The following is a 72,089-nucleotide window of genomic DNA, read 5'->3' as shown; positions in this document are numbered from 1 at the left end:
TTATGAGTATGTTAATATGCGTTTTAGAAACTGTATGTAATTTGTAAAAATCTGATAGTCCCGGTATAACTCTGGCAGTCACAATTTTAATCATTTCTTTGAAATATTTTGTGCCATAGAAATAACAAAATTTCCTTCTTAATTGCATTATAATGAACTCTCATTTGATCTTTTACCGTAGTCATTTTAAGTCTTTTCTTCTACAGATAATTAACTACAATTAACTCATTGTTTTACTCTGGTACTTTCCTGAAAGCTATTTCAAACAACTATAAAACTATAGTGTTTCATATTAAAGGAGATTCATGGAAAAGACTGACAAATACAAGTTACTGATAACTTTAAGATAATACCATTGAACTGGGCAAAAATTCCCAGAACTCTTATGAAGAAACTGATTGGGTCAAAAAATTGCTAATCGAACATCAATCAGAACAAAATTTAATTCCAAAGAAATTTCCTGACACATTTACCTGCTGAGTTGGCTACTACTGAAACTTTAAAGATATGTAATTGAAACAAACTCCTTAGGATTTATTTAAGTCAAATCACTGAGGATAACTTGTTTAATAAACAGTGCCATATACCTAATTTGAAAAACAAAACTGGTATTCAAATGCATGTAAATTTAATATTAAGCATGGACTCATGGAGGGCTCAGAAAGTGGTCTTGCCTTTTCTGTGTTCTTAGAGCTTAAATTATATTTTTAAAAAGCTCTGCACTCCATGACTCATCATTGTGTAGATAGAATAGTAAAAGTTATTTTTAAAATGGTATAGTGACTGTTCTAAAAATTGCTAAAGTAATCTACAACCATTTGTCAAACCCATAATCCTGGCATGATAATAAAGTCTGCAGGAGGTACATTACCATCACCTGCTAGATCATTTGAACACCTACAAATACATTTTATTCAATTGCCACCCTGAGTGACATATCAAAATGTTCCTATAGTACTCTGTTTGTTCTTAGACAAAAGCTTTCCCTTGCAGGAAGGCTAATGCTATAACAGTAGCTAAAAGGTTATTAGAAAACTTTTTTCTGTATAAGATATTCTCGGAGAAATCTCCAATAATAAAGGCACTCATTTGTCTGGACAAGTTATCAAAGAGTTAAATAAAGTATTATGCAAACAGTGGCAATACCATTGTTTTTTATTATCTTTAATCTTCTGAGAGGTTTAATAGACAAAATGATATTTTTTAACCAAAATTGACAAAGTTCGCTAAGTTGATGGAATTGTCTTGGCCAAAGACATTACCATTGGCCTTTATCTCAAACAGATCTACCCACACTGAAAAACACACCTGATCCATCATGAAATAGTTAAATGGGTCCTATATAGGTTTCATATATAGGAAAATCTGTGCCACTTATATTAGAATCTTATATATGATCTGCTCTTATAAAGTTCAATATGACTCAATATTGCAGGGCTTTAATGGCATTATGCCAAAGCATATTTTTACCAGGTAAAATGTGCCCTTTTGTGACCCACCAATTGAAGAGAACAAGGACTTTAATAATCTCAAACCTGGAAATTGGGGTTTCTAAAAATAACACCAGAGAAAAGCTGCCCTTGAGCCCCACTGGAAGGCACCATACATAGTTTTTCTCAGCACCCACATTGCAAAAAACTGCAGGGCCTCGTGTCTTGTGTCCACATTTCTTAAGTCAGTAGGGCCCCTCCATACTTTTGGGACCTGCAATGGTTTGAATAATTGTCCTCCTCTAAAATTCATGTTGAAATTTAATCCTCAATGCTACAGCATTAAGAGGTGTAGCCTTAATGAGGTGATTAATTCATGAGGGTTCTACCCTCGTAAATGGGATCAGTATCCTTTTAAAAAGGCTCAGGGTTAAAGGGAGAGCTCTCTTGTTTTTCTGCCACGTGAAGACACAAGGCATCATCTTGGAACCAAAGAGCAGTTCTCATAAAACATCAGTGCTAGTACATTGACCTTGAACTTGTTATTTTCCAGAACTATAAAAAATACATTTCTGCTGTTTATAAATTACCCAGTTTAAGGTATTTTGTTATAGCATCACAAATGGATTAAGACAAACTGTGCACCTGTTGGATAACTCAAGGTAAAACTGGCAGAGAGAGGTTTCTTCCCAGAAGCAGATGCCATACTAGACACAACAACTTCCCCAAGATTATGGATCAAGACTTCACTAACAATACTACAACCGTATTCCCTTCTCCTCTTTTCCCTGTGCCTTCTTTCTGTTTAGTGTGGCAAAATAATACTAGGATTATGATTTCATGATTGATAGCTTATGCAGAAAACTTAACTGAACATTGAATATGTCAAGCTAAATCTAAATTCCTACAATAAGTTAAAGATCCTCTGGTTCACCTGTAACAGATTTAATTGATCCTCCAAGGGCAACTACTTGTTCAAATTGAACATCTAGTTCTTTCTATAGGGTTAGACTTTTAGATCCATGTATTAGACTCCTTTTTTAAATCTAACAGTAGGAGAAACCTATAGTGAGAGTTTTTCAGATAAATTATTCCATAAATTGAGTAAGTAAACCAAAGTGAAAGATAATTTGACAATTTGTGGACAAATGGATTACCTTAATCCCTTAACTCTCAGTAGCCTCTAACCATACAATGATTTAATCATGGAGCCTTTGCACTTCCCTATTCGTGACCCCAAATACAAGAAAGCATCCCACAGTTACTGTCTGATGAAATCCTCAAGGATTTGCTTCTATCTATAGATGGTAACATACAGGTAAGCAAATCCTGTCTCAGTCAGTGGTATTTTCTTATTTTAGGCTCAATGTAGATTTGAATTAGATTATTCCATATTCAAATAGAAACTGAATATTGGTCAATACCTTATAATTTGAACTATAGAATAAAGAATAATTTGTCAGCAGGCATAAACTCCTCTAAAAGGACATCTTTGTTTTAATGTTTCTTCTGTTGCTTAGCATAAATATAAATGAGACTATAGTTAGAACTCTGTCTCAAATATTAGCTGCTATAGCTGACTCTACCCTAAAGGCTTTAGTGGCTAAATAATTTATATATCACTAATCATCAGGTATATGCAAACCAAAATAAAATGAGATCACAGTGAGATAGCATAAGGAAATATCATCTCACTCCAATTACAATGGTTATTATCAAAATACAGAACAATAACAAGTGTAGAGAAAAGGAAACCCTTATATGCTTTTGTTGGGAATATAAATTGGTACATCCATTATGGTTGTACCAATAGTATGAAGGTTCTTCAAAAACTTAAAATTATCACATGATCGAGCAATTTCACCACTGGGTATTTATCCAAAAAAAAAAAAAATGAAATCAGTATGTCAAAAAAAATCTACACTTTTATCTACAGCAAAAATATAGAATAAATATATATGTCCATCAATGGATAAATAGGTAAAGAAATTTAGTAAAGACTCCACCAAAAAAACTGTTAGAACTGTTAAACAACTTCAGTAAAATTGCAGGATACAAAATCAACATACAAAAATCAGTCGCCTTTATATATGCCAGCAATGAACAATCTGAAAAGAATCAAGAAAGCAATCCCATTTACAATAGCTGCAATAAATATGTTATAAAATACCTAAGAATCAATCCAATCAAATAAATGAAAGATCCATATAAAAAAATTTCACAGAACTCTGATGAAATAAATAGAAGACAAAAATAGAAAAAATAGGTCATGCTCATGGATTGTATGAATTTATATTGATAAGATAACAATAGTACCCAAAACAAACTACAGATTCAGTATAATTCCTACCAAAATACAAATGACATTCTTCACAGAAATAGAAAAAAATCTTCTACAATTTATGTGGAACCACAAAAGACTCCAAATAGCAAAAGCAATCCTGAGCAAAAAGAACAAAACTGGAGATATGAGATTTCCTGGCTTCAAACTTTATTACAAAGCTATGGTAACCAAAACAGTATGGTACTCACATAAAAACAGATACATAGTTCAAAATAACAGAATAGAGAACTCAGATATAAATCCACAAATTTATAACCAACTCGTAGTCTTCAATGGAACCAAGAAGTTACAATGAAGAAACGACAGTCTTTTCAATAAATGGTGATGGGAAGACTGGACAACTATGTGCAGAAGGTTGAACTACTCTGCTACCTCTCACCATACACAACAATCAAATTAAAATGAATTAAAGTCTTGAATATAAGACCTGAAACTATGAAACTATTAGAAGAAAATATTGGAGACAATGCTCCAATGTTTTGGGCAAAAATTTTTTGTGTAATACCTCAAAGATACAGGCAAGCAAAACAAAAATAGACAGTTGAGATTACATAAAACTAAAATCCTTCTGCATTGAAAAAGAAACAATCAACAAAATGAATAGACAACCCACAGAATGGTAGCAAATATTTACAAACATCTAACAAGGTATTAATAACCAAGAAATACAGGAAGCTTAGACAACTCAATAGCAAGGAATAAATAATCTAATTTAAGAATGGGCTAAAGGTCTGAACAGAAATTTCTCAAAAGTAAACACACTAATGGCCACCAAGTATTTAAAAAAAAATGTTCAACATCACTAAACACCAGAGAAATGCAAATCAAAACTACAATGCAATATTATGTCACACCAGTTAAAATGGCTTATATCAAAAAGATAGGCAATAATAAATGCCAGCAAAAATGTGGAGAAAGGAGTACCCTCATACACTGTTACTGGTACATTTACTGTCTAGGAAAAGACAGTATGGAGTGTCTGGGAAAGACACTATGGAGAACAGCATGAAGGTTCCTCAGAAAACTAAAGACACTATGGAGAACAGTATGAAGGTTCCTCAGAAAACTAAAAATAGATCTCTCAAATGATCCAGAAATTCCACTACTGAGTATATATCCACAAGAAAGGAAACCAATATATCTAAGAGATATCTATACTCTCATGTTTATTGCAGCACTATTTGCAGTAGCCAAAATAGGGAATCAACCTAGGTGCCTATCAATAGATTAGCAGATTAAAAAATGTAGTATATATGCACAATGAAATGTTACTTAGTCGTAAAGAAGAATGAAACTGTAATTTGCATCAAAATGGATACAACTGGAGGTCATTTTGTTAATCAAAATAAGTCTCATGAAATCTGATGATTTTATCAAGGGTTTCCACTTCTGCATCTTTCTCATTTTCTCTTATTGCCACCATGTAAGAAGTGCCTTTTGCCTCTTGCCATGATTCTGAGGCCTTCCCAGCCACGTGGAACTGTAAGTCCAATTAAACCTCTTTTCTTCTCAGTCTCAGGTATATCTTTACCAGCAGCATGAAAACTGACTAATACAGTAAATTGGTATCAGTAGATTGGTGCATTGCTGAAAATATACCTGAAAATATGGAAATGACTTTGGAACTGGGTAACTGGCAGAGGTTGGAATAGTTTGGAGGGCTCAGAAAAAGACAGGAAAATGTGGGAAAGTTTGGAACTTCCTAAAGACTTGTTGAATGGCTTTGCCCAAAAGCCTGATATCAATATGGACAATAAATTCCAGGTCAAGATGGTTTCAGATGGAGACAAGGAGCTTGTTTGGAACTGGAGCAAAGGTTACTCAAAGAGACTGGCAGTATTTTGCCCCTGCCCTAGAAATTTGTGGAACTTTGTGAGAGATGATTTAGGGTATCTGGCCAAAGAAATTTCTAAGCAGCAAAGCATTCAAGATGTGATTTGGGTGCTGTTAAAGGCATTCAGTTTTATAAGGGAAGCAGAACATAAAAGTTTGGAAAATTTGCAGGCTGACAATGTGATAGAAAAGAAAAACCCATTTTCTGAGGAAAAATTCAAGCCAGCTGCATAAATCTGCCTAAGTAGCAAGGAGCCTGATGTTAATCCTCCAGACAATGGGGAAAATGTCTCCAGGGCACGTCAGAGGTCTTCATGGAAGCCGTTCCACCACAGGCCTGGAGGCCTAGGAGAAAATGTTTTTTTGGGCCAGGTCCAGGGTCACTGTGAGTGTGCAGCCTAAGGACTTGGTTCCCTGCATCCCATCCACTTCAGCGCGACTGAAAGGGGACAATGTAGAGTTTGGGCCATAGCTTCAGAGGGTGCAAGCCCCAAGCCTTGGCAGCTCCCACGTGGTGTTGAGCCTGCAAGTGCACAGAAGTCAAGAATTGGGGTTTGGCAACCTCTGCCTAGATTTCAGAAGATGTATGGAAACACCTCTATGCCCAGGAAGAAGTTTGCTGCAGGGGCAGAGCCCTCATGGAGAACTTTTGCTAGGGCAGTGCAGAAGAGAAATATGGAGTTGGAGCCCCCAAATAGAATCCCTACTGGGGCACCAACTAGTGGAGCTGTGAAAAGAGGGTCACCATTCTCCAGCCCCCAGAATGGTAGATCCACCAACAGTTGTCACCGTTCACCTGGAAAAGCCACAGACACTCAATGCCAGCCCATGAAAGCATCCAGGAGAGAGGCTGTGCCCTGCAAACCCACAAAAGTGGAGCTGCTCAAGATCATGGGAACCCATGTCTTAAATCAGCATGACCTGGATGTGAGACCTGGAGTCAAAGGAGATCATTATGGAGCTTTAAAATTTGCCTGCCCCACTGGATTTCGAACTTGCATGGACCCTGCAACTACTTTGTTTTGGCCAATTTCTCCCATTTGGAACCCAATACCTGTACCCCCATTGTATCTAGGAAGTAACTAGCTTGCTTTTGATTTTACAGGCTCATAGGCAGAATGGACTTGCCTTGTCTCAGATGAGACTTTGGACTGTAGACTTTTGGGTCAATGTTGAAATGAGTTACGACTTTGGGGGACTGTTGGGAAGGCATGATTGGTTTTGAAATGTGAGGACGTGAGATTTGGAGGGGCAGGGATGGAATGATATATTTTAGCTCTGTTTCCCCACCCAAATCTCATCGTAAATTGTACTCCCATAATTCCCACATGTTGTGGGAGGGACTCGGTGGGAGATAATTTGAATTATGGAGGCGGTTTCCCCCATACTGTTCTAGTGGTAGTGAATAAGTCTCACGAGATCTGATGAGTTTATCAGGTGTTTGCACTTTTTCATCTTCCCCATTTTCTCTTGCTGCCTCCATGTGAGAAGTGTCTTTTGCCTCCTGCCATGATTCTGAGGCCTCCCCAACCACGTGGAAGTGTAAGTCCAATTAAATCTTTTCTTCTTCCCAGTCTCGTGTATGTCTCTACAAGCATCATGAAAATGCACTAATACACAGCCCACTTTTCATACAATCATTAACAATGGAGCTTCCACCAATCCTGGGAAGCCAACTGATCACATGATGGTCAAATAAGGTAAATACCCCCTCACATCCTTCACAAATAAACCACATTCCTAGCTGCAGACAATCCAGTGATTTCTCCATTTTGCTGCAGTGTTGAACTATCAAAGCTCACCACTCACACTGCTGGGAAGAGTTCTCCGTACCTCTTCTGGTTGGGAGTGCTCTCTCAATTCATGAATTGTTCTTTGCTCCAATTAATTCTGTTTAATTTAATTTGTTGAGAAATTTTCTTTTACTTGAAGTGTCCCATGTGATACTTTAAGTAAAAGAAAATATTGACAAATTAAACACATATATGTTTATACGTGTCTGTGTGTATATGTGTTAAGGCAATATTAGAACTACAGATTTCTAGATATTTTATCATATGAGAAGATTTCCTTCCTTTAAACATATACACACAGACATATATAAACATATTGGTAGAATCTTTTGATTCTGATCTTTTTTTTAACCCTCAACAGTTAAACCTTCTTAATACAAACTTAAAAATAAAAATTAAATATTAAAAAACCCAACAAAACAAAAACTTTTTAAAAATTATATGTTCTTCTGTCTTAGACAATTTTAGTCATATCTTCTTTTTCTTGATGCTTGTCCTTTAGCAGTTCATTTAGAATAAATATTTCAGTGACAAACTTGATGTATCTAAAAATACTTTCATATCATTTAATTTTGAAGAATGATATTACTGGATATACAATTATAAAAGTCGTTTTTACCTTCACTTTTGAAATATTATTTTACTACTTTTTGGCTCTCATTATTTGTTTTTGTTACCAAACATGATGTCATTATAACTATAATTTTTCTAATAAAGTCTTTTCCTGTGACTGATTTCAAAATCATCTCTGTCTCAAATTATCTTAATTTTCAGAAGACTCATAATGCAGATATTAGTGATTATTATTTATCTTATCCTGCCTTTGAGGCAATATTTTTACTAGATCTGTAAATTTACATTTTTAACCAATTTTGGATAATCCATAACAATTTTCTCTTTAGTTTTTCACTTCATTTTCTCACTTTCTCCTCTCAGATAAATGATGACACTTCTGATTCTTTCCTCTTTATAATTAGCCTCTCTTTTTTTGTTTTTGATATTCCTATCTCTTTATAATGCCTTATCAATACATTTCTAATATAGTTCTTCCATGTTAATTCTTTCTTTAGTTTTTCACTCATCCATTGACTTTTGGCAAGTTATGTGGTGTTTTTCTAGATATTTTATTAATTTTTTCAACTCTAACTCATCGTTACTGACAGTTTCTTAGCATTTACTTGCCTTTGTAATTTTATCTGCTTTTTCTTTAAACATGTTTATACAGAATAATTTTATTTTCTGAACTTAACAAATATAGCATATCTTAGTCTATTTTTGCTGTTGCAACAAAAATGTCATGAACTGGACAGTTTATAAACAATAGAAATTTATTTCTTACAATTCTAGAGGCTGGCACTTTTAAGGAAAAGGCACCAAAAGACTCAAGGTCTGCTGAGGGCTTTTTGCTCAGTGATGGTGCCTTCTATGTTTCCTCACATGGGGGAAGGAGCGAATGAGCACCCCTGGGCCTCCTTTGTAAGGAAGTTAACCCCATTCATGAGGACTCTGTCCTCGTGCCCTAATCTCCCAAAGTCCCTCCTAATGCTGCCATATTGGATATTAAGTTTCAACATATGAATCTGGGGAGATAAAGCATTCTGACTATAACACAACTTCTGTAGTTCTTAAGTTTACTTTTATTTGAATTAGTTTCTGATATTTTCTTACAATGTCTTGATTGTCACAAAATGTGTTAATATTTGGGAAGTGGTAGGTGGTTGATTGAATTATTGTTCTAAATCTTTACCTATATGTAGGTCATTTCTTATATAACTGAAGTGATACTAGTAAGAGACATACTATATATTCCCATTACTTTTATAGATACCTTGGCCTTTGACTAGTTTTGCCCAGTTGTTTGTAGATGAAATGATAGTGTGTCTATTCTAAGTCTTTTTGAAGCACGTTTCTATTTGCCTTCTTGTGTTTACCATTGCTGTGATAAGAACATTCCTCAGGTAACCCCCTGATTCCAGAGTAAAAGCCACCCAGAACAACAATGCCCCAACTTATTCTTAGAACTGATGCTTAAAGTAGAGCCAGGCCATTGCACCTGTAAATCTAAAATATGAAACACAGATTTCCCAGTTGGTGTACTTTCCAGTGAGCATGGTAACAAATATCTATTTTTATGCTGAGTTCTGGATTGCTTTTGTTTTACATGATTAGCAACTGATAAATTACGGTTTATTTTAACCTATAAATATCAAAGAGTCTAACTTGTGGAAGGTTTTTTACCAAACATTTTGCTGCTGGTAGCCAAATAGTGGAAATCCCTATTAATCTAGGAAATTGTAAACTGCTCTTCACACATTTTAGTTTTTAGCAATTTTAGACCCAGCTCAATCATTTGCTGAGGTACAAATGATTGCTATCATTAACTTCAGTGTTGCTGTAAAGATCCGTGCTCAAATCATCTACCAAACCCTTGTAACTACAAATTTAGATCAAGCTGTTACTCCGTCTTCTTGCACTTGTAATTTCCTACTTCTCTGAAACTGGCTTCCTGACTCCATGCCTCTGTATTTTGTGTATTCCCTCTTCCATTATAGTAAGCAGAAATTCAAGTTCTTGGCCACCACATTCCCAGGTGCTCAGGACTGCAGTCCAATTTGCTTTTGGATTTTTGTTGTTGTTGTTAGCTTCCTGCAAAATAACTCCCAGTACTCTCTATCAGCGAGTCCTTTCAAGAGTATTTCCATATATTTGTGTTACCATAATGCTTACAAAAGGCTGCCTTATGTAAGGTTTCTTTGTGAATTGACAGGTCTCTCAGATTGCCTAATTATTCATAATACCTAAGTGATGTTGTCTCTATGGTGGCCTCAATTATTTTTCAAAAATAATATCCACCAAATTTACAAATAAGGGGTCACTGATATGTGATGCACTGATGATGTCTTAGTCTGTTTCATGCTGCTCTAACAGAGTAGCACAGACTTTTAAAATAAACAGAAATTTCTTTGGCTAACAGTTCTGAATATTGGGAAGTACAAGATCATGGGCCCACATCTGGTGAGTGCCTTCTTGCTGTTTCATCTGATGGTGTCAGGGCAAAGAAAGAGTGAGCCTGAGAGAAAGTGGTTGAACTCACAGACTCAAGCACTTTTATAACTGAAATCAATCCATGCATGAGTGTGGAGCCCTCATAGTGGAAAAACTGATTAGCCTTCACTTTCCAACACTGTTGCATTGGTAAGTAAGTTTTAAACACATGCTTTTCTTAAAATACATTAATGCTATAACAGGTAGAATCTAAATATTCCCTCCAAATCTATTGTAATTCAATACATAACTTCATCTAATTTCAAATGTCTTTGAAATTCAAAATTCTACTTTTCTGAGATTTTTAAAATCTAAATTTAGAGTTTTTTTCACACAGAGTAAATTAAAGAATCATTTGTGTTTCTAGCATGTATTTGTAATTCTTTTTAAGTTTTCTAGAGGGGTTTTGTTCAACTAAGCATTCCTTATTTCTTGTAATGCTCCTAACTATGTGTAAGTGAAAATAGAGCTGAAAAAAAAAAAGAAAATAATCCTGCTAAAGTTGACTTTCTACCTGAATGTTGCTCAGTGGTACTGTTTTATAAGAATAACATAATGATTTGAGCAAAAATAAAACACAAGCCCAAAATATATAACAAAAGATATATTTTTAAAATGGCTATATATATGTAAATATATAGGTATATAATTTTAGTCTTATTTACTCATATTTCTATACTTATTTACATAGACCTTACATGTTTTTATGAGTGGTGTTCCCTGCAGCTGACAATACTTACACCACAGGAATTTAATAAATATCAATAAGGCGCTCAACGAATGTTTCCTGCTTGAAATAAAATGCTTTTCTTTGTTCTAACATAAATACCAATATAAAGTCTCTGTAAACTCTTAAAATCATCAAAATATTATGCAACAACTCTAAGTACCATAGATAAGAACTTGAAATGGATGGAAATTTATTATTCTTACATGTGATTTAAAGTAAATTCAGCAATTTAAGACAATATTTTTAAAAAATAAAATGCTAAAATAAGAAATATTTCAGTTCTTTCCACCAAAGCTAATGTTAAATATTCAATTTAAATTTTCTTCACAGAGCCTGAAATCAAGATGAACAGATAGTAAAATGGAAGTTGCATTGTATTTTACTTAACTAGAATGATGGGACAATCAAATCATAAAGATTTCTATATGTTTAATGGTAAAAATCTAAAAGCCCCATTTAAAAATTGGGCATATGAAATAGTCCAGTGAGCTTAGGATAAAGTCAAATATACCTAGTTGTATGTAGATCTTCTTAATTACCTAGGAGGAGATTGTCTTCATCATGAATATAAACATCTAAAATCCACAAATTATAATACTGATGTCATTTAAGTATACGTGTCTCTGTAACATGCCTATGGGTTAATTTTTGCTGATGAGTTTATTACTCTGATTTCATTGCATTGCAATGAATTCCTATAGGCAAGCACCTGGAAGTAATTACCTGAAAAAGTTAACTATATGCACAGGTATGGCTTAGAAGAGCAAAAATATGCTTTAATTTATGCAAAATTCAACAGCTTGCCTACTGTGTTACATTTCTGAGTCAAGAGAAAATCATTAATCTTGGCCTGGCATGGTGGCTCATGCCTGTAATCCCAGCACTTTGGGAGGCTGAGGTGGCCGGATCAACGGAAGTCAGGATTTCGAGACCAGCCTGACCAACATGGAGAAACCCCGTCTCTACTAAAAATACAAAATTAGCAAAGCGTGTTGTTGCATGTCTGTAATCCCAGCACTTTGGGAGGCTGAGGTGGCCGGATCAACGGAAGTCAGGATTTCGAGACCAGCCTGACCAACATGGAGAAACCCCGTCTCTACTAAAAATACAAAATTAGCCAAGGGTGTTGTTGCATGTCTGTAATCCCAGCTACTCAGGAGGCTGAGGCAGGAGAATTACTTAAACCTGGGAGGTGGAGGTTGCGTTGAGCCAAGATTGCACCATTGCACTCCAGCCTGGGCAACAAGAGTGAAACTCCGTCTCAAAAAAAAAAAAAAAAAAAAAGAAAGAAAAGAAAATCATCACACTTAACTTTTAGGATCTGACTAAAGCAAAACTATAAAATTCAACCTGGTTTCTTTTCCCATAAATATTGTTACTCTTCATGGCTCTGTCTATATAACTAAGACCAATTTCCAAGGTGTGCAACATAATTTTAGGGAATGAAAATGAAAACCTTTACCCTGTACTGTTAAAATAAGTCTCGCAAATGCTTTCTGATTTTCTGTTCTATACACACATTCTCCAAAAATATATCCTCATCTAGTAAGAGTCTTATTAAAATTAAATAAGAATAAACTCATAAATGGCTGATATTGTTTGGCTGTGTCCCAACCCAAAACTCAACTTGAATTGTATCCCCCAGAATTCCCACGTGTTGTGGGCAGGACCCAGGGGGAGGTAATTGAATCATGAGGGTTGGTCTTTCCCCATGTTATTCTCGTGAAAATGAATAAGTCTCACAAGATCTGATGGGCTAATTGGGGCTTTCTGCTTTTTCTTCCTCATTTTTCTCTTGCTGCCACCATGAAAGAAGTGCCTTTCACCTCCTGCCATGATTCTGAGGGCTCTCTAGCCATGTGGAACTGTAAGTCCAATTAAACCTCTTTTCCCCACTCCCCCACCCCAGTCTCAGGTAAGTCTCTATCAGCAGCGAAAACAGACTAATACAATGACTTAGCAGAGTCCCAGGCACCTTGTAAAAATGTTTAATAATTTCAACACTATCATGATGGCCATCATTCCAAACATTGTATCTGACATAACTTTTACTGTAATCAACAAAGTGCTCCTTGCTTCAGAATGGGTTTCTATCTCTGAAATGTATTCTCAATATTACCTACTCATGCATTCCACTTTCCATGTTTGCTAAGAAACTTAATTGTTAAAAAAATTGAAACTATTCAAGTTGTAAATCACCTTCAATGTTCTTATTAAGCATTCTATACTAACATTATTTGAGAAATTTGATTTCATGAGAGAATCTTTACATATTTGATTAAGGCAATACCTATATTTTGACATTATTATAACATATTCATAATACATATCATGGTTTAACTAACCATTAACCACTTTTTTGAGCTCTGATTGAGCTTAATTTGAAATCAGTTATATAGTATTATATATAAATAAAAACATCTGATTTTATTGTGAATTATAATAAAATATGCCCGTATTTTTAGTTAATAACTCTTACCTGTAGAAATTACCCATTATCTCTGAGCTTTTACTATGATTATGGTTCATGCTTTCTTATTTATTGATAAATAAATATATAATTGTAAATCTGTATATTTTTGAATTTTCTGAAAGCCAATATTTTATTTTTTAAAATTATTTTGTTTTTAGGTTTATATCCTAAGAATTCTTCAATTATAAGCAATAGAAATATTTGCTTACATAATTAAACATGAATCAATGATTTAGTAATATGACATTGAGTAGCAAAAAAAAAAAAAAAAATCAAATGATTACCCAGTATACCTGGTTTCAAGAATGGTCTCAGGTCCATTGCTCTCAGTTCAAACCAGTGTAGAATGTCTCTTTGGTGTTGTGCCATCAGATAACCCAATGTCAGAAGCCTCCTGTCCTTGAAGCCCCAACTCATGGTTAAGTTTTCAGAAAATGGGAATATGATAGTATGGATTCCATATTACTTCTTGTGATCAGTGAAGCTTGGTCCTTTTATTGGCAATTTCATCAGAGCTACATACTGAATAAAACACAAATCACCAAGTGAAAGGATGTTAGATAGCTAAAATTAACCAATAACTATATCCTTCCCTTTGTTTGCTCAGTGTATGCACCCATTTATTCCTGTGAATACAATCAAACTACTTAAGAAAATACAACTGTATGATTGGAAACAATAATCCTTCCCAGTGGAGACTGGAAATTTCTAGATATTAAGTCCAAAGGAGATACTATTAGACATCTGGGCACTAGAATATCTGAATAATTTCATTATGTTACTTAGTTCTGTCCCAATAACTTTTATATGTTCTACAAATTCTTAAGCAAGTGCAAAGTTTAACTAAAAACTTTCATATACAGGTATAAATTTCACATTACATTAGTTAGAGCAAAGAAGAGAAAATAAATAATTAGATAAACAGACATATGGACAAGATGATGGAAATTTATAGAGTATATACAGCACTTATTTTTAACTGATCAAGATGTTGTAGCCACTACTTTGGTTTTTCATCAGACATCTTCTCATTGCCTTATTATCACTTGCATTTCAGATAGAAAGCATTTATTTATTTATTTATTTTTGCCTAGACTACTGACCCAACTATTAATAATTTATGGGTTTGTGTTTCTTGTGTTTTTCAAAAATAAGATTGAAGTAATTTTGGAATTTTTTACCACTAAAAATTTAAACAAAACCTATTCTGGGATTTCCACAATTCGATTCATGATTCTCTATGTCCTTATTCTACTACAACATACATATTTCTTTTTCATGGAGTTTACCAACTTAGCTAAATATAAAACCCCCTTTTGTATCTTTAAACATAGCTAGATAAAGAGTCCCATATGGCCACTTCAGTCTCTCACATTTTTCTCTGAGTTTTCAGTAATGCCAAGCTAACATTTTGAAAGTGGTTTATTAGCAACAGTTGGAATGTACATCACTCACACCTCTACCACTTTGGCCCTGAACCCAGTCATCCAGGTTTTTGAAAATCATAGATTGCTCTTAAATAGCATGTGTTACAAGTTATGTCAAGCTTCCTTTGGGATCATAACATTCAAGAGAGACTTGGAACATCATTGACATGTTTATATCCATTTGCATTGTCACACTATATGTTTTAGTCTGTTTGGGCTGCTATTAAAAAATACTAGAAACTGAGTGACTTATAAACAAAATAAATTTATTTCTTACAGTTCTACAGACTGAGAAATTCAGCAACAATTTTAAGTGACATATTCAGACCATAGCAACATAATATATTTCTAAGAGTACTGAAACTTAATTTCTCAAAGGACCAAACTGTAATTAATCAAGAATGAAAGATTCTTAATTATGTAACTTGAAATGGGTTCTGTTGCTAGACTTAGAGGTCTTTTTGGGATCTTTATTAAAAAAAAAAGGCAGGTCTCCAAATTGAGGAAATTGTTGTAAGACCTGCTTCAAGGAGAAAAGAAGTAGAAAATATTACTGTTTCTTAGCAGCAGATTTTCAATGACCATTGAGATTATCCAAGAATCTAGCTACTATCATTTTATGTGTCTTAAGACTCAAATTTTTAAGATCCAAATTATTGTCTGCCCCTTTTTTTTTCTGGTAGTGAATGAAGGGTGCTATAATCAGTTTTTCTATTGAAATTGATTAACAAGGGGCAACATCGATAAAGAGGAGCTACCATAGGAAAGACAAAGCTGGTAGATATCAAGCATTATTTTTTAAAGAAATATCTAATAATTCCTTTATCTAACTCCTATGTGTAAAAACTAATGTATGTCATTAACTATGTGTCAAGCATTTCTTGAAGGACTTCATAATATTACTTCATTTGGTACGTAACAAAACAGTTAAAGAAACTATTTATCTGTTATGTTGAACAGTTCCTAGAGGCACAAAATTACTTTCCAAAAGTCACATCTCAAGATATAGCGGGACAGGGATATGCCAAGGCAGTCTGGCTTCATGCACACTTCATAGTTACTATGTAGTGTTGATGTCAAATTAGTAGAAAAAAAAATCACAGTGACTATTGTCTCTAATTTTTATTGATGTTGTAAATGGAACTGTGTTCCCTAACATTTATATGTTTAAATTGTAATCCCCAGTACTTCAGAATGTGACTTTATTGGGAGATAAGCCTTTACAAAGATAATTAATTAAAGTGTGATCATTGGGTTTGGCCTCAATCTGATTAGTGGCCTTGTAAGAACAGGAAATTTGGACACAGATATAAATTAATGGAAGACAGCATGAAGAGATATAGGGGGAAAATAGTCATCTTTGAGCCAAAAAGAGATGCCTAGAATAGATTATTTTCTCACAGCCCTTAGAAGAAACAAACTTATAGACTCTATCAAAACATCCCTAGAACTGATAAATTACTTCAGTAAAATCTCAGGTTACACAATGTACAAACATCAATAGCATTTCTATACATAAATAACATTATAGCTGGCAGCCAAATCAAGAACATAATTCTATTTACAATAGCAAAAAAAAAAATTGAAACACCTAGGGATACATCTGAGATGGTGAAAGATCTCTAAAGAAAGAAAAACACTGCTGAGATATATCAGACATGGCACAAATAAATAAAAAAAGTAATCCAGGCTCATGGATTGGATAAGTCAATATTCTTCAAATAACCATACTGCCCAAAGCAATTTACAGATTATATGGTATTCCTATGAAAATACCAGCATCTTTTTTTGCAAAAAATAGTAAAAAAGCTATTCTAAAAAGTATGGAATCAAAAATGAGACTTAATAGGCAAAACAATCCTAAATAAAATGAACAAAGCTGGATGCATCACGTTACCCAACATCAAACTATATTATAAGGCTACAGTAACCAAAACAGCATGATACTGGTACAAAAGTGGTCACAAAGACCAATGAAACCGAATAGAGAACCTGGAAATAAAGCTGTAAATTTACAACAACCTGATCTTTGACAAAGTTGACAAAAATGAGTAAAGGATAATTTTATTCAATAAAAGGTGCTGGGGTAACTTGCTAGTTATATACAAGAGAATGAAACTGGACCCCTATTTTTCACTATGTTCAAAAATTATCTCAAGATGGACTAAACATTTAAACATAAGACCTCAAACCATAAATATCCTAGAAGAAAATGTAGGAAATACTCTTCTTGATATTGGCTTTGGAAAATAATTTATTGCTGTGTCCCCCAATGCAATTGCAACAAAACCAAACATTGACAACTGGGACCTAATTCAACTAAAGAGCTTCTGCATGGCATATATATATGTGTGTGTGTATATATATATATATATATACACACATATATGTACACACACACATATATATACATATATATATATATATACATACACATACACATATATATATTCAACAGTGTAAACAGACAACTTACAGAATGGGAGAAAATATTCACAAACTATCCATCTGACAAAGGTCTAATATCCAGAATCTACAAGGGACTTAAATAAATCAATAAGCAAAAAACAAACAACCTAATTTTAAAATGAGCAAAAGACATGAACAGACACTTCTGACATACAAGTGGCCAACAAACATACAGAATAATACTCATCATCACTAATCATTAGAGAATGCAAATTAAACCACAGTGAGATCCCATCTTCTGGCATCAGAATGGCAATTATTAAAAAGTCAAAAATCGATACTGGAGAGGCTACAGAGAAAAGGGAATGCTTATATACCATTTGTGGGAACGCAAATTAGTTCAGCCACTGTGGAAAGCAGTTTGTAGATTTCTCTAAAAGTTAAAACGGAACTACAAAATGGAGAAAATAGAACTTAAAACAGTACTACCGTTCGACCCAGCAATCCCATTACTGGGTATACATGCAAGGGAAATTAGATCATTATACCAAAAAGGCATGTACACTCATATGTTCATTGCAGCGGTATTCATGACAGCAAAGGCATGGAATCAACCTAGGTGCCCATCAATGGAGGACTGGATAAAGAAAATGCAGTACATGTAAACCATGGAATACTACTCAGTCATAAAAAGAACAAAATCATGTCCTTTGCAGCTGGAGGCCATTATCCTAAGCAAATTATTCTAAGAGCAGAAAACAAAATACCACATGTTCTCATAAGTGGGAGCTAAGCATTTAGTACACATGGACATAACAGAAGCAATAGACACTGGGGACTACTAGAGGAGGGAAGAAGGGAGGGGAACATAGGCTGACAAACTGCTTATTGGGCACTATGCTCACTACCTGGGTGACAGGATCATCTATAACCCAGTGTTTAATGTTATACAATGTATCCATGTAACAAACCTGCACATGTGCCCTCTGAATCCAAAATAAAATTTGGAAACAAAGGGAAAAATCAACACTGTCGATATTCTTATTTTGGACTTTTAGCCCCCAAATTTCAGACAATAAGTTTCCCTCTGAGCCACTTAATTTGTGGTAGTTTGTTCAAGCAGCACTAGTTAACTAACACAGTGATATTTATCATGAAGTGGTAGAGGACTTGGCAGAATTGTGTTCTGTTGAGTGGAAAGTGGAACTTGTAAGTGATGAACCTGATATTTAGAGAAGATATTTTATAAGCAAAGTATTTGGGTAGCACTTTTTTTGCTAACTTTAATAAAATGTGAGAGGAGGGAGATAAACTGAAAAAGATTGTGCTCAGCAGAAAGAAAACAGCACTTGATTTGAAAGATTCTCAACCTATCCAGATAGTTTACTCCTGAAAGAGGACTAAGTGTGTTGCTCGACAGGGGATTATATACTTGAATTATAGATCCGATCAACCATTTTAGCAGAAAGCTTGCCAACTTGGACTGCAGGGGATAGAGGCTGAACTAAATGAAATAAATCTGTTAGACTTTTATAATTCTACAGCCAAGAACTGGGCCCATAGAGCTTTTTGGCTGCAAATATGTGCTATCTTTCACGAAAAGGAAAGAACAACCATAAGGGTAGGGCTACCTCCTTGGTCCAGATGGTGAATCCACCAACTCAGTTCCAGAAGGAAGGGCTATGGCCAAGGACTCAGTGTGGGGCTACCATGCCTGTACACCTGTGCCGTGTGTGTGTGTGTGTCCAACACTCAGATGAACTCAGAGGATCTAAAATCCAATCTAAAAGTTTTTTTTTCGAAGTACTTAAAATGTAATAAAATTTACCCTAATAGGTTCTGGACTTCCTTGGGACCTGAGACTTTTTTTCTACTTCTGATTTCTTCCTTTTGGAATAGGAATGTATATTCTATACTTGTTCCACCATTGAATTTTGGTTTTACAAGTTCAGAGATTGAGTATTTGGATGAATTTGGATGAATACTCCTAGGATGAATCATGTGCCAAGTCTAATTTATAAAATATTTGGGTAATTTACATGGTGGGATTTGAGCCTTTTTTTGGGTTGATGATATTTAGATTTTGGACTTACAGTTGATGCTGGCATGATAGACTTTTACTGATATTGGCATAGGTTAATATATTTTGCACAAAGAGAATGACATGGATTTGGTGGGGGACAGAAGGAAGACTCTTACAGGACAAATTGTGTCTTCTCAAAATCTATATGATGAGGTCCTAACTTCAGTACCTCCAAATGTGAACTTATTTAAATGCAGTATTATTACTTATGTAATTAATTAAGTTGGAATCACACTGGAATAGAAAGGGTTCGTAATTCTATATAACTGGTGTCCTTATAAAAAGGAAAATTTGAACATAGATATGCACACAAGTAGAATGCTATACAAGGATGAAGGTAGAGATGGAAATAATGCTTCTCCAAGCCATGGAATAACAGGGATTGCCATAAAACTACTATTAGCTAGGCTAGAAGCATGAAACAGATTATCTTTCGCACCCCTCAAAAGGAACCAAATCAGCTGACACCACAATATTGATGTTCTATTCTCAAGATATGCAAGGCAATACATTTCTGTTATTTAAGCAACACAGTTTGTTGTACTCTGTTATTGCATCCATAGCAAACTAATACAATTATAATGACTTTACTGTCATAATGTAATTTTAATAACAATTTAGAAAATTTTATCTTTGAGTATGATATTAGTTATGGGCTTAATTATGTTGAGGAATTTCCCTTCAATTCTTAGTTTTCTGAGTGTTTTTATTGGGAATGTGTTTTGAATTTTGTCAAATGCTCTTCTGGGTTAGCTGAGGTGATTCTGCATTTCTTTAAATTGTTCTATTAATGTAGAGCATTGCATGGCTGGATTTTCTTATGTTGAACCATCCTTGCATTCCTGAAATAAACTCCACCTGGTTATGATATAAAAGCCTTTTATATGTGCCTACATTCAGTTTGCTAGTATTTTGTTGAGGATTTTTGTACTACACTTATAAGGAATATTGATCTGTAATTTTCTTGTGATGTCTTTCCTCACAGAATGAGTTAGGAAGTGGTTCCTTCTCTCTTCAATTTTTTTTTTCTGAGGAATTTGAGAGATACTAGTGTTAAACTGTCTTTAAATATCTGGTAGAATTTGCCAATGAAGTCTCCTGGTTCTGGACTTTTATTTATTGAAAGGTTTTTGAATACTTATTTGATCTATCTAATTCTTGGGTCGGTTTAGGTAAATTGTGTATTTCAAGGAGTTTGTACATTCCTTTTGGTCATCTAATTTGTTAGTGTACAATTGTTCCTAGTACTCTGTTATAGTCTATTTTACTTCTTTATGGTCAGTAGTAATGGCCCCACTTTTTTATTTTTGCTTTTAATTATTCATGTCTTCTTTCTTTTTTCATCAATCTAGGCAAAGGTTTGTAAATTTTCTTAATCATTTCTAAAATCTGACTTTTGGTTTTATTGACTCTCTCCATTGTTTTTCTATACTTTGTTTCATTTATGTCTGTTTAATCTTTATTATTTATTTTCTTTTGCTAGATCTGGATTTAGCTTTCTCTCCTTTTCCTATTTTTTCAAAGTATAAAATTAGGATCCTTTTCCTTTTTAAGTGTAGGTGTTTCCCAATATATTTTTCTAAGCAATGCTTTTACCACAGCTTATAGCTTTTGGAATGTTGGGGTTTTGTCTTAATTTGTTTCTATGCATTTTCCATTCTCCCTTGTAATTTTTCTTTAACCTATTTTTGTTTAACAGTTTATAGCTTAATTGCCACATAGGTGTGAACTTTTTAGTTTTCCTTTCATTAATTATTTTCAAATTTACTCCATTTTAGTAGGAGAAGATATGTAATAAAATCTGTTTTTTTTAAATTTAATGAGACTTGTTTTTTGGTCACCATATAGACTATTTTAGAGAATATTGTACATGCATTAGAGAAATGTATATTCTTCTGTTGTTGGGTAGAGTGTTCTGTACATATGTCTATTCAATCTTGCTTGTTTATACTGTTGTTCAAATCATCTCTTTTCTTAGTGTTCTGTCTAGATATTCTAATCACCATTGAAAATAGTATATTGGTGTCTCCAATCATTATTTTAGAACTCATTGTTTTTTTCATTATCAAGGTTCACTTCATATATTTTTGTACTTCTTAATTTGAGGTAAAATGTTTATGATTGTTTTATCTTCTTGATGAGTTGATGTCATTATCAACATATGATGTATTTTGTCTTTTGTAACAGCTTTGACTTCTCTGATATTAGTAGAGTTACCCACCTGTCTTTTGGCTTCTATTTTCATGAAATATACTTTTCCCACTTTCATTTTTATCCTATTTGGGTCTTGGGATCTACAGTTAATTATTCATAGAGAACATAAAGTTGGATCATATTAGTTTTTTCCTTTCTGCAAATTTTGACTTTTTCATTAGAGATTTTAGTCCATTAACAATACAAGTAGAAACAAAAGACTTATTTCTGCTATTTTTCTTTTTTTCTATATATATTATGCTTCTTATTTTGTCATTTATTTCCTCCATTACTGCCTTCTTTGGTGTTTAATTTTTTTGTGTTTGTTTGTTTGCTGTTTGAGTGAACAATTTTGATTACCAACTTTATTTTTGTGTATGCATGTATGTGTATTATTTGTGTGTATATATATATATATATATATTACCTATAATATATACCTTTTAGATATCTCTCTATATATATATTTTAGATATCTATTTTATATATATAAATATATATATATGATACTTTAGATATTGTTTGTGGTTACCATAGGGATACACTTAACATTCCAAATTTATAACAGTGTTGTTTGATTTGATACCAATTTATTTTCAATGGAATAATTTAAACAGTCTGTGTTTTTACAGATCTGCCTATGTTGCTTTTGTCACAAATTATATCTTTATATATTGTGTGACACAAAACAGACTTATGAAAATATTTAATCACTTATTTTATATATAATGTAAGAAATAAAATGTCTAGTTACAATTTCTTTAAATAGTGGTGTTTATATTTTCCTATGTAGTTACTTTTACCAGAAATGTGTATTTCTTCATATGACTTTGAGTTACTATGTAATGTCCTTTCATTTCAATCTAAATGATCTTCCTTTAACATTTATTTTAGGGTAGATACAGTGGTAACAAACTCCTGTAGATTTTTTTTTTATTTTTCTAATCTGGAAAAGTCAATTTGTAAAGCACATTTTTGCCAGATACAGATTTCTTGTCTAGCATTATTTTTTCTTTCAACACTTTAAACATGTCATTCTATTGCCTTCTGGCTTTTATGTTTTTTATAAGAAATCAGTTGTTTCTAGCATCTTTTATATTTAATTAGACACTTATCTCTTACTTCTTTTAAGTTTCTCTTTTTGTCTCTTCTATTCAACAATTTGATTACAGTGTGTTTTAGTGCACATAGCTTTGCTTATCCTTCTTATATTTCATTGAGGTTCTTGGATGTGTATTTCATGTCTTTGGTCAAATTTAGAAAGTTGTTTCTCCAAATATTATTTCCTTCCATTTCTCCATTTTCTTCCCAGAAAATTCATGATTCGTAAGTTCATCAGTTTGATATTGTTTTAAAATATTTTCAGGCTATATTCTCATTTCTTTTTTCTTTTCTCCTGAAGCTGGTTAATTTCAATGGTCCTATCTTCAAGTTTTCCAGTTATGTATTTTGTCTACATAAATCTGCTATCAAACCTCTCTGGTGAGTTTTTTGTTTTTTTTTTTTTTTTTTTTTTTTTTTTTTGAGACAGGGTCTAATTGTCACTCAGGTTGAAGTGCAGTGGCATGATCACAGCTCACTGCAGCCTCGACTTCCTGGGCTCAGATGATTCTTCCACCTCAGCCTCCCAACTAGCTGAGTCTACAGACATGTGCCACCATGTCTGCAGCCTCCCAAGTAGCTGAGACTACAGACATGTGCCACCATGTCTGCTATTTTTTTTAATTTGTTTTGTAGAGATGGTGTTTTGCCATGTTGCCCAGGCTGGTCTCAAGCTCCTGGGCTCAAGTGATCCACCAGCCTCAGCCTCCCAAAATACTAGGCATGAGCCACCACACCTCGCTCTAGTAAATACTTCATTTCAGATACTATTCACTTCAGCTCTAGCATTTCTGTTTACTTCCTCTTATTAATTTCTATCTCTTTATTGATATGCTCTCTTATTTATACATTAATCTCTTGCTTTTCTTTCATTTTTATTCTATATTTTATTTTAGAATTTTGAGCATATAAAAGGCAGTTGATATAAACTCCATTTTTGGTGAAAACAATACCAGCCTTCCTCAGAAAGATTTCTATCAATTTATTTTATTCCTGCAAATGGGGCATGCTTTCTTGATTATTTATATGCTTTGTGATATTAACTTGAAAACTAGACATTTGATTATGATAATGTGGGAACTCTGGGGGTCAGATTTTCCATTTTTCCTTTTTGTTTTTATTTTTTAATTGAAGGTTGTATTGGTCCATTTGTGTAGTGACTTTTCCAAACTATTTTAACAAAGATTATATTTCTTGTTGACTGCATTGACTGAAGTGACCGTTCCATAGCTTACATTTAGCTTGTGTTTTGACAGAGATTTTCTGAAACACCAGAAGCTAAAGCAAATAAACCTCTCCCAGTCTTTGTAGATGGACTCTGTGCTAGAGTCCTTCTTCAACACTTAGCAAGGCTTTCACTGAGCCTAGGGAGCAGTCAGAGGTGAAAGCCTGAGGTCTTCTCAGGTCTTTTCTCTCTTGTCCTGGGAATGTGTGTGGATTTCTAAATTGCACCACATATGCAGGTGTTTTCAGTGGCCTAAATTCCCAAAGAATCTTTTCTCAGCTTTTCCTGTTAGGGCTTAGGTTGTCAACTGCATTCCTCAACTGCAATCTTTTGTTCCAGGCAAGGCTTTCTGCCTTTGTGAACTGGATGAGTTCCAAGTTAAGTAAAACAGAGATGAACACCTTTAGTCAATCCTTCCTGTAGCTCTTTGGAGGTTGGAAAATACATAAATCAGCCATCCCCAACCTTTTGGGCTCCAGGACCAGTTTTGTGGAAGATAAAACTGAGGGAGCAGGGTTCACGATGAAACTGTTCCACCTCAGATTACTGGGTATTATTAGATTCTCATAAGGAGCGTGAAAACTAGATCCATCACAGGCACAGTTCACAGTAAAGTTTGTGCTCCTATGAGAATCTAATGCCACAGCTGATCTGACAGGAGACAGGGCTCAGGTGGTAATGTTCCTTAGCCCACTGCTTACCTCCTCTTGTGCGGTCAGGTTCCTGCTAGGCCACAGATTGGTACCACAGACCAGTACTGGTCCACACCAGGGGTTTGTGACCCCTGACATAAATACTAATTTTTGAATGAGGTTTGCTCTGCTGCCTGCAGACCAGGGTTCCATACTAGTAACACAGGCTGCTGTCTTCAAGGGCTGTCAATGAGTCAGGAAAGAGGTGGGGCTATGACATCTGAAAAAGTCACAAAGGTTTCCTATCATTTTAGATTGCCTTTTTCTTGATTAAACATTTATTTGATCACTGTAAGTCTTCGACTGTTTTCTAGAGATAGAACGAAGTTGGTTCTGACAGTTTACACTTGTTTTCAGTATTTCTGGGTGCTGGGCCAAAATCTGTTGCTGTCTATTCTGTGATCTTGCTGATGTCACTCCCAGATATTGTCGGTTTTGAAGATCTTTGCCTGTTTGACAGTTAAAATTCATACCCATAAGTTTATTGTTATATTCTATTTTCATTTCCTTCTTACCATAAAGAGTGTTCCCATCTCCTGATTATTTTGCACCATCATCTCCTTGTTTATTATTATATTAAACAATACTGATTTTCCTGAACTTTGCTGGGGCAAATAGTGTCAAAAATATACTTTAAAAATGAAAAGTAAAATTGTTTTGTGCTTTTTACTACATTTTGAGTAGTAAAATTAAATGTTACATCTTAAGCATGAAATTTTATGTAATTTTAGATTGTTGTGGATTTCAGTGAACTCCATTTATAAGCTAGTAGTGTTTTTTCCTCGGCTTTTATTATATATATATTGCTTATTTTAAATCAATCCTCACAACTCCAGCATAATAGATACTATTGTTTTCATTTTGCAGATTAGAAAACTGTTTAAAAAAAAAACTGAGTATTTGGACCCCACAGCATCAATAAGACAGTGCTAGATCTTGCTCAACACAATTCTGTATTTCAAAATTTAATCCTGTTAAACAAGAAGTTGTTATTCTGATTCTCAATTTTTCTATTTCTTTACTTAACTTTGCATTAATATTGGTTTATTCAATCTTGACATTTGCTCAAAATCCTATGCATATATATTTCTTGTCTTTTAATATGCTATTTAAATCCTCCTTCTGAAATATAAGTTGGATGGCTGGTTAATGTGGGTTTATATTAACTGTCTAGTCATCTGTAAACCTGAGGGGTTTGGAGAAAACTCCAGGGTCATGCACAAACCCAGTTCTATGTGGAGTTTCTGTGTTTAGTGAAGTCAATGTACTCAAGGACACATTTTTATATCTAATATTGTGTTTAACCCTTACTCCAGTACATCTTAGGTCTGTGTCAGGCCTTTATCCCACAGCTATCATTCATTGCCTCATAGCTGAGCCAACTCCTAATAGTAATAGTAGTTCTGAATATCTATTCTATATGGATAGGTTGGCCCCACCAGCAGTCTCTGAATATTTTGAATAGGCTTGTGAATGGGCTGTCAAGTGGAATGTTAAATTTCAGAGTCACTCCTGATTCTAGAACTTGTGGTTTTACTGCTTACTTCATTGATATACCAGTTGTTTTCTTTACAAGAAGAATTGCTGTCTACCTTTCAAATTATATCTGGCAACAGATCTCAAACTGTCTCTTAGGTGGTAGATGACTTTCCCTTATTTCTCTTAGGAATGCATTTATCGCTACGTTTTTATATTTCTCTGTTGTTATCAGCAAAGTTTTGTTGGAAGACTGTTTTGAAATTTGCCCTGTAACCCATAACTCTACATTTTAATTAAATTAAATCACTTAATAGAATGAATTGTTTCCACAGACGGAACTGCTGTTTCTCTATTTGTTTCAGTTAAGCATAACCCAAGCTATTTTTGTATTTACTTTCTAAGAAATTGTATCTACATATATACACTTTAATAATCTATGAATATTCAGTGCCTTTCCAATATATTTCTTGTAGCACGATTTATCTGTTCACCATGATAAATTAAGCTAAAATTCTCTGTATTCTTTTTTTTTTTTCAGGAATTATGCTTCAATGTGAGGAGTCTTCTGAAATGATTTACAAATTAGTAGAAAAAATAAACAGAACATATATGGATACAAATATATATGGATATAACACATATGTGTGAAAAAAGTAAGATATTATCATAAGATTATCACAATATTATCACCAATAATCAAATGTTTTAAATTTACCTTTATAACTAGTGTGTCTTAATAGTTGAGGAGAACTGTAACAGGTAGATTTTTTTTTTTCAGAAGGTTTATCAGCAACCACTGGGAAAATTGTTGGCCTTTGTGGAAGACAATTCATTTCAATCAGGCTTACCCTGTGAACTTTACTGTATTCATTCATCCAACACAATTTCCCAGTGTGGTTATACTTGAGCTTGAGTTGAGATGACTCAGGTTTATGAACCATTCACTTCCAATTGAATTCAGTCTACTTTGTGGTACACTGAACTTCCATGATTTAGAAACATATATCATTTTAATAATACAAGCTTTTTAAGTAAAAAAATTTAAGGTAAAACTGAACAAAATTAAAAAATGCCATAGTATAGTTTTTATTGGCTCGTTATATTAAATGGAATTTTAGTTTAATAAGGTTTAAAAATGTCTACTCTGAATATGATTTGTTACATTGTGAGAAGAAAATAAAGTCAAATGTTAATTTTAGTATAAAATTATGTTTTGTACTTATGTGTGTATGATTTAGTTGTTTATACTGTATTTTTAGTAATGCAATACTCTTTACTCATTGTATTAGAATTATTAGGATTATATATTAGGGATTTATTATTCAGATAAATGCTGTGGTTAGATTTATGTTAATTTTTAATGCGTTTTCTTGGCATTCCCTGGAATGGAATTTCCAGATTTTCTAATTACAATATTTGAAGTACAGAAATAACTATAATGTTGGTAATGGAAGCATGTACTTACTCTCAAGTATATAACCATGTAACATCGAAATTTCTTGTTGACTTTAAAAATGACAATTACTAAATTGCTATTATTAGCATAGGTATACTAATCAGTATCTATGCTTACAAAATACTTAAGGAATTTCTAAAAGTATAATCGGAATATGGTATAGAATTTAAATAGTCACATGAATTAGACATGTGAATGAACTTTGAAAATGTGTATATATATATACATACAAATATATTTGTATGTATATATATACACAAAAATGTATTTGTATGTATATACGTGTATGTGCTCTGATATACATATTTATGATACATGTATATAACCATATATATATAAATTATCTAAAAATAACAAAATTTAAGAAAATAACATCAATAACTAGTAAAGACTCAAAACAAAATAGTATAGGTATACTTGATGTTCTTTAGCTTTAAATTGAAATATAGCTCAATTATGTATATTTTCTTATGTATTTTACTTGTAACTGATATGACATCCTTTAACTCATATATTACTAGTGAAATAATTCTAACATATACACTTAAGATTAGATATGACTTAATCTAAAAGCATATATCTAATTTTTTACCTTTTCATGTTAATTGTGTATATTATACAATTTTATATTGATAGTAAAACTATTCATATAATGCTGTAAATTATTTTTAAACTTACCACATGGTCTGACACACAGTAAGTAGGTATCAAATATATATTCTTTGTATGCATGAATATGTATATTATAAATGAATATTTTCATTTACAAAGTGCAAACAGGATACTTAATAACTATTTAGAATCTCTGTTTAGCAGGATGCAAATCCTCCTAACTGTGGATTCAGGAATTGAAATCTATTATGTAAATATTAATATCTATAAGATCTACCCTACTATCACTTACTAGTTATTTCTAGCCCTTGTGCTATTCCTTCTCTGTGACAACAGTCATGCAAATTACCTTTCAAATTCATGATAGGAAAGCTTTCATCATGCCTCAAATTTTACTAGTATCTGGCTGCTGGGAATTACAGGATTAAACCATTTTAGAATCCAGAGCCTATTGCTAATAAAATTTTGTGACAACACATAATACTATCTTTCAATACATTACTAAGATTTAATACCCACTTAATTTTGTTCCAGGTACACATAAAGCCCGTAGATACATGACTATTTAAAAATAAAGGGCACTTTACAAAATTGATTAGTATATTTTAAAATAAAATCCTTTTCATATCCTTTACTGTATCCTACAACCAATTGTTTGCTCTAGAGTTTAGCACTGTTAAGAGTGTAGCCACAAACCTTTCAAGTTATATATATATATAATATTTATATATATATTTATGTACTTATGCCAAATTTCTTTTTAATTGACACAAATGGAATTATTGTCTAAGCACTTTCTGCATCATTTTCTAAAATTTACAATGTTTTCACTATTAGCACTTTAGATATATGTTATTATTTTACCTGATATGTAACACTTCATAGTACTAGTACATTATACTATAAAATGAGAACAATGTTTAACATTTCATCAAATATTTCTATAATTAATATATTTTATATAATGCTTTGTGCACTTGTACTCATATTTCCATAAGGTAAACACATAGAAGGACAAATTTCTAAGAAGGTAAGAAGATAAAGGAGGTTCTGGCTTGAAATTAATAAAAACCCTGAACTCCAACTGACTTTTACAATGAAGGAGATTTATCAGCTCCTATTACATATTCCAGAGTGATTGGGCATTTTGCAACTGGTTCAGCATGAAGTACACAGATTATTTCCGCCTTGCCTGTGTCCCACCCAGAATTCATGTCTTCAGTACATTTCTTCTTGATTATAAGGAAGCTGTGAGCAGCAACTTGGACTATATGCTCTCTGACGCATAACAAGGTCACGGCAGTTAATTGTTTGGCTGTTTTTTCTCATTTTTAGGCAGTATTGTTTGCCATTTTATTAGGCAAGATCTATCCAGTAACTTGATGGTCATGCCCTAAAAGTACATACTGCAAAGTGTAAATCCCACACTAAGCTTATAACTTGTATAAGATATATTTTAGGAGAAAAGATAATATCTATAAAAACCAACTTTGAACACTGTACAATTGGTATCATCAATGGTGGAGATGGGCAATCTTCTCCAGGGACATAGAAATATACTTAGGAAATTCAGAGACCTTACTTCCTCAACAAGTCTTAGGATATGATGTACTTCCAAACACATAAGTCATATCTTTTATTTTAGATTATTTGTTTATGTTTGTTACTGTTTTCTGATACATAACAAAGTGGTAGTATTTTTTTAAGAAAATTACATTATAGGTAGTAATTCCGATTTTCTTTTTATACTATAGTAGGTTGTATGTTTCTTAAATAGTCCATAGGAATAGTATTATGGAGTTTTATATTTGACAGGAGCCTTGTAAACATTTAGAAATCAAACTCGAAGCAATAACAAAACCTATTTGCAAAGATAGTAAACAAAATCAGCATCTGATTATTTATTTAACAAATGGTATTCTATGTTGTCAAATATCCAAATAACTCAATGATTTTTCTTTAATTTTTAGTGGTATCTGAGGATTAAAATGTTATAAGTTTTAAAATGTTACAGTAAAAGAAAAATCATATTAAAAGTAGTGATTTTATGAATTATATAACAAATTCTGTTTCCTCTCTTTTTTAAATGCAAAATTAATCTACATTTTGGGATTGCACAACGTTTTAAACATGATGCATTTTCGATGATACTTTGTTCAATATTAAAGGGTATATTCATTTTATATAATTTAAATAACATCAGAAATAAAGTGATGATGTCACTAACAGCCAACAGTTTGTCACTGTCCTGTCAAGCTACAAAGGCTGTAAATCATATCTACAAACATGTCTTATACAAAGTAAAAGTATTTCCAATTAAAAAATTTATCAGTATCAACTAATAGAAACCTTGCAGTGGTAGATATCTTCAAAAACCACCAATGACTTAGTATGAATAAATAAATGTACCCAGTACTCTGTAAAATAAGAATTTTTCCTCAAATCTTTTCTTTTGCTTATATGATCTGACAATATTTTGGCTTATATGAATACCACCTACAACCAGATTTCTACTGACAAATTATAAAAGACAGAGGACCGTTATGAAACAAAGATTAGGGAAACAAACCAAAGTGTCTGTGTATAGACAATAATGCTCTTACTGCCAAGTAGAAAATGAATATCCTGTCTGAAACCTGTGCTAGTCAGTTTACGTATCTGAAAAAAATCATAGGACACAGAGAGTTGAGGATACATAAGAATAGCATTTTTTTCTACTCCATGTAGTCTTCTCCAAATGTGAGATCAGACTGTTGTGATTTAGTGAAAAAATAATCTGAGAGAATGTCCATATGCAAACAGATATTGTTTGAAAATGTGCATGTTTCTTCTAAAGAAGGTACATTTTAGAACTTTCGAAGGATTCATTTTTACACTAAGTTTAAGAACAAAATCTGCTTTCAGATGTGTATTCATGAATGGGAATAAAGTGAGTTTGTTGTTATTTTATGTCCAATACTTCCCAGGACAATAAAGGTTGCCTAATGGGGTTTCCTAATTGCTAGTTGCATCTTTGAATTACTTGATAATCACCTTCACATATATTAGAATTTTTAATATTTTGTGGATGTCTTCTGTCCAATTATGCTAAACATAAAGATGAAATATTATAAATTTGACTAGAATAAAAAGACTATTGTGTTATTTCCATAAGAGATCTTTCAAAGTCTTTCAAAAAGATTGGCTAAGTATACAGTAAATAACGAGCTCTTATACCAGGTGGATACTGAATTGTTTTGAAGGCATTGAGCCGCTGTATCATCTTCATTTTCACACATTAAAGCCAGGCATATTGCAAGCAATTAATCATATACTTGTTTATTGTTTCGGATTAAATGCATTTTACACACTTTTTGTTGAGAATTTAATTACAAATCATTCCAATGTAAAGCAGTCATTAATTTACTAAGTTTAGAAAAAGGAAGACACAACAGAGAAAGAAAAGAAATGGCTTATCGTTGAAATGAGAATGATAGTTTAAATGTCTAGTTATTTAGATAAAAAATAGGGCATTATTGTTAATTTTATCTAAAACTGCAAATAGTACTGATGAAAATCGCGTTTACTCTTTTACAGATCAGATCATAGAAAACATTCGAATAGCCTTATTCAGTGTCAAATCCACTTTTAAAGTGACCGTCATGAATGAATATGTCGTTAAGCTTTCAATTTTTAAATACAGTGTATGATTAAGATCCGTATAGTGAAAGAGAAAATATGCATAAAAACTCACAAGTAACTCATTGCAAATATTAAGATATTGTAATTAACTTTTAATTTCTAATAAAACTTCAAAAATGAAGATTACTTATACATTATCATTAGCCTAGCCAATTTTAGACAATTGGTTTTTAGGTGCTTTTTAAGACACACTTTCACAAATATAGCCTAACTTTGAAACTGGAAAAAGTATATGACTTTTTTGACCATCCTGTCATTGAAAGAGGTTCTTTGACATAGTTTTTTTTTTTTTTTTTTTTTTGAGACGGAGCCTCGCTCTGTCACCCAGGCTGCAGTGCAGTGGCGCGATCTAGCCAGGATGGTCTCGATCTCCTGACCTCATGATCCGCCTGCCTCAGCCTCCTAAAGTGCTGGGATTACAGGCGTGAGCCACAGCGCCCGACCATTCTTTGATATAGTTTTATAAATAGCTTGTTATGGAATAGCATAGGGCTAATTTGGTTATGAAAATTTATTACATGTTGAATGCATACAGAAGTAACGTTTTTCCCCATAAAGTATATATAAGGGATTAAAATTTGAGTGTAAATTAGATCTTCATATTTTAGTAATCAGTAAACTTACAAGATTAATCCAGGTTTAATTTAGTTAGTATGAGTGTTTTAATAATTGTGAATTATTAGGACAGTTTCCAGTACCAATTGGCACTTATATTTGTAATGGAGGCACGACTGCCTTTAAAATAATATTATTTTATTGGGTTGATGTGGAATATTCATTCAATACCACATGATATTTTCTTAATGTAATCTGCACTTTCTTTTTGCTACTGGAGTTTTTTACTGTCCTGATAATTTTGAAAATATTGCCACTGTTCTATTTTTCCATAACTTTGCAGGGTTCAAATTTAATAGGATATAGTTTTCTCTGTCAGTAATGACTTTTAATTGGTTTGGTTGCTCTGAGGAGGTATTAACCACTGTCTCATGGGAAGCAAGACAGGCCAGGAGGAATTTGCATGTCTTGACTCCTGAGATAACTTAAGAAAAAGGAAAGACTGAAAAGCCAGTCCTGTTTCATGGAACTGCCAAAGCAGACCAGTATTGTAGATTTTCTTGCCTTCCTAATGTTTACAGTATTGTTTTTTGTTTGTTTGTTTGTTTGTTTGTTTTTGAGACAGAATCTTGCTCTGTCTCCCAGGCTGGAGGAGGGCAGTGGCGTGATCTCGGCTCATTGCAAGCTCTGCCTCCAGGGTTGACGCCATTCTTCTGTCTCAGCCTCCCGAGCAGCTGGGACTACAGGCGCCCACCACTACGCCTGGCTAATTTTTTTGTATTTTTTTAGTACAGACGGGGTTTCACCGTGTTAGCCAGGATGGTCTCCATCTCCTGACCTCGTGATCCACCCGCCTCGGCCTCCCAAAGTGCTATGATTACAGGCGTGAGCCACCGCGCCCCACCTTCAGTTCTTTTTGTACACCTGAGTCATCAATCTGTTTGAATTGTGGTTCTTAAATAGATAAGGCATTATTTCTCAAATTATTATCTTTTTGTCACTAAATATTAAATATTTCATTCCTGAAGTATTTAAATAAAGCAACTTTACATATTTCTATCAATTGTTGACATTCAAATCAGTAATTTCTTAATTTTTTTTGGCTAGAAAATTTCTGAATTCTATATTCTAATGAAAAAATAAAATATTACTTTGCATTTTGTTTGTTTTAATATTGTCAGTAGAATGTAGAACTTTGAAATGCCAAAATATGTTAATGTTAGACTTCCTAGTGGTTAATAAGAATTATATTTGGATGACATAGATGCTTGCCATAGACTACTTTGATAATAAAGTTTAAACCAGAAAACTTATTCTTGCCATTTGACATTTTTTACTGGTTCTAATTAAACAATTTGATTATCTGTATTGATTAAAATAATTAATTAACGACTGGCATTTTATTCTCATCATTTTTCTTTAATTTTATATGTGATTTCTATTGAAGTAAACTTAAATACATTAAGTCAGAGAAGTAAGACAGGATGAAGAACGAGGAAAAATAAGAAACTGAAAAAAAAAAGAGCGAAACTGACAGCTTTCTAAAGTTTTATTTTTCTTTATTCTGGGTTTAAGCATAGTTTGTTAAACTCCACTGAAGCCTGAACATGTACTGAACATTGAAACTGAAATCTTGCTTTTAATGAAAACAATAGAGATTTCAATTATACAGTACTTTCATACGTATCTCTGACATCTTGCCTGAAATTGCTTCAAAAAATAAAAATAACAAATCATACATAATAATTATCTGATGACTCAATTAAATGTGATGATAAATCTCAGCTCTTACAGTGCAATTAAAGTTTCTATTTTATAGAATAAAGAAAATAATTCATTTTCAGTTCGTAAATTAGCAAAAAGTGTCCTAAATTCAGAAGTAATCACAGATACCACTTAATTCAGTGTACTAGGGAAAATAAGATATTCTCAAAAATAACAGTGGTAAAATATCCTCTTACAACTCTAGAATTCATAAACAGTGTGTTAGAGACTGTTTGCTCTTTGAGAATAAACACTGCAATAATTAAAACCACAAGAGTTAATATTTAATCGATTCAGGGCCATATTACTTGATTTAATTGAGACTTTGAAATGAAATAATGAGTAACTGAATATGTGTTTGTGTATACAATCATAATTAATTGTTTTTATCACTGAACGATAAAATATAAGATGATATATTTTTAAGGATAGTGCTTCAAAGAAAATATTAAATTCCAATTAGGCAAACAATATGATTCAAACATTTTCTTCTCTCAGTGTTCTTATAAAGTATAGACCCTTCATTATTTTTACACTTTATTTTGAAAAATGTGGTCACTTTCTTTATAGAGAACAATATATCCTTGAATTTTTCTAATGTACTTTCTTAGACTATACATTTTTAAACTTTTTAAAATTTTGTTTTAATTTTATAAATTTTAAACGTAAATTATTTATTGAAATAAGTGGTATTTTAGGAGTATCTCAACTTTTCCAAATGACTTTCTCTATCTACTTTACTTCAACTTCACTTAATTATTTTTCCTAAAATTCTGTCTTTCTTCTTACACTTTAAGTTTTGAAGATGATGTGGGAAGAACTATAGAATATAAAATCATTCCAGCATCTAATTTCTCCAATTATCAGAACAGAGGCATATATTTATAGTCCTGTTTAATAAGGTGTTTTCTTGGGTTATTTAACTCTTCAAGTACGAAATAACTCTTCAAATCCATTTAAAATATTACTAAACTTCCACTGTCTGAGAAGGTGGAAATTATCGATAAAGTTTCTGGTTAAGACAATTAAGATTGACAAAAGCCTTGAGAACAGCTGGTAACTGAACTGTCCGAAGAGTCAGCAATAGGACAGCTTACATTTTAAGAAGGAAATTCTTTTCTTTTTGAATCAATCTTGTTGTGTTTCCCAGGCTGGGGTGCAATGGCAAGATGATGGGTCACTGAAGCGTCCATACCCCAGACTCAACCGATCCTTCCACCTCAGCCTCTACTCTGTCCCCACTCCTACTATGCTCCCCGCACCGAACCTCCCCACTCCCCACCCAGTAGCTGGGACTGCAGGCATGCACCACCATGTCCAGCACATTTTTAAATTTTTTTTTACAGAGACAAGGTCTCATTGTGTTGCCCAGGATGGTCTCAAACTCCTGGACTTAAGCAGTCCTCCCACCTCAGCCTCACAAAATGCTGGGATTACAGGCAAGGAGCCATGGCACCCAGCCAGGAGATTTTTAATAAATATCCCTAGAAAATAGTAAATATTTCTATGCAAGTGATGGGCTTTAAAACAAAATTAAAAGCAAAGACACCAAATGGTAAAAGTCATTTAAACATATAGAGCAGAAAAAGCATTAGTAGTTAGAATGTACAGAGTGTTCTTGGTACCAATATAAACAAATTTAAACACCACTGGAAAATTTGTGGAAGACATGGATAGGAAATTCGTAGAAGAGGAAATGAGGATGCCTTACAGATATGTTACCATGTTACATGGATCTGCCTAGCAGAAAGCTGAAATGACAATAAGATTGGTAAAACTGAGTTAATAGTAACTCATGCCTCTGGTGTAAGTATGAACTGATACAATACTTTAAAAAATAATTAGGTCATGTCATTACATTTTAAAATATATATGACTCAAAGGGGTGGCCATAGCTAATAACTGGCTACAAAATGACTGCTAGTGCTAAATATCATCCAATTTTTAGATTTTTCCCAGCACATGGTGATTGTACTTCTCTGCCCTCCTTATATTTAAGTTGGGCCATGCGACTTTCTGGCCAAGGGTTTGTGGGTAGAAATGTCATTTGTTATTTCAATCCATGGCATTTAATGGCTTATAAATGAAAATCCAGTGTTCTCTGTATTTGCTCTGTACACAAAAGAAGCTGCATGTTCCAGCTCAAAGATTCAGCTATGGGAACATCTTGAATCACAAGTGGCTATGTGGACTCTAGTGTCTTGCAGAATTTTCTGAAATCATACTAGACTTAGTAAAAATGTATGTTGTTTTAAGACAATGAGGGCTGAGCACAGGGGCTCACAGCTGTAATCTCAGCACTTTTGGAGGCTTAGGTGGGTGGATCACCTGAGGTCAGGAATTTGAGACCAGCCTGATCAACATGGTGAAACCCCAACTCTGTTAAAAATACTAAAATTAGCTGGGTGTGGTGGCGCACGCCTGTAGTTCCAGCTACTCAGGGGGCTGAGGCACGAGAGTTGCTTCATCCTGGGAGGCGGAGGTTGCAGTGAGCTGAGATCACAGTACTGCACTGCAGCCTGGGCCACAGAGCAAGACTGTCTCAAAAACTAAACAAGAAAAAAAAAAGACACTGAGATTTGGAATTTGTTATTATAGCATAATAAAACAATTCTGAATAATACAATGATACTTCTTCTCAACAAACTATTGTATATGTGTAAAGGCAAAACACACTTTGTAACCTTTAGAGTTTCAAGTGAATCATATAATGAAAAACTATGCAGCAATTAAACCAGTAATCTATTTCTCCAGGTATGAACACAGTAATTTACGAATAATCTCTATTCATGGTAATATAAATTAGAAAACTTTTTTTCTCTCCATAGACTTTACACATGCACCAACTGAGTATCCATCCCTCTCCACTTGATAACATTATGAGCATACTCCATAGCTTTTCAATTATTCTTAGCTATAAGAGTTGTTTCTTTTTAGCAGTTCAGTTCAACCCAATGAAAACCTCAAGCTAACATACAATTTAAATCCCATGTCTTACCCTCAGGCTTGCCTGACCAGTGAACTGAAGTCAAATACATCTCGGCCTCTCTTCTCTGAAGAATTTCTCTCAAAGCTACACTGTGAAACATCCCTCCTAAGCATGGCTTCAGGGTGGATATTTACCTCTTAAATATTGGTAGGCAGTATCAGCTAGTTCCATTCCTGATGGACCATTGCCTTATCAACATTTTTAAAATGTGAAATAGTTTAAAATTTACCCTATCACTTAAGAAGTTCAAGCCCAAGTACCTTTTCTGCAAATAGTTCTTAAGAAAAATCAATTATCCTTGTCATGTGCAATGTTAAATATGCAGCATGCTTACCTACAGCATTATATATTCTGTGCTTACCCTGATAAGTTGCTCCAGACACACCTTCAAATTCAGGTATCTTAGGTTGGGACAAAGAAATATCTAGGTCAACACAAGTAGCTTTCACTGAGCTGAAAGCTAGTCCACTGTAATCGTGTTTACCTATTGGATAATTTAAAGCCTATCTGTCTTTGCAGAGGGAGAATTTCATATTTAACTTAAAAAAACTAATACATATGAGAGATGCTATATTGCAGCAAAATATTTCTAATATTTATCAGCTATATGTTTTTAAATGACTTTAAAATTATATTCCCATTAAAATGTTTGTATGTCACACTTATAAAGAAATAGAAATTAAAATTAAGGAGGTACATTATTAACATTGAGATGCAATTCTAATTATGAGGAAGTTTGAGGAGGACTAATAATTCAATTACAGTAACTGAGACAGACTAAATATTCAACTCATATTCTTTGAAAAATATCTAATGTATCACCTCAAATCTGAATAGTTGTGGTACTTAATTTTCTGCTACTTCTTTCATTTACTGCAACTCTGAAAAAATATCCTCCCTTGTAAAGTTCCTTTAGAAGGAACTTGTCCCTTTGTTTTGTGTGTGTGTGTGTGTGTGTGTGTGTGTTTTGTGTGTTTTTTGCCTTTTAAGACAAGAGTATCACTCTGTAACCCAGGCTAGAGTGCAGTGGCATAATCACGACTTACTGCAGCCTCAACCTCCTGGCCTCAATCTATCCTCCTGCTTCAGCCTCCCAGATAGCTAGCACTACAAGCACACACCACCATGTCTGGCTAATTTTTTGTTGTCTTTTTTTGTCTGGTAGTGACGAGGTCTCCCTATGTTGCCCAGGCTGGTTTAAATTCCTGTGCTAAAGTGATCTTCATGCCTTGGTCTCTCAAAGTGCTGGGATTACAGGGGTGAGCCATCATGCCTGGAGGGAACTTGCGTTTTGTGCACTGTAAAACTTAGATGACTCATCTTTTTCAAAACACAATTTAAATTTTGGGGGTAGAGTTTCACATCCTCATTTATCAATGTAGAACACACGATCTCTCAGAGGTTGACATGATAAACCTTTCCTGAGATTTATGATGGGGTATATTGGCATGTTTATTTTAGCATAAAAATGATCTGTGAATATTTCCAACTTTTGTTGGGTTTGATCTGGTACATAGCCATAACATGGCGAGTTAGATAACATTTTTTATAAAAACAGTTAAGTTTATTCAAGGTAATTATTCTTCACCTCATAGAAGTAAAATCATAAAGTCAAAAAATGATAAATAAAAAGGAATGAACAAAGCCTCCAAGAAATGTGGGACTATGTGAAAAGGCCCAATCTATGTTTGACTGGTGTCCCTGAAAGAGATGGGGAGAATGGAACCAAGTTGGGAAACACTCTTCAGGATATTATCCAGGAGAACATCCCAACCTAGCAAGACAGACCACCATTAAAATTCAGAGAACACTACAAAGATACTCCTCAAGAAGAGCAACTCCAAGACACATAATCGTTAGACTCACCAAGGTAGAAATGAAGGAAAAAATATTAAGGGCAACCAGAGAGAAAGGTTGGGTTTCCCACAAAGAGAAGTCCATCAGACTAACAGCAGATCTCTCTGCAGAAACTCTGCAAGCCAGAAGAGAGTGGGGGCCAATATTCAACATTCTTAAAGAAAATAATTTTCAATCCAGAATTTCATATCCAGCCAAACTAAGCTTCATAAGCGAAGGAGAAATAAAATCCTATACAGACAAGCAAATGCTGAGAGATTCTGTCACCCCCAGTCGTGCCTTACAAGAGCTCCTGAAGGAAGCACTAAACATGGAAAGGAACAACTGGTACCAGCCACTGCGAAAACATACCAAATTGTAAAGAACATCGACACTGTGAAGAAATTGCATTAATTAAGGGGCAAAACAACCAGCTAGGATCATAATGACAGGATCATATCCACACATAACTATGTTAATCTTAAATGTAAATGGGCTAAATGTCCCAATTAAAAGACACAGACTGGCAAATTGGATAAAGAGTCAAGGTCCATCAGTGTGCTGTCTTCAGGAGACCTATCTCACGTGCAAAGACACACATACAAAGGGATGGAGGAATATTTACCAAGCAAATGGAAAGAAAAAAAAAGCAGGAGCTGCAATCATAATCGCTGATAAAACAGACTTTAAACCAACAAAGATCAGAAGAGACAAAGAAGACCATTACATAACGGTTAAGGGATCAATGCACCAAGAAGAGCTAACTATCCTAAATATATATGCACCCAACACAGGAGCTCCCAGATTTAGAAAGCAAGTTCTTAGAGATCTACAAAGAGACTTAGACTTGCACACAATAATAGTGGGAGACTTTAACAACCCACTGTATATTAGACAAATCAACGAGACAGAAAATTAACAAGGATATTCAGGACTTGAACTCAGCTCTGGACCGAGAAGACCTAATAGACCTCTACAGAACTCTCCACCCCAAATCAACAGAATATATATTCTTCTCAGCACCTCATCGCACTTATTCTAAATTGACCATATAATTGGAAGTAAAACACTCCTTAGCAAATGCAAAAGAACGGAAGTCATAACAAACGGTTTCTCAGACCACGTGCAATCAAACTAGAACTCAGGATTAAGAAACTCACTCAAAACCACACAACCACAGGGAAACTGAACAACCTGCTCCTGAATGACTACTGTGTAAATAATGAAATGAAGGCAGAAATAAAGATGTTCTTTGAAACCAATGAGAACAAATACATAATGTACCAGAATCTATGAGACACATTTAAAGCAGTGTTTAAGAGTGAAACTTATAGCTCTGGATGCCCACAAGAGAAAGCAGGAAAGATCTAAAATTGATGCCCTAACATCAAAATTAAAAGAACTAGAGAAGCAACAGCAAACAAATTCAAAAGCTAGCAGAAGACATCAAATAACTAAGATCAGAGCAGAACTGAAGGAGACAGGGACACGAAAAACCCTTAAAAAAATCATTGAAACCAGAAGCTTGTTTTTTGAAAAAATCAACAAAATACATAGACCACTAGCCAGACTAATAAAGAAGAAAAGAGAGAAGAATCAAATAGACATAATAAAAAAGGATATATGGGATGTCACCACTGATCCCACAGAAATACAAACTACCATCAGAGAATACCGTAAACACCTCTATGCAAATAAACTAGAAAACCTAGAAGAAATGGTTAAATTCCTGGACACATACACGCTCCCAAGTCTAAGCCAAGAAGAAGTCAAATCTCTGAATAAGCCAATAACAAGTTCTGAAATTGAGGCAGTAATTAATAGCATACCAACAAAAAAAGTCCAGAACCAGACAGATTCACAGCTGAATTCTACCAGAGGTACAAGGAGGAGCTGATATCATTCCTTCTGAAACTATTCCAAACAATAGAAAAAGAGGGAATCCTCCCTAACTCATTTTATGAGGCCAGCATCATCCTGATACCAAAATCTGGCAGAGAGACAACAAAAAAGAAAATTTCAGACCAATATCCCTGATGAACATCGATGTGAAAATTCTCAATAAAATACTGGCAAACTGAATCCAGCAGCACATCAAAAAGCTTATCCACCATGATCATACCTGGGATGCAAGGCTGGTACAACATACACAAATCAATAAATGTAATCCATCATATAAACAGAACTAATAATAAAAACCACATGATTATCTCAACAGATGCAGAAAAGAACTCTGATAAAATTCAACACCCCTTCATGTTAAAACCTCTCAACAAACTAGATATCAATAGAACATATCTCAAAATAATAAGAGCTATTTATGACAAACCCACTGCCAATATCATACTGAATGGGCAAAAACTGGAAGCATTCCCTTTGAAAACCGGCACAAGGCAAGGATGCCCTCTCTCACCACTCCTATTCAGCATAGTATTCAAAGTTCAGGCCAGGGCAATCAGGCAAGAGAAAGCAATAAAGAGTATTCAAATAGTAAGAGATGAAGTCAAATTGTCTCTGTTTGCAGATGACATGATAGTGTATTTTGAAAACCCCATTTCTCAGCCCGAAATCTCCTTAAGCTGATAAGCAACTTCAGCAAAGTCTCAGGATACAAAATCAATGTGCAAAAATCACAAGCGTTCCTATACACCAATAACAGATAAACAGAGAGCCAAATCATGATGAACTCCCATTCACAATTGCTACAAAGAGAATAAAATACCTAGGAATAAAACTTATGAGGGATGCGAAGGACCTCTTCAAGGAGAACTACAAACCACTGCTCAAGGAAATAAGAGAAGACACAAACAAATGGAAGAACGTTCCATGCTCATGAATAGGAAGAATCAATATCACGAAAATGACGATACTGCCCAAAGTAATTTATAGATTCAATGCTATCCGCATCAAGCTACCAGTGACTTTCTTCACAGAACTGGAAAAAAAAAACTACTTTAAAATTCATATGGAACCAAAAAAGAGCCCGCATAGCCAAGACAATCTTGGGCAAGAAGAACAAAGCTGGAGGCATCATGCTACTTGACTTCAAACTATACTACAAGGCTACAGTAACCAAAACAGCATGGTACTGGTACCAAAACAGATATATAGACCAATGGAACAGAACAGATCAAACACTTAAACATAAGACCTAGGACCATAAAAATTCTAGAAAACCTGGGGCAATACCATTCAGGACATGGGCATGGGCAAAGACTTCACATCTAAAACATCAAAAGCAATGGCAACAAAAGCCAAAATTGACAAATGGGATCTAATTAAGCTAAAGAGCTTCTGCACAGCAAAAGAAGCTATCATCAGAGTGAACAGGCAACCTACAGAATGGGAGAAAATTTTTGCAATCTATCTATCTGACAAAGGGCTAATGTCAAGAATCAACAAAGAACTTAAACAAATTTGCAAGAAAAAAAACAACGCCATCAAAAAATGGGCAAAGGATATAAACAGACACTTCTCAGAAGGAGACATTTATGCAGCCAAAAGACATATGAAAAAATGCTCATCATCAATAGTCATTAGAGAAATGCAAATCAAAACCAAAATGAGATACCATCTCATGCCAGTTAGAATGGTGGTCATTAAAAAGTCAGGAAACAATGGATGCTGGAGAGGTTGTGGAATAATAGGAACACTTTTATACTGTTGGTAGGAGTGTAAATTAGTTCAGCCATAATGGAAAACAGAGTGGTGATTCCTCATGGACCTAGAACCAGAAATACCATATGACCCAGCAATTCCATTACTGGGCATATACCCAAAGGATTATAAATCATTCTACAATAAAAACACATGCACACATATGTTTATTGTGGCATTATTCACAATTGCAAAGACTTGGAACAAACCCAAATGTCCATCAATGATAGACTGGATAAAGAAAATGTGGCACATATGCACCATGGAATACTATGCAGCCATAAATAAGGATGAGTGCATGTCGTTTGCAGGGACATGGATGAAGCTGGAAACCATCATGCTCAGCAAACTGTCACAAGATCAGAAAACCAAACACCACGTGTTCTCACTCATAAGTGGGAGTTGAACAATGAGAACACATGGACACAAGGAGGGGAACATCACACTGGGGCCTGTCGGGAGGTAGGGCCTAGAGGAGGGATCACATTAGGAGAAATGTCAAATGTAGATGATGGGTTGATGGGTGCAGCAAACCACCAGGGCACTTGTACACCTCTGTAACAAAACTGCCCATTCTGCATACGTAACCCAGAACTTAAAGTACAATTAAAAAAAAAAGATAAAGAACATATCTATATATACTTTAGGAAAATGCTAACTTATTTGCTTTGCAATATTTTTGTGAGTACGGTGTCCTTTTATGTTTCATTCTAAGCTTGTTCCCCTGTCAGTGTATCATTAATATATTATAATGACAAAGCTTTCTATTGCAACAAAATTTTGAGATCATTCCTCCATACCATTAGATAATCATGGAATATTTAGAAAATATACTGTCATTTTTAGCAGAAACTCTTTTATTATTGTATAAATTTAAGGTGTACAACATGATGTGTTGTAATATATATATGTATATGTGTTTGTATATATATATACACACATATATGGATAGTGAAATAATGACAGTAAGTAAGCAATTTAACATATTCATCACCTTCCATAGTTACTTGTTTTTTATGTGTGTGGTAAATCCACTTAAAAATTGACTCTCAGAAATTTTTCAGTATACAATACAACTGTAGTCTTTCTGCTATGCATTAGATTGCTACACTTACTTAATTCTACCTAACTACAAGATTGTACCTTTTGACCTACATCTCATTTCCTCTCCTGTCCCCAACTCTGAGAACCACCATTCTATTCAAGACATTATGAAAAGTGAAATCAGTCAGACACAGAAAGAAAAACACTACATGATTTCACTTACATAAGGAATCTGAAAAAAAAAAAACAAGTTGAATACACAGAAATCAGCACCACTTTTTCTCTTTTCCTTTAAATAAAACGTTTCTCTAAATCTCTAAATCTCTTTTGCATCAATTTGCTTGTTTCCTCTAGGTCATTAAAGTTTTATAGTATAGGAATCCTTTCTATGTTGTTAACTTATCCTATATTTCTTCATCTCCAGGAATCATTTTCTAAACTACTCCTGCTGATTTTTTAATATTATCTATCATCTATATATTGGTTGATTGATTGATAAGTCTACCTATCTAGTTACCTACTTATCTATTACTCTAAATTGCTTTCCTAAATAAAAAGCTTGATTTTTGGAGACATGCTGTGTGTGTTATTTATCTTATTCATCATATGGTAAAGAACATCAAATGTGTATTCATATAAACATTTACTAGTAAGCAAAATTAAAGCAAGATTGGTTGACTGAGAGGTAGAGAGAGACATTAATAACAATATAAGTAAAAAGGAGGCCATAAGTTCATAAAGTCTCTAAACATATAGGTGAATGCTAGACACATATGAGACTCTAAATAACTATTTGTTAAATTAAAAATAGAAAGTATTGCAAACATACTTCAAAACATAGATGAAAACTTGTGAATTTTAGAGGAAAAAATCAAAGTGGAAAGAGGAAAACCAACGAATATTAAGAACACTGAATACAATAAATCACAGTTTTAAAAAGTCTTTCCCCTAAGAAATATTGGTCCAAATAATATTGCAGGTAAGTTGATTGCACCTGAATATGCAAATAATTCATATTTTCTACAAACTATTTCAGAAAATAGAAAAGGAGAAAAAGCCATTCAACTCAGTACACGGTATTAAAATCTTAAAAGCAAAATAACATAGTACATTATAAGAAATAGGTACATTAATTTCACTTAAAATATTTTAAAATCTCCTGAAATAACATGTTAACAAATAAATTGAGCTCTGCAGTAAGATGTTTAAAACATAATAACCAAGAATAGCTTAATTCAGGTAAACAAAGACACCCAATATGAAAACTCTGTCTGTATTAACCTATTTAAGGAAAATAAATAAAACACCTGTTTATTTAAATGGTTGTAGAAAAAAATAAAATTCAAAATCAATGCATGGTAATATAACTTAGAAAATTAAAGGTTGATGAATTCCTTGATCTGTAGCCAACAATGTAATTACTACTCCTTCTTCCTCCTCAATTTCCAGTTACTACATATTATTAGACCAGATTGTGAACTCTACATTCATTCTGTTTTATAATCTATGTATCTATTCTAGGACCTAACTATATATAAATATTTGATAAATTGAAAAGGATAGAGAAATTGATACCTTTCTTACAATTTACAATTAAATAACTTGCTAATGAAGTAAGGAAAAATAGTGAAGTTAAAAACTAAAAAGCAATTGGAGAACTTATCAGTGTTCTTTTATACAATAAAAAGACAGAATTCATAAAATAAAATAGTAATTTTATTAAATTTAATCATAGAACATACTATGACAAAGGAAACATAAAGTCTATTTTCGAAGAAAAGGTACAAAGTGAATGGAGATATTTTCAGCATATAAAATAGAGGAATAAAATTAAGAGCATATAAAAAGAAATTTCTACAAATTAGAAAAAACTAGAAACAAATAATTATCAAAGGTAATACATATGCAATTCAGAGAAGAGGAAATTGAAAATATTACAAGGTGTCAACCTCTAATTATTGAAGAAAGTCCAATTAAAACAAAAATTATTTCGCACATTTGGATTGGTTAAAATCTAAAATCTACATTCTGAGTGCAACAATGTGGTAGGAAAAGAGAAATTTGTATATAATTGCTCTCTCAAATATTAATTAGTACAATCTCTTAGTGAAGATATTTGTCATTTTCCAGTAAAGTTGATGGTATATGGCATGCATCTAATGAGTTTTATTAAAGAGATGCACAAGAAGTAGTTTCAAATATTAATTTAACATGAAGTATTGGTTAAGTGCATGAACTCCTGAGTGAGATGGTATTTGAATATTGATACCATCAATAACTAGTTCTGTGACCTTCAGGAAGCTTTGTAAACACTCTGTTTCTAATTGTTCAAGTTTCCTCATCTTTAAAATGCGTCTCTGTGTGTGGGTACATGGGCAGGCATGTGTGCATGCATACATGTGTATGTGTATGCATATATAGGTGTATACGTGTGAGTGCATACACACGCCCACATATAAACATATATATATTTCCTGGTTATATGGCTGATTTATGATGGTAGTTGTTTTTGGAGAACTACACGGGTACTAGAACTGGGAAAGAAACCCGCATGAAATTTCAACTTTATTTGTAGTTTGTTTTCATAATGAAAAAGATGGGAAGCAAATATATTATTTACATTGTGTTACTTTGTAGTCTGTAGACAGTAGTCTGAAGAAAGGCATGTACATTATATGATTTTTCAAGAATTTGTGTATAGTCTTAGTAATCACAACAATATATAAATACAGAAAAAAAGAAGAATGGGAAATGAGAAAGTGGAGACATCAATATAGACAATTGGTTTGAATAGCATCATCTTATTAAAGATGAGAAAATGTTTGAATGCCATTGAGAAGAATTTACTTGAGAAAGGAACTCATGATGCAAATAGTAAGAAGATGTAGTATCAGCAACAAGCTCTTGTGTAAGGTGTTTGTGACTGAACCTCTGGTTCTAGGTGTTGTCTTTGGGAGCTGCAGCGACCCACAGGTATAAAAGACACGACTCCAAACACTATATCCAGAGGAGCAAAGTACATTTTTAAAACAGCATTGAGACCGGGCGCGGTGGCTCACGCCTGTAATCCCAGCACTTTGGGAGGCCGAGGTGGGCGGATCACAAGGTCAGGAGATCGAGACCATCCTGGCTAACACGGTGAAAACCCGTCTCTACTAAAAACACAAAAAATTAGCCAGGCGTGGTGGCGGGCGCCTGTAGTCCCAGCTACTCTGGAGGCTGAGGCAGGAGAATGGCGGGAAACCGGGAGGCGGAGCTTGCAGTGAGCCGAGATCACGCCTGGGCGACAGAGCGAGACTCCCTCTCAAAAAAAAAAAAAAAAAAAAAAAACAGCATTGAAGGACAATGCAATTCTCTTGAATCTTCTTTCCTTCTGAAAAATATAGATGCATTTTATTTCATTACTTAGTTTTGGCATAAATAACTGTTCAATTGGTAGTAGCATCTCTTTGTATGTGTGCATGTGTACCTTTAAAAAAGAACATACTAATTCTAATGTCAAGCGAATGGAAAATTATAGAAAGTCTTTAATTATGTCATTATGTTCTGAGTACTTACTCAAAGGGTCACTTTGTGCAATTTGGAGTACTTACTCTCAAAGGGTCACTATGTGCAATTTGGAGTCCCAAGGAGGAAACACATTTACTAGCCTTTATAATATAATGGTTTAGTATCTGTGGTAGAAAACAATCCTGTCCTTTGTAGTAAACCTCAATTATTTGATTCACTTTACCTAAATGTATTGATTTGCAGATTTGATCTCAAATCCGCAATAAATGATATTTTGCTGGCTTATTTTTGTTATTCTTTTTGGTTCAGTTGATAATTTAGTCACCCACATCTTAACATTTTTCTGTGCATAAATTCCACACTTAATGTTAGTTTAGGTATTTAAAAGCCATGAGTCAAATATGTTAAAGAAATTAGAAATCTGGTGGATAAAATGATCTCTGATACAGTAAAACAAATAGAACGTTTCATCATATTTATGTATGCATGGATATATACACACGTATATACCCAAATGTTCCAAAAAGGTCTTGATTCCCTCATTCTTCTATCATAAAAGTCATTCAATACAAAAGGATTAATTTCAATTGCAAAATAAATACAGTCAAACAAGATCATATCTAAGCAGTACGTCAGCCTAAAAGAGCCCCTTGAGTACATGATAAATTAAGCATAGCTTTACCTAGCAATACTACTTTTAACCTTTCAACAACGAATGCAACAAACCTTTTCAACTGCGTGCAACAACTAGAATCAAGATTATCCTAAAGGAACCGATTACATATTCTAATGCAAAATCGTATTTCAGTATTTGTCCTTGCAACTTTGACCACTTAAGAGGAATATCATTTTTACATGTCAGTAATAGAAATATGTAAATAAGATATTCCATATTATAGTTCATAAAACAGCAAATGTAACAGTTTAAGAGAAAATGAGAAGTTATTCAGATATAATGTGATCAAGTTGAATAATTCTCATTTTTTCTAGATTTTTCAGCCTAGCTAATCAGTTTAACAAATTGTTATTCTCAACTGTATCCTGTTTTTAAATATTAATTTAACTCATATTTAAGATAAAACATATTATATTTAGGTTTACTATTTAAACTAATACACAAGACTTAGAATATCAATTCTCACCCATCCTATGCAAGTGTGTGCTTTAGAACACAGTTTGAAGAATTGCATACAGTGTGTGCAGGGTACTTATAAGTAATCAATAATAAGATTGTTTTAACCCATTTAATTAAAGTATTGTGGATAAATTAATTTGTTTTTTATTTGCATAAAATTTAAAGTCATGACTAAAATAAGTTTCACTTTGCAAGTATATCTGCACATAGAGAGGTGAACAACATTAATCATTATATATAGAAATTTATTAGATTTACAATGCTCGAGTAAAATTAGTGACATAGAGCAATTTTTATTTTTAAAGTATTTTTTTTCTTAAGAGTTCATTGTGCTAAACAAAATTATATCATTTTAAATGCAAAGATAAGCCTCTGAAAGGGTACTCTGAATCCATAATATTCCTTTCAGCCATCCTACTCTTGTTTAGGTTAACCAAATGGCATCACACTTTAAGTTACCTTTACGCAATCGTACACAATAAAAACTAAGAAGTTAATCTCATAAGAACTTGAAATGTATCAATATAACTTAGAAAGTTATATTATTTATGTTAATTAAAATACAGAATCATAATTTTAGTGGTATAAATGCATTTTCATGTTTAGACTGGACTTTTTGATGATTCTCAATTATATTTCTAAGTAATTAAAACTATAGTTTCACAATTGGAAAACTATAGTTTCACAATTAAATGTAATAGCCAACCAAATATGCAAAATGCTTCAAGGCTTGGAGAGAAGCAGAGTTAGCGTTTTAATAAGCATGTGCTTCCACTAAAACATCATTATGTGTTACTTTCATGGATTGTTTGTAACCATGCTTCTAGAAAATGTTCTAAATAAGTTGGTAAATAAATTGCTTTTTGTAGCAACACATTATCTTGCATTAGCTGTGGTTTCCTTTACCATTTAGACAATAATTTCAGCATCATTATTTTATCTTGGTACAGATGATCAACATGTGTAAACAATGTCCAGGAATAATCTGAGGGACATCCAAGGCTGTTGTTGACACAATATTATGCCAAAAAAAAATCTTTTCCCTTCTCTCCCTCTCTCTCCCTCCTCTTCCCTTTGTAGCTGTGGGTAAAGCACCATCCTCTCATTCTATCTGATCAATTAATATGTCCTAACACAATAATGCCTGCCTTGAAATACAGCACAAAAATGTTTGCAAGAATACCTTTTCCTTATTTTGAACTAGCTGTAACTTTTGGCTAAAGGCCAATTTTTTAACTGGGACAAATTTAATATTTTCTTTAAAATTGCTGAGCATGAAATAGCATTCTAAGTCACTATTGGCATTTCACGACAACTACAAACAAGCTTTCTAGCATGACAAAATAGTTTCCTACATTGAAGATCACTTTTGATCTTCTGCACAGACCTTTGCTGTAATGTTGCATAGAATTATGAAAAGGAGCTTAAAATGCCACCTTCCTTTCATCAAGTAATTGTATTATAAAAAGATGCAGAGTTCAAAAGAGATTTAGAAAATTATGCAGACTTACTTTTCTAAATGTTACATGGTCACTTATATTTTTACCAGACTGTATCTCCTTCAGATTTTTGAAAACACTTATCAATGTATGGAACCAGGAATATAATATTTTATCAATTATGATTTATATAGAGTGACATTATAATGAGATCATAGATAAATTTAATGCATATAATAGGGACTATAGAGATATGATAAAAGGTGAATACTCTGTGTGAGCTCTCTTGCCATATCTCACTCTCCTTTGAGAAAGATGAACCAATCTTATTGAACTGTCTCTGATACTAAGACACAATTTAGTATACTTTAGTGAACCTTTTTTTCTTATCATATTGTTGCTTCTGCCAGGAGCATCTTTTTCCTCTTTTCAACCTAATGCATGGTTCTTTTCATATCTTAGGTTATCTGGCAAGCATTGCCCAAGTTTCCAAGACTGCGTGAAGTGTCCATCATACATGTTCCTAGAGCATTTTCTTTGCACTTAACAATATGCTTTGTAATTTCCTGTTTGCTTGTTTCTCCTAAGCTTTATGGTTAATTTTCATTATGTTGGAATATGCCTGATGTATATCCTCAATGTTACCATTTAGTGCTTTTTCACTAAACATATGTTCAATGTATTAATAAATTATTAAAAGTCTAATTTTCAAAGTAATAAATTTTTTATGTATCTGTTTTTATTTTGGTGCATCCCTCTCTCTAATTCACTTTTATTTTTTTGCAAATGTTTAGTTCTATCCCCAAGTTAACAATATTGCTAGAGTTCAATCCTATATAGCTGATAGAATGATGGTGGTATTTATAAAAATCTAAAAGCTGAAAGACATAAGGGTTGAGACAAAATATTAGAGAAGGCTGAAATTGTCTCATAAAATTGGGTTTGTGGAACTAGCAAAGTATTTGGAAAGCAATTTCTGGGAGGTAATAGAAGTTGAAAGTCTAGAGCTTAGGAGAGAATCTAGAGCTGAGGATCTGAAATTAATCTGCATATAGTTAATATATAAACCTGGGGTTTGGATGATATGGTTGAGTAGATGACTAAGAGAAATGAGGACCGTGAACCATAACCTGAAGTGGTTCTTCCCCCCAATATTTAATGTTTCAAAACAAGAATAGGAGCAACAGAAGCAGAGAAGTAAAATTCAGAGGAAAACTGGAAATCTGGGTATACAGAAAATAAGAGAGGAATTTTTTTAAATTGTGGTAGTCTTTTTCAGTACAAAGGCTGAAGAAATACCAGGATAATAGGGCATAAAAATGGCTATAGAGTTTGGTATCAGGAGGATGTCAAAGACATTTTCTCCAGAAAATTTTGTTTTCAAACCAGTAATTCATTTTGAAATCAGGATAATAAGCAATGGCAATGTAAAAAAGTAAGGAAACATTAAAAGTTTAAATTATTCCCTAACTTCTAAATGTTTAAAATCCAGTTCAGGAAATAGGTATAATAGAGCTGAGGTTTTTTGAATCACACCATATAACAGGTATTGTATTCAGCACTTTCTTCATTGTATACTCTCATAACAAGCTTGTGAGATAAGTACTATATTAACCAGACATTGAAGAAATGTTAACCTTAGCAATATTAAATACTTCCCCCAAAGTCACAAACATAGGCATACCTCACTCTACAGTGGTTCACGTTATTGCATTTTGCTGACATTGTGCTTTTTACAAATTGAAGGTTTATGGCAATCCTGCATTGAACAAGTATATTGGCATTATTTTTACACAGCTTGGGCTCATTTTGTGTCCCTATGTCAGCATCTTTTACCAATGAAGTATTTTTTATTAAAATGTACACTTTTTAAGATATCATGTTACTGCACACTTAATAAACCACAGTATAGTGTAAACATGACTTTCATATGCACTGGGAAATAAAAAATATTTGTCTGACTCATTTTATTTCCATATTCGCTTTACTGCAGTGGTCTGGCACTGAAACTACAATATTGACACTATTGCCACAGTATGCCTGTAATGAATGTCTGGCGTTTCATTCGAAAATTTACTCAACTTCAGCTTTGTTTTTTTTTTAATCAGTTTTGATCTCAGGAACTATAACACTTGATAGATTGCAAGAAGTTTTAAAATGGAAGTTTCTTCTATATGAGAAAATTGGTTGAAGATTTATTTGACAATATGGAAAACGTTTATACGTATATTGTGAGCATTTAGGAGGTAAAAAGTCATAAATACCTATTAATTTTCTGCCTATTACAATATAATATCCTACCCAACACTGCTATGCATGTACAAAGATGACTTTTGGTAGCCAATCCGAGCAATATTGGCATTCTTCCAGACCTTTACCTGTAGAGATAATACTATATAATCTAGGTTAATGGCATTCTTTCTTATGAACTTAGACTTGGGCTAACACATTTGTTTATAATTCTGTCCTTTTAATGTTGCTGTGTAAACTTTGGTTTTCTGGATGGCCATTTTATTCCACTTGAAGAGTGGAGTAAAGAAAGATCACGTGCAGTAAAAGAAATGAAGCAGATAATCAAAGAAGAGTAAATATGTATGTGTGTACATATATTTATGTGTCTGTGCATGTGTGTGTGTTTGTGTGTGTCTGTGTATGTGCATGTGAAAGTAAAGGGTTTGGACTACATTCTCCTTCAATATTTTACCCCATTTTCTAACTATGAATGCATTCCTTGTATTTTATTACATTAAACAACATATAACTTTGAGGAAATTTCCACCACATTAGTGTCAGTGTGTTTGTTACATATAATTAAAGTCTCCTAACAACTATAATAGCAGATGTGAAATATATCACAAAGAAAAAAATTAATAATACTTGAAAATGTGTTGTCATCAGGGACTATGAGAGATGGATTATATTTTGATCTCAGAGATTTTAGTTGGATTGAAGGAGAAGTCAATAATAAAATGAACTGAAGTAGGACAATGAAATCAGTGGAAAAGGCAATAATTTTGGAATCAACATGTTATGTTTGATTTTCTAGTAGACAATGCAAGTGGAAATTTTCAGTAAAAACCTAGATATAGGGTTCGATAACTCAAGGCTCTAATTAAGACTGAAGTTAGATTGAGATGTGATTTATTGAAGAATGACATCGCATAGAGAGATAATATAAGGAGGGAAGACAAGAAAGCTGAAGAGAAAGGCTTAATTAAGACTTAATGGTTGACTTCCAATTCCAGCAAGGACAGAGTAGAGGGTGTCGTCCTCACTCTCACATCGCATACATTTATAAAACATGGTAGATGACATTAAACTTTTTTTTTGTACATTACACAACAAAGATCATAAAAGCACTATCGTTGAAATAAGAGAAACGTTTTAGGTGAGTGCCACAATTACCCTGGTTGTCCACATGGAGTCGTTTTCTAAACTTCAGTACAGAGAAATACGTTTAAAACAGAACAACATAAAAGAGAGCTGCATTCTGGTTTGCTGATGTAGCTGGAATTTGCAGGGCAGAGTACCAGAGATGAGATAACTATGAAAAAAAGAAGCTCCAAAAGTTTGAATAGGTCTTTTTGACTCTTTGGTCCATTATTAAATTGAAAATATTCAATGTGAAACTCCATAAAGTATGGGAGATAACAGATATCAGCTCGGCGAACAGCCTACTAAAAGGTTGTGAGGTATGTAAAAACTCTAGAGTCTCACGGTGATCAGAGACATTATACCTAAAATCAGCTAGAGAACAACAACCTCACTCATTATCTAGACAATCAATTGTGGTCCCAGGAAGGTCTCGTTTTAAGTGCAGTGCTTTAGACCAGCAGTGTCAGAGCTAAACATAAGCCTTCACAAGACAGAGCTAATTCACCACTAAATTAATTGTCTTCTAGAACAAATTTCAAAACTCTCTAAAGAAATAAAATTAAATCCAGACTCTCAACAATTTAGAACCTCCAATGCCAGCATAGACAAACAAAATTGAGATACGGAAAAAAGAAGATAAATGAGACATATAACCAAAAGAAAAATATAGTCAACAGAAACAAACACAATAATGAAACAAAGCACTGAAAATGTTAACAAATGTTCACTATAAGTGGAAATATGTATTATATGTATATACATATACATTTCCTATTTTTTAATTTCTTTAAATATGAAGACACTGGGAGAATGAAAGTAAAAGGGTAGAAAAGATATATTTTGAAATAGTAAGCATAAAGAAGCCAGGCTGGTTTTTTTGAATATCAGATAAAGTAGGCATCAAGACAAAGATATTTGCCATTAATAAAAACGGATATTTTATAATAAATAATTAATTTTTACAAGAAATAAAAATGCTTATTTTTCCATACTAAAGATAAAAAATTCAAAATTGGAGACAACTAAAAACAGATATAGGCACATCCACAATTACTAGTGGAGGTTTTAATACTCCTTCTTGGAAATCGGTATGGATGGTTTTTTAAAAATCACTAAGTATTCAGAAAAATTAAAATAACATAACATAATATTATTTATACTGCATTAAACGAATCAACTCTAGAATACACTTTTTTTTTCCCTCAAGAGCACATTGAAAATTCACCAAATGTGACCATATGATAGGCAATAGAAAGGCCTAACAAATTCAATGTATTGCAGTCTTAAAGAGAACAATCTTTAAAATCAATGGAATGAGATTAAAGATCAATAGCAAAATTATAAGGAATATACTCATATATTTGGAAATTAAGAAAAATATTTCTATGTAACTGAGTCAAAAAAAGAAGTAACAAAGATATTAGAAAATGTTATGTATGGAATAATTGTGAAAACACAGCAGATCAACTTCCGTTGAATGAGTCTTCCTCTTTCACCTCTCTACTCTTATCATATGGAATGATTTAATACTAAAACATTAGGTGTTGGAATAAAAGGCAGGTATCCATGATGGAGACTGTGGAGAGAGTTGCATAGCAGATCATGGCGTTGGAGCCTGAGCAAACTGAGAAAAGTGTCTGTGTCAAATGGCTGCCTCTCAGGAGGTATCACATTATGGAGATTAGGATAGTGTCTGATTGGTCAAGTAGGTCCAACGGACTAGCCCACAAGATGACATCTTGGTGAAAGCTGTCAGAACAAGTAAGGTAACATTTACTCCCCATAACAACTGTTGAATTATTTTCTTCATTTTGTGGTGAAGAAGACAGAAACTGAAATATTAAATAGCTTCTGCCAGGTAATGCAATTAGTAAATAGGCCATATTGTGGATATATAATAAGTATGCATTAACAATACATTAACATTAGCAGAAAGCATCTGAACTATCGTTGCTTGTAAAATGAGGAAATTGCTTCCCCTGTGTTAACATCATAAAAGAAAATTTTAACAAAAGTTCAGAAAGTATGCATATTTCATTGGCTAGAATTTCTTTTAAAATGTTTTTAAAAAGGAAAAGCTAGGCAGGAGATTATTAAAGTATAATATGGTAAGTCATCTAAATAAATCCATAGCACTAAAACAATGTGTTGGAAGAAATTACAGGAAACCTGTTATTTCCAAGCTTTTGTCAGTTTTTTTTTCTGTTTCTACAGGTAGAGACTAAAGGTAAATTAGTCTTTTGTTTAGTACAATGCATTAATCACCTTTTGGTTATTAAAGGAAAGGCATTGTCTGTAATAAAACGTTTAAGATAAAAGGGACCTGGGCTGCTTTGCATAAAAACGTAAAAAGGTATTTTTGGTGGGCACAAGATTATCAGACTTACACATGATAGTTGGATTCTAGGTAGTCCAGAAAGTGATGTTGGATAAGGAATCAGTCCTGCAACACAAGAAAGAAACAGAAAGTACAAGCTGTTAAAGAAAACCAAAACGAATACTAAGGTTGTTTAATCTAATAGTCTAATTTTAAGAATCTAATACTACTTTTCTATTTTTTAAATATATATGCCACTTTTACCTCCTTTTAAGGCACACTGTACCTCTTCCTCACCATGACCAATGTCCTCTATCTTCCTTATCTCCTCCCATATCTATTAAACCTTTAGTTAAACAAAATCCTTACTTACGTTAAATAAAATGCATGGGAGACCATTGATTTGGACTGAACTCCAGTACTACGCCCCAACAGACCAAACTAAAATAGAATCCCTTATGCTAGGTGCCTCATAATCAAACTGAAACTTTAAAGAGGCAGGTAAATTTACAAACAGACCAGTTTTTTGTTTTTTGTTTTTTTTTCTGAAAACAGGAAATCCACCTCGACCAATTGGAAAGGGCCCAGTCAACCTGACTCACTGTAGCAAAGAAGTCCCCTCTACTTTAACTCCTACAACAAAAGCAACTGACTGTTCATCAACCTGACTCTTAAAAAAAATTACGTTTTCTCATTTTCACCTTGCAAAAGCCACCTGTTTTGCCAAGCCCAAGGGAGCACTCATAATATTTTATAGAATGAAATGCTGCCAAATTCTAGAATCACAAATAAAAGCCAATTAGATTTTTAAACTAAATTTGTTGTAATATTTTTCTTTTAACACTTGTATTTGTCTTTCTTAGTAGAGCCTTGGGAAATAAAAAGATAATTGTGTCCTTCCTGGGAGCAAAGAACAGCAGCAGACTGGAGGATGATATACAGATACAGATTACTCCAATTTGAACCATGAACATACTTTAGTTTTTTAAGTAGGCAATATATTCCTAAAGCTTAGAAATCTGAGAACATAAAAAGATATAATAAAAATATGCCTCCCGATCCTGATTGCTATTGCCATGCTACCATGCATGAGAAAATACTTTTACATTTCTAGTGTATCAGCAGTTTTCATGCATGTTTAATTAAATGCAAACATATTTTTCTACTTTCCTTCTATTAAAAAAGTTACCATGCACACTGTTCTACCCTGCACAGTTTTCATGCATGTTTAAATAAATGCAGACATATTTTTCTACTTTCCTTCCATTAAAAAAATTACCATGCACACTGTTCTACCCTATACATTTTTACTGTAAAGATGCATCTTAGAGAGCATTCCATAACAGTATAAAAATCTTCCTCAGCTGCATCGTATTTGTATATGGAGGTATTGTTTAAATCTTAATTAATATTTAGACTATCTATAATCATTAGCTTTAAAATCACTAATGTAAAATACTACTATAAACATATTTCTCTATATATCTGCAAATATGCCATTTGAATAAAGACCCAGAGTGGAGTTGGTAGGTCAAAGTTTATATGAAATATTGCTACAATGCTTCCCATAGGATTTGCACTAGATTATAACATCTATGAGCAAAACTGAGAGTTGCTCCTTCTCCACAGCTTTGCAAGAGAAAGTGTTTACAAAGGTACTCACACTTACCAACCAGACAGATGAAAATGTGCTTTTTTATGAGTGAGGTTAAGCATCTTTTCATGCATTTAAATGATCATATTTGATTTATTTTTCCTTTTAAATAAATTCTTTGTTTATATATGATTTATTTTTCCTTTTAAATAAATTGTTTATATACATTCTCATTTTTTGTTGAGTTTTGGTTTTGGGGATTCTTTACATATTTGGAAGTATGGCTCTTAATCTGAAGTGGGAGATACAATATTAATTTCCTGGTTTGTCTTTTATATTCTGACTGATTAAGGGGCATGTGTAACTGTGAATGTGTGTGTACTTGCATGCATATATGTTTTAATATAGGAAGTTTCTTTTTAACAAGTCAATTCACCAATCTGTTATTACATTATATTCAATTTTGTATTTAAATAATAATTAAAAATTATTTTCTTTATTCATTTCTTCAAAGAAACGTCCCAATCTTTTACGTATTTTTGGATAGTTTTGTTTTTAAATTTAAATCTTTCAACACATTTGCAATTTATCATGGCATGTGGTATTGAATATATAATGATCATGTTCATATAGAGAGAGCAGCTAAAGCTGGTCTTAAACTCCTGGCCTGAAGCAATCCTCCAATCTCAGCCTTCGTCACTGGGATTACAGAAGTGACCCACTGTGCCTGCCTGAAACTGTACATTCTAAATAGGTCAATTGAATAGCATGTCAGTTATATCTCAGTAAAGGTGATAATAAAAAGATATTGTATTCTTATTGTATTTCCGTATCTTCTTTTGTTGTTAATTTTTGCTGTTTTATGTGATTCATGCATGACTAATATAGTTATGTGATATGTTTGGATTTTATTTTTCAATTTATTTAACATTATATTTTTCCTATTTTAATATTAAAAAAACTTCAGTGTGACAAATTTTCTTTAAAATTTTGTGTATAGTTGTTTCATATTAGAAAAATTTCCATTTTCTACTATTTATCTTTTATAAAAATTACTTTATATATAAATATCCTTACTAATCTATTTATTTATATAATATCTATTATTTTCTTCACAAAAGTAAGACAACCAAAGAGAAAATGGAAAAAAACAGTAATGTGTTCCTCTTCTTCTCACAGCTAAATCCTCTATCAAATAAGAATAGTTAACTCTATTAATTTTTCAATTCATTTATACTATCAAAATTTTTGCTAGATTTTTTTTAGCTAAAAAGAATATTCCTGTAGACGTCTATTATATAGAAGTATATAATCAGCATTTTTTTAATCTTTAAACTTCATTAAAGTGTAAGCTACTGTTTTTCTTATGGGTATTATTTTTATATTGTAGGTCTGAAATATTTAGGCTGTCTTCTTGCATTCTACACCTCACATTTGTTGTTTTTTTTTCTTAATTCTATGGTTATACATTCAATATTGTATATCAATCATTTATTATAATTTTCTCAAAGCTTCTAATTTTGTTAAAGTTTATCTTTTAGTAATTTCTATAAAAGGGCCCACAGACATTATTTTCTGAGTTTTTCTTTTTAAAAACTCTTTTATATAACTTTTAATAATTAAAGTTTAATATGACTGTGTAAAATATTGTCCAGTAGATTTTATTTCCTTGAAATTTTATGACAGCGTTTCCAGTATTCTGAAGCTCAATGTTTTGCATGATGGTTTTCCTTTCCCCCATTTTTTTCTTTGTATTTAAATCCTATTAATTTTGTAAAAATATTTCACAGTTTAGATAAATCTTAATCCTTCTTTCATTTTACTTAATCATAAATCAGATATTTACTATCATCAGCATTTCAGCCTCGTAGGTTCTAGAAAGGTTTTTGCATTACATCTTCAAATATTTTCTTTGATTTGATATTCTTCTTTTGGATCTTGAATTTTATTAACTCCTTTTTAGCTTCCATTTCATTTTGCTTGTATTACTTGTTCTATCCTTGCTCCTGCTACATGCTTTGTTTTCTACCGTTGCTAATTTCCCCCAATGACTTTCTAAAATTGTCTTTATTTTCATGATTTTTTTCCTACTACGTTCCTGAATCTTCCAGTTAACGACACATCTCGTTTTATTTTTTTTGTATTTCTTCCTGTACTCTTCGATTTCCACCATGTGTCCTTCCTACATAGAAGTAAAACCTCATTCAGTATGTGAGGCACGATTTCTTACTAAACCTGTGCAAATATTTTTCTGATAAATATTTTCACCAGTTTTTAAATTTGCCTTTATTTTCAACATGATTTATTATCCTTATTATTAATTTTCTACCAGTTCTGTGTTATTTTTGTGCCCTTCAAATGGAGTGAGAGTTCATGGTCAAGTATTTTTAGAAGGATCTTTGGAGTGAGGAGACATGGTTGAACTTTAGATATTCTCCATCTATACTTTAACAGAGATAGACTTGCTTCTGCAAACAGTGTTTTCCTGTTGGTTTGTTTGTGTAGACTTAGCTACCTCTGCTTCTTTGATTGAAAATGATTCCAGAGGACTTCAATCATCAACCTTCTCAACCTTTGTTCCAGAAAGTGTTTTTGCAGATGAAAGCTAGTTTTGTACTTCATGATAGTCCTTGCTCCTTTTCACAAGTATTTTGGTTGTTCCTTTCTGGGAACGTTTATGGCTGATCTTTCTTGATATTGGCTTTTTTTTCTCTCATCTTTCTCCATAGCTTCTGCACAATTTCAGTTCAAAAGTAATTCTGTCCAATTTGGTTTTGCCAAAGCTACCTGAAATATGAAATCTAAATTATATTTGTCAACTTGCTGTGCTGAATATATTATTTGTGTTTTCTTACCCAACCATTTTAAATTTGTATAATTTCTAACAAGTGGGGAAAGATGATAGCTTGTGCAGTTATGTTTGTTCATTTGTATAAAGACCTGGATAAAGATGTTTAATTCTCTCCGCCTACAATCCAAATAAAATATTGGAAAGATTTCTTGAGTCATTCCTATTGAATGAGATGTTTTCTGTTACTATTTTTCTGTGATGTTAATTAAAAGTGACCACAGAATGCTACATGACTTAAGTATGCTTAGGTTGAAGAAAATTGGCTAACCACAACAGATGCTATATGGTACGCAAAAAGGTTAAAAGGTGGATTCTGAAACCTCCAGATTTATCATCTATGTGTTTACTGCTAAGAAAATTTTAGAACAGCTAATATAATAGGTTACGTGGTAACATTTGGAAGGAAAATGATAACATTAAGAAGCTGAATAGCACATCTAAGTTCACAAAATGTCAACATGACTTTATTTTGTTTACATGTTAATTAGATTAAGCATTTCATAATAGTATTTTATTCTAAGGGGACATGTGATAGAAAATTTATGAGTAGTAGTTGTTGATCAAATTATTGTATCTAGTGTTAATACATTGATTGTTATGAACCTGCAGAGAGGATCATGAGTTTGTGGCACTGGATTTCATTATTGATTTTATACCATTTAGGATCTTTGTTAATGACTTGGCAGAATATAAAAAAAGTGTGGTTACTTAATTTACAGTGAATAAAAGATCCACTATAGTAGTTAACATGTTGTTTGCTAAAATTAGAATTTCAATTTATTTTTCAGTTATGAAAAGACAACTCATGCAAGATGAGTGTTAAAAAGTACACATAGGTTATAACATTTAAGTTTAAAATTTATTTAAATTATTAACAAACTGAAGAACAGTGTGGAAACAGACTTGTATCGCATATGCCTGCGACTCCTACTTGAGCCTAAGCTCACTACCGAATGACATGATTTAAGAATTATTAATACAAAATTCTGCTGGATTTTAGTGAATCCAAATCTTGGTGCATTTCCCATGAGTGCAGGAAGTAGGAATCTGTAGGTGGGCTATTGGCTGAGTGGGAATAATCCCAGTATAAATGTGATTTATTAGATTATATCTATGGCAGTATTTAATAACTAACAAGTAAAAGATATGTACTCATTAAGAGAGAAAGCATATGCTCTGCATCCAGGGGCTGGAACTCAGCCTTGCTGCTTCACTGCTGCATGACACTAGAATATTTTGGGGATTTTGTCACTGAGATCCCCATATCCAAATTAAACTAATAATAGTACTAATCTCAAGGGATTGCTGTGGGAATTAAGCTAAACTGAATAATACAAAAAAATTAGGCTATTCCTTTGCAGTTAATATATGTTTAATAAATGTACATTGTATTAATATCATGGTGTATCTTATTTATGAAACTTGAAATCATGAAGATTAAATATAAAGCTAACTGGTTTGGTGAGAAATCTATAAATATCCTCACATGGTAATCAAATATTATTAATCTTGGAAGCCTAATTTTATGTTTTGTGTTAAATTTATCAAATAATTTTAATAACGGTGACAAGAGTAATAACATAAGTTCCTATATTCTGAAAAGTGGAAATTATAAAACAAACTTTCAGTGGAATGAAAGCCATATAAAATCCTGTTATCGTTGAAGAGGTTAACTTTTCCCACTTACCTTACCACGGAATGACATTTCAGTCACATTACATAGCAACTAAATATGTAGATAATTTGTAACAGTATTTATAAATCAGAACCCTTCCTTTATATATGCTATTAATAAAAACGTGGCAAAAAATTGTTTATTAAATTGTGTACACATAGAAATCTGACTTCCTCCCATCTCCATTTACCTCATTAATTCACCTGTGAACTGTGGTTTCCTTCAGTGTTTTCTTACATTAATAATTTGGTAACAGGAGAAAATGGAAGTTATAATTGTGTGTGTTAGGGAAATCAGTTTTGGTGCAAGTTATTTTTATGCTCACTTAAGCTGTTTAATTTTCCATTGGAATATTATATTTTATGCCCCAAAGGAATTCCAATTTCTTGCTATTTTTAGTGGAATGTTTGATGTATATATCCTGTGTTTACATAATGTGTAACTAATTTTTGCATCTACAGTCACCATTTTTCTTCCTACTATATAAGTGCATTTGAAATTCTCCATTAAATAAAATTAAAAGTTATTTACATTTTCATTTAAAGAATGTATTGTAGAGCAACATCTTATTTGCTAAAGTATATTTTGTTCTAAAAGGCTTTAAGTAGAATTTGATGTAATATTTTTACACAACTCACCAACAAAAATATTTATTTGTATAGCAAGATTTTGCCAAGGTCTAGACAATTTTTTTTAATAAATAGATGGGGCTTTAATTGTTGTTCTCTTAATTCATGCTAATACAGCATCATTTGCTATTTTGGTGTCAGATATGTCTCTGACAGATGGAACATCGGTGTGGCTAATGTTGGGTAATATGAGCATTGCAAGCATGACACTAGTGTGTTAGCTATGTCACTGGTGTTTGAAACTGTAGAAGTCATCATGGCAGGACCAGAGGTGCTATGATAACTCCCCACATATCTACGGCTATGACTGACTAGGCACATAACTGTCAGTTATATCATTATTCAAAAGAGAGGTATATTCAAAACTTTAAAACTGGACTCTCTATATTTCTATTTCAACCCAGCTCTGAATTTTCTGAAGTCCAAATGCTTTATTCTGTTTGTCTTGGTGTTCATGTAGCATTTAAGATAAGAGAACATCTGCTAACTTTGGCTCGGAATGCTACATGCACTTATTCTTAGTCATTCTACTCTTGAAACAATTTTCGACTAACAACAAAAAAAAGTTTTTCAGGATGCTGCAGGCCTAGTGAGTCATTTCCTATAATTCAATGTGTCTGAAATATTTTTTAAAATGATTTTTAGCGGGCTTTTCAGAGTTACAATTGCAGACTGTTTCCTCCATGAAATCTCTGAACAAAATGGCCCTAGGCATCCTCCAAGAACAAGCTGGTCTTTGGCATAAGCCATTTGACATTCATCCTGCTTGCTGAAACTTGATTCATCTGGACTGTGACATCTCACTGAATTTAGCCAGAAGCTAGAAAAATTGCCTTCTCGCATTTTTTTATGCACCTCCTGGACCTGGATATAGGTTTCTTTACATTCTGACCTTCACTACAGAGGTCTTGTAGACTTTCTCTATTCCTGAGGCATGTAAGAGTCACCTAACATTGTGCTGTTGAATTTGCTTTGTGCTTCAGTAATTTTGATTCCAGCTGACACATATAGAAATACAATAAGTAATAGATGCTTTATCCTGTTAATGTGTTCATTCTCTATCTGTGAGATTAAAACTTCAGATTATGAAGGATATGGCACTTAAAGTTGAGAAACAAAACAAATGCTACTCCAGCTACCATGTTGAAAATACTGAATTCTACAACCTGTAGTGAATGGAAAACAAATGTGGTTTCAATGTATTAAAGGGAAAGTTTCTTTTCAAATAATGCTAATTTGTTAGCAGTTTCTTCAATTTCAATCAATGTGCTAAAAAATCCAAAAGAAAATAGAAAATAGAAAATACACATTTTACGACTAGTATTCCTGTGAAATTGTATTTTTATTTAATGAATGAGAGTTAGATAAAATATAATGATAATTAAATTAACATTAATAAATCACTGTTTTAAATACTTGAGAAATTTTCTCTACTTATAAAAAGTTAAAAATGTTCAGAATTATGAGATTTGTATTCCTTAAATCTGTTGCCCTTCATGACATATCATTTTGAAAATATATTATGAAAATATGTGGTTGTATATTATTACATTGCATTTTAGTAATTTGCATACTTTTTCTATAGGTTACTAGAAATGCCAAAATTAAAATTTTATTAGCAAATATTATTTATATCAACCCTTACTTTAAAGGCATGATAATCTATTTTGTTCAAACTAAATTTTCTGGAAAAGCATGCCTAAGAATTGTTATTTTTGGTAAACATTTGCTTGAAACAGCACAGTATCTGATTTGAGATAGGTGAAGCAGCTGTTTTAGCTTCACAGAAAATGTTGCCAGAGAGAAATTGTGTCCCTAAGGTGTGGGCTGAGTTACAGCTTTAAAAAATTAAATTAGCCCAGCACACGTTTGGCTCCCCTGCTGCTTGGCTTCTTTGCACCGTAGCCCTCCACCATGGCTTCCTATTTGTTTGGCCCAAACTCTTTCTGTAGTTTATTGACAGTAGCATGATAAATCACAGTTTCCTCTGGGCACCATACCTGCTCACATGGTCCTAGTTCCTGTAAGGGGGCCAATATTCATGCCTTCTCATGCAGGCTTGTGAAATTGCTCTTTCAAAAGCTTAGAAATTGATGTTCCATGAAACAAACTATTGTTAACCTAAGCAGTAACTCTTCAGGAGTTGTGACTCTTCCCTGAGAAATGATAACAGTCCTGAATCTGAGGTAGCATCCTCTAGTGATAAATATTTGATGCTTGGGTGAGATGATAAATTTATCAAATGGGGGTAAAAAGAGCCTTTCTGATTTCTAATTTTAAATTTTTTTATTTGAGTATTCATTTCTTAGGCTTAGATACGAATTCTTCAATGATAATAGAAAATGTCCTTTGTATCTAAAACAATTTAATTAGATACCATTTTATTTTCATTTGGGCCACAACTTTACCTCATTTATAAAGAAAATAAGATAGTATCATATTATTTGAATTAAATGGCCTTATTATTTATATACCTCAGGCTACAGTCTAATTAAATTTTAACTATACTATGTATTTTGAATTTATGGGTAACTGAAAATTCTCTATTATATGAAATCCCAATATCATCATAGAATGAAATTAAAGTTACTATCACTATTTGAAGAAGAGTGTCATCAAATGATAATGCAATACTAATCTAAAATTGATACATGGCAGTAGGAGAACATGAATAATTGGATGTCTATTGGCATTAGTGAAAAACCTGTGTTGCCGTTGTTCTAATTGGTAAGTGAAAAAATATCTTACCTTTTAATATAAAAATCATTATTTGTTCTATATTAAAGAAAAAGAAAACATCATATGTATTTAATGTCTTATTTGTTGCTTAGATAAAGAGAACCTGCCTTTCACTTCCCAAAATATTGCTGAAGAACTGGAAAAATAACTGTCAGGTACTATGCTTAATATCTAGGTGATAAAATAATATGTACACAAAACTCCTGTGACGAGAGTTTATTTATATAACAAACCTGCACATGTACCCCTGCACCTAAAATGAAAGTTAACAAAAAAAGAATTGGATGCTCAAATTAATGAGCTGCATTATTTCAAAATAATACATTTTCTACTAGGTTGTGCTACATTCATTGATTCAACCACTTTTTTTAAAGTAAAGATAACAGAGAGTGTTACATTCCATAGTGACATAAACATGATAACCATATTAAAGTAAACTGAAATTTTCACAAATACTTTTAAAAGACAAGAAGTCACATGAACTGAGTGGGGTTCATGGCTGCCTTTCAATACAAGTCTGTGCCTTCAGGTTGTACCCAGGGCTAATGATGTTATCCAAAGGAAAACATCTGTAGACTGCACTTTTTGCTATTTCTTATGTAGTTTGAATTGTTTTTTTTAGTGCTGTCACTAACGTAGTAAATCAATGCTACATGACACTTTTCCAGGGCTATATAACATAACTCTTCCTATTTTGTCCAGATTCAGAAGGAGCTTACAGTAGATGAATCCCTTGCAACTTGATTCATTTCTACTATTGTTTTCCAAAAGTCTAGAATAGGATGGCAGCATTTCAAATTATTGAACACTTAAAGAATAATCTGCTTGGATTTTTTTCATTCACCTTAAAATTGGATACTAAACAGACATTACTGATTTTGGCATTATAAAGGATTTATGAAAGCAAAGTTAAATATTTGTTTTCTTTCTAATATTTTGATCCTGTTGTCTGTTTGAAAACTAATGATAATTTTCTGCCCTGTGCATGAATATGGACCATAATAATATAATTGGGTATCTGCTATCAAATTTATCTTCTCCAAAGAAAGCCACTTCAAATCAAAGAAACTTCTTTAGCCCCTATTATTTTTATTTTACAGTGCTAGAGAGAATTCTAAGCCACATTGCTTAGTAGCCTTTATGTTTTTGTTTTTCTAAATTTTAATGATGTCTTACATTTATGATGTAATTAACTTACATAAAAATGTAGATATTCTAAGAATTTTAGTTTTGGGAAGGCTTTTCTAAATATAATTTAAGTATTAAAGGACTAATATAAGAGTAACAACCAGGATTAGGAATTTATTTCAGGGTTCTGTCTGTACTATGTTTATTGATTATACCACTTAGAGTGATATTTTATTTTGAAAAACCTGTAGCAGATGATAGCATAACACAGTAGTTCTGTTTCTAAATATTTTGTGCAAATATTAAAACAATAGACTGATTTTTTTGGATAGTCTCTTAGAGTAACATAAATTCAAGGGTTTTGCCTCACCCCGAGGAAAGCTTTTTGATTAAAAGATGAGATTGAAGCATAATGTTGCTGACATTTATTAAATGCTCAGAATGTGTCAATCTCTGGGTTACGTGTTCCAAATATCAACTTTCAAAATAACACCACAAAGAAGTATTATTTTCACTAGGCAAGTGAGAAAATAGTGGTCCAGAAAATAAGTCACTTGCCCAGGCTGTGTTATAAAGCTAATAAATGGGAACAACTAGAATTCAAACAGTGATATTTATGCTATTAAATTGCAAGTTATTTCCATTTTCCCATATATTGGTGGAAACAGATTTTCAAGTCACTTTTGTCATTGATTTTATTTCTATTTTTTATTTTTATTTATAATTGTTGTTGCTTATGCTCAGAAATGAAATTAGTGACATGCATCTTCATGTATATTATTCAAAGAAAGTCTCAGAAATACACTAACAGGAATATAACTTATTGATAAGCTGAATTCTGTTTTACTTTTCTCCAACAGTCTATGCATTAGAAAAGAAAATAATTCACTAAAATAATTAAGCATAAAATCATTAAGATTCAACAACAACAACAAAAAGCTTTAGATGACAGAGAAGCAATTTCTCCTTTGTTATTACTTTAATATATCTCATTTGGATCATACAGATAACCTAAAAAACAAATTAATGTAATGATTAGCAGCAGGGCATCTGGAACTAAATTGCTTAGGTTCAAATCTCAGCTCTGTTACTTAGTTGCTCATGTTGGACATGTAGCTTAAACTTTCTGTACCTCACTTCCCTCATTTTAAAAATGGGGACCGGGCACAGTGACTCACGCTTGCAATCCTAGCATCTTGGGAGGCCGAGGTGGGAGGACTGCCAGAGTTCAGGAGTTTGAGACCAGCCTGGGCAACATGGCAAAACCCCATCTCTACTAAAAAATACAAAAAAATTAGCCAGGCATGGTGGCACCCCTGAAGCCCAGATCCTCAGGAGGCTGAGGCACGAAAATTGCTTGAACCTGGTTTTCAGTGAGCTGAGATCACATCACTTCACTCCAGCCTAGGTGACAGAGCAAGACTCTGTCTCCAAAAAAAAAAAAGGGGGGAGGGGGTGGTAACTGAAATTTCTGTCATATGTGTGTTGTTGTTTTTTTAGTACTAAATACCTTTACAGAGTTTGTGTATGTAAAACCCTTTTCATGGTACCTAACACAATAAGGAATAGCTATCATTAATTTTCAGGTCAATTTATTTAACTGAAATGATTATGTATACTGCATCAATGCATGAATATTGGTTTGTATTGGTGAAATATAACTTAAGAAATGAAATGATAAAAAATAGTTATATTTGATTTTATTTTAAAGCATAAAATAGTCAAAATGTTATATTAAACTATATTGTGTAATTTTAATTATATATTAAAACTATATTCTGTAGAATATAGTTTAATATAGAAACTAAGTTTCCTCCGTAGTTGGAAAAATTTAGTTTTCATATATAACTGATGGCAGCAGCAGCCCATCTGGAGCAGCAGCTACAAAAGCAGCTACAAAGCAGCTACAAAGACTCTGGCTACAGCTGGGGAGGTGCCGCCGCGTCTCTGCGGCACCTCGGTGCCGGAGAGGGAACAGGCAGGAGCCCCACCCTCTACCAGGTTGGTTAGCCAGGAGCCCCACCCTCCAGGACACAGCTGCAGCCAGCCAGCCATGGCTCCAGACCAGGGAGTCCCTGTGCTCTCAGGGTCCTGGGAAGCCTCCCTGCCCTGTAGGCTCAGAAGTGCCTGCTCCTACTCCCTGGAGTTCCCCACTCCTGAAGCCTGCTTGAGGCAGAGCAAAGTTGTGACTGAGCCTGGGTGCTGTTGCAACCTTGTTTGGTGTGTGTGCACTAGGAGTGGCAGTGACATGCCAGCCCCCTGCCGCCTTGGCCCATTCCAGACTTGGGGCACTCACGAGCATGGGAGGGAGGCCAAGGGGCTGCTGAGGGTGGCCCAGCAGGGGCCTGCAGGCGATCCTCATCAGGAACAGCCTGGACATTGTGGATGGCATGTCATGGCAGCAGGACGCAGGCAGGCTCCTGGGCGGAAAGGGGCGGGTGCCTGGTGAAACCTCAACTTCAAGCCAGGGATGGCCTGAGGCCTGGGGGCCGGGCTGCCAGTTCTGTCTAGAGCCCAGGTCAGGAGTGACAAGGCCCTTTCTCCAGACCTGCCCATGGCCACCCATGGACCAATCTGCATGCACTTCCTCTCTTCTCAGCCCCTAAAAGCCCTGGACACTGTCAGCCTCGGAGAGCCCTGGGGACTGCCAGCTGTGGGAAGAAGCTACCCACTTCAGGTCTTCCTGACTTGTTGGGCCGACCTGCCTATGGAAAGGGGCTACCCACTGCAGGTCTCCTGATAGCTGTTCTGTTACTCAGTGAAGCTTCTCTCTGCCTTACTCACTTTCCAGTTGTCCACGTACTTCATTCTTCCTGGATGTAGGACAAGAACTCTGGACCTGGCAAATGGCGGTGAGAGGTGTCAGCGTGCTGGCAGTCCTCACAGCCCTCGCTCGCTCTCGGCGCCTCCTCTGCCTGGGCTCCCACTTTGGCGGCACTTGAGGAGCCCTTCAGCCTGCCGCTGCACTGTGGGAGCCACTTCCTGGGCTGGCCGAGGCCGGAGCCGGCTCCCTCAGCTTGCAGGGAGGTGTGAAGGGAGAGGCGCGAGCCGGAACCGGGGCTGCGCGCGGCGCTTCCGGGCCAGCTGGAGTTCCGGGTGGGCGTGGGCCTGGCTGGCCCCGCACTCGGAGCAGCCGGCCGGCCCTGCCGGCCCCGGGCAATGAGGGGCTTCGCACCCGGGCCAGCAGCTGCGGAGGGTGTACTGGGTCCCCCAGCAGTGCCGGCCCACCGGCGCTGCGCTCAATTTCTCGCCGGGCCTTAGCTGCCTTCCCGCGGGAAAGGGCTCAGGACCTGCAGTCCGCCATGCCTGAGCCGCCCACCTTCTCCGTAAATCCTGCTGCTGCTCACTCTGGGTGCACACTGCCTTTATGAGCTGTAACACCGCGAAGGTCTGCAGTTTCACTCCTGAGCCCGCGAGACCACGAATCCACCAGAAGGAAGAAACTCGGAACACATCCGAACATCAGGAGGAACAAACTCCAGACGCGGCACCTTAAGAGCTGTAACACTCACCGCGAGGGTCCGCGGCTTCATTCTTGAAGTCAGTGAGACCAAGAACCCACCATTTCCGGACACAGCGGGACTAAAAGAGCTGTAACCACAAACAGGGCTGAAACACACGCCCCTGATTGTCACTTTGCATGTGAGGAGAAGGAGAGAAGAGCTGCGGCTTTTTGGGGAGCCCAGATCTCGTGGCTCCCTGAGCCAGGTTTGTGACTCCCTCTTTGGGGCTCTGTGGTTCCTGGCATCACTAAACTTCCAGGCATCACCGTGCTCCCCTTGTCCAGACACGGTACCCGCAGCCTGCATGCTGTACATCTGGTCCAGCCTCAGTCTTTCACGGAGCTGGCACCTCTGCTGGCTCCTGGAGCTACCCACCCGCCACAGCAGCTGGCGAGCCTGGCTGTGTGCAGCGGATGGACCCAGCACTTGCTTGCCCACGCATTTTTCACCACTTCGTGCCTGGCTTGCTTTTGGCAGGTGTGGGATCCCGGCCAGTAGCAAAAGCCAAGTGCAGCCTGCCAGACCCAGTAGGCAGAACAAGCCCAGCAGGCCAGAGCAAAAACTTGGGCGAAGGTACCACCAGCCACAGAGGTTTCCAGCTGGTGAAGTAACACCCCAAAGATCTTGTGATATAACTGGATGTATTCTCAGAAATACGGAACATATTTATTCAGATATGGCTAAGCAAACCGGGAAACAAAACAAGAACATGATTAAAACATTTTATTCTCAAAATTCTGAGGTCTCAGCAGACAACATGCATACTTGAAACTATCATGGTTCAAATAAATACACAAATAAATAAATCATTATGGTGTCTGACAATACTCTCAACTGTTGAAACTACGGGATTTAAATGCAACATATTAAGAAAATGCTTTATTTTTCTAATATCTCAACCTATTGAAGTATCTGGAACACTTTAAAGTAATATTTCTTAGTGCAAATGTATTCATTTACGTATACAGTTGTCTCTTGTAGGATTTACATGCGTCCCATCCTCTTGAGGACACTAAAGGGATCACATCAGCGAAGTAACAGTGCTCTGTAATCTCTTGGTTGTGCTCTGAATGTGCACTTTGCTTTTCATTCCAAATATCAGCCCCTCTCTGGAGGGGTATAGGTACCTCATTTTCTCCATTCTCACGTATTTTTTACTGTAAACGCCCAGGTTTCAGTCTTTTTCAAACAGATTATCACCTCTCATTACCCTTGTTGGTTACAATCAACCACAGATGTCCTGGTTATTTAACCTTTTTGTTAAAATATTCCTGTCATAATATTTGGTAATGTTTATATTCATGTTGACAACGAGAGGATATCAAAGCCTCTGACTTCCTTAATCTTTTCAGGGAGTTTTCCTCTACACTACCTCAGCAGTGATATTATTACTAAGAATTTTACCCATAGCTGATTCTCAGTTTCAAGCACCCAACATTCCTAGTAACTACTTTCCCATTTCTCTCCCAAAAGTACCCTGGCTACATTTTTTTAACTTAATAGATGTGAAAATTTATTGATTCTAACCAACATTGGTATTTTCTTTACCTGCCTCACATGCTCAATTTCCTTTCTTTCTCCAAAATACATGCCTGGAAAAATGTCACCTTTATTAAATTGATCGTTCTACTGTTTCATTGGCTGAATCTGTGCCACTAAATGGGGATGGAGAAAAACAAACTGAACTAAATTAAATGGTCTTTAAATTTATTACCCACCAGTGACTGCTGGGCCCTTACTGCTGTCTGATAATCCTACCATATTTTCTCATTTTTCTCAAAACCTTGCTTAACTTACATTAGCTCTACTAATGATTTTATTGGTTCTTTTGGATTCTATGTAGACAATAATCCATCTGTAAATAAATTCCATTTTATTTTATTCATTTCTATACAAATTTTATTCTCTTTGGTTACTACTGAGGACTTCTAGTCCATTGTTGTATAGCAGTAGTGTGAGAGGACATCCTTGCTTTGCTCCTGATCTTAATATCCCATATTTTATTTAATACACTACAATTATCTTTCTTTCATACAATTCCACTGAAACTGCTAATGAAGATAAGCCATGAAACACATACTGCTTGTATGTTTTCAGACTTTATTCTTTTTAGAGCAGTTTTAGGATCACCTCAAAATCAACGGGAAGGTACAAAGGTATTCCATATAACCCCTTCCCCTACACATGCATAGCCTCACCAATTATCCATATCCCCCCACCAGAGTGGTGCATTTGTTATAATTGATGAGCCAATACTGACACATCATAATCACCCAAAGTCTGTGGTTTACTTAAGGGTTCAATCTCAGTGCTGTACAATCTACGGGTTTAGACAAATGCATA

General features: G+C 33.9%; 1 long non-coding RNA gene across 2 annotated transcripts; it reads right to left on the bottom strand.

The window, feature by feature from the left end:
- Positions 1–13,147: 13,147 nt before the first annotated feature.
- LOC101927439 (uncharacterized) lies at positions 13,148–71,392 on the bottom strand. 2 transcript variants are annotated; one of them, XR_941002.2, is made up of 3 exons: positions 69,028–69,642; positions 55,698–55,753; positions 13,148–14,170 (listed from the first exon to the last, which is right to left on the bottom strand). It is a non-coding gene; the product is annotated as an uncharacterized LOC101927439 (long non-coding RNA). The 2 variants fall into 2 exon arrangements; XR_427355.3 differs by lacking the exon at positions 13,148–14,170 and adding an exon at positions 53,060–55,059 and having other exon boundaries at positions 69,028–71,392.
- Positions 71,393–72,089: the final 697 nt, after the last annotated feature.

This window comes from Homo sapiens, chromosome 3 (genome assembly GCF_000001405.40).
Source record: "Homo sapiens chromosome 3, GRCh38.p14 Primary Assembly".
Lineage (NCBI taxonomy): Eukaryota > Metazoa > Chordata > Mammalia > Primates > Hominidae > Homo > Homo sapiens.
The sequence above is the reverse complement of the archived record's forward strand: the minus strand, read 5'-3'. Positions and strand labels throughout refer to the sequence as shown.